Consider the following 58,615-nt stretch of genomic DNA (forward strand, 5'->3'; position numbering starts at 1 on the left):
AACGACTTTTTCCAGATTAGAGAAAAGGAAGGGGTGGCTTTCGGGTGGGGGGGGGGGGCAATTTTGATGGGTGGGTCATGGTGAAGGAAAGATTCCGATGGTTTAGGGTGGGGGATGCCGGAGAGTCGAAGGGTTGTCGACAGGCCTGGAGAGTTGAAGGGTTGTGAGCCTATGAGGGTTATTGGCTGGGTTTTTCAGTTTTTCTTCTTTTTTTTCAGATTTTTTTTTCTATTTTAATTTTTTTTTTCAATCAATTATGACATGTGTCTATAATAACAAGTTAGGTTATTAGGTGGGACCAATTAAAGCGAATACCCCTCAAAGTTCGGATTATTTAAAAATAATCCAAAGTTGAGATTATTTTTGTCTATTTTTCCACATATATATATATATATATATATATATATATATATATATATATATATATCATGTGAGAACCAAGGTGAATAATAGGAACTAAGAACCAATCTCAGCCATTGATCGCACTCAATCTGATGGCTCACGTTTCACCCGCATTCATTAATGGCATTTTCGTAATTATGCGTTTTTTGCAACTTTTTTCCAGTTTTTAAACTTTTAAGGCAATTTCATTTACTTTATGACTGATTTCATTTACTTTTACTAACTTTTTATTTACTTTTTAGAAATAAAACTGGGAATCAGTTTGTAACATTCAAATATTACAAAAAGGAAAAATACACTTTAATAATCCCAACTATGGGCGATTTACCTACAATAATCCCAACTATTGATTATTCTACAATAATCCTAACTATTAGGTCAGTTTTCCTCTAGCAGTCCCAAACCGGTCAACAAAAGTCAACAACCTATTATTGTAGGTTGTTTGACACGTGTCAGCGTGTAAGTGGTTCCAAAAAAAATTTTAAAAAAAAACAAAAAAAAGAAACTAAAAAAAAAATTATGGCAGCCACCCCTAACCAACACCTCCACCTCTTGCCGCCCAACCACCACCTCCACCTCCGCCGCCCAACCCTAAAACACCACCTTCTCCAGCCACCCAAGTCGGAAACGGCTCCCACGACCAGCCGCACCCCCGAAACCGGCCAAAACACCAAGCCCTTGCCCGTGAAACCACCATTAGCCCCAAATCGCAGCGTGGGTATTCGTGGGTGTTCGTGGGTATTCGTTGGTGTTCGTGAGAATTCAGTGGTTGCTCGTCGGTGTTCGTGGGTGTTCGTCGGTGTTTGTGGGTGTTCGTCAGCGTGGGTGTTTGTGTGTGTTCGTCAACGGAGGAGAGAGAAAGAGGCATGAGAAGGAGAAAGATCGAAGGGAGTTTCGTGGTGGTTGAGAACAGCAGCGTGGGGCTGCGCTGCTGCAATTGGTCGGAGGGGGTAGGTGAACGGTCGAGGCGGTGAGGCCGCGGTGTTAGGCGAAGAAAAAGCATGAGCCACCATGGCCTAGGGTTTCATGGTGGGTGTAAGGTGGTTGAAGGGAGGAGGGGGGTGGCTGGGATGACTTTTGATTTTTTTTTTTTCTTTTTATTTTATTTTTTTTATATTAAGCCAATCATGTGTTGACATGTGGCATTTTAAAAAAAAAAAAAAGAGTTTTCCCTTTTAGCAGGTAACCGGTTTTTGGGACTGCTGGAGGAAAACTCACCTAATAGTTAGGATTATTGTCGAATAATCAATAGTTGGGATTATTGTAGGTAAATTGCCCATAGTTGGGATTATTAAAGTGTATTTTTCCTTACAAAAATGCCATTAATGACATGGGAAGCATGTGAGCCGTCGGATTAACATGATCTAAGGGCCTAGATTAGTTCCTAGTTCTTATTTTAGCCTTGGTTCTCATTATAACTTGGTTCTATATATATATATATATATATATATATATATATATATATATATATATATATATATATATCCCAAATCATTCTTAATTAATTACGGAGTACATAAAAATATATTTGAGTAGTCTGACTATATGCTAAATTGCTAATGCATGATTCACACAATCATATAAATCAGAGCATAATGTCTCTAAATTAAAATGTAAAATAGCCCCGTTCACTTTACCTTATTTTTGCTAAACTAAAATATTTTTACTGAATTGAAATTATTTTTACTAAGCTTAAATTATTTTTACTAAACTGAAATTATTTTTGCTGAAATGAAAATATTTTTACTTATTTTCTATTACGAGTATATTTCTTCTTTATACTTACTGAATTTTACTAAACTGAACTTATTTTTACTGAATTGAGATTATTTTTACTTAATGTTATTTTTTAAAGGTGAAATGAATAGAGCTTGAAAACTTTCAAATGCACTATGAATCCTTAAGGTTTGTAACAAAAATGCATCAAATATCCTGATCGTCTAACAAATGCACATATCATTCACTTATCAAATTATAATAATGCCCACACATTGACTCACTTTTAGTACTTTAGATTTGTGCAGTAAAATCGCCAAAAGCATAAATTACATCAAAATTTAAAGGGAAATTCTCAATGGTGTTATTAAGGTTTTTATTTTTCTCAATGGTAAATAGCAAAAAAAAAAAAAAAAAAAAACAAATTATCTTTGGCAATCAACTACTCGTGTTACTAATTCAATGGTGACACTAATGAATTTAATCTATAATTTCAGGCCTAACCAAAGTTATTAAAAGGCAAATTGACTAATATACCCTTAAAAATCATATTTTTATTTCCTTCATTTTTTAACAATTAAATTATTTTTAAAAATAGAAACCATCAATCACACACACACACTACGTGAAAAAATAAAATTGGCACCGGTTCAAACCCGGCCTAAGGCACCGGTTTGAACCGGTGTCAATGTGGGGGGTGCCAAAAGTGGTTTAATAAGGCACCGGTTCAAACCGGTGCCAAAAATGGTCAACAAAAAATTTTTTGTTGTTTTTGGCACCAGTTAACCGATGCTAAAAATGCCCAAATATATATATATTTTCCATCTAAAAATTAAAAAGCCTAAAATAAATAACAACATCAAAACATAAAGCCAATATCAATCATCATCAAAATTTGCAGTATATGATCAAAAAAATATTACAACATATAAAAACTTCGATTACAGCATATAAATAAAAAAAAGTTACAATATAAATTTTTTTAAAAAATTACAATATAAATCCAAAAAAAAAACCCATTCATTCTTGTATCTTGCTTCTTCGATTTCAGATCTAGAATTCATACCTGCACCAATTAAAACAAAAAAAAATCGATTAATATAATTAAACTTTGAAAAAAAAAGCCCAGAAATTTATTCCCAAATATTGAAAAAAAATTCAAACCCAGAAAAAATTTAAATCGAAAAAACCCAGAAAAAAAACTTGAAATCGAAAAAAAACCCAGAAAAAAAAACTTGAAATCGAAAAAAAACCCAGAAAAAAAAAACTTGAAATCGAAAAAAAAAAACCCAGAAAAAAAAAAATTAAACCCAGAAAATGAAAAAAAATTTGAAATCCATTTAAATCCAGTATTCGAATAAACCCGAAAATTGAAAAAAATTTAAATCGAAATTAAAAAACCCAGAAAACAAAAAAAATTGAAATCGAAAAAAAATTCGATTAAAATCTGAAAAAAAAAATCAAAATCGAAATTGATTAAAATTTTGATTAAAATAAAAAAAAAATAGATTAAAAATTCGATTCTAATTAAAATCGATTAAAAGTTTTTTAAAAAAAACCCAAAAATTCGATTGAAATCAAAACAATAACCCAGAAATTCGATTGAAATCGATCAAAACAATAACCCAGAAAAAAAAAAAAAAAAGAATTTAAACCGATTACAATTTTTAAAAAATCGATTAAAAAATCAATTAAAACAAAAACCCAGAAAATTAAAACAAAACCCATAAATTTGATTGGCATCGGTGTTGCATGTGGTCTTCAAAAACCCAGATAGCTTTAGAAGGAGAAGATCTTTTGTGTAGGACAAAGAAGATCTTTTGTACAAGTCAAATTTACAGAGAATTAGAAGGAGAAGAAGGAGATCGAGAAAGATAAATAGAAAGAGAAGGAGGTGAAGGAGATCGAGAAGGGAGAAAGAGGAGGAGAGGAGAGGAGAAGGAGATCGAGAAGGGAGAAAGAGGAGGAGAGGAGATGAGAGAGAAAGAGGATGAGAGGAGAGAGAAAGGTACTGATGAGAGGAAAGGAGTATTAGGGTTGGGGGGGATTTAAAGAGGGATCGGTTTTTTTTTTTTTTTTATGGCTCCGGTTCAAAAAGGCACCGATTCAAACCGGTGGCCTTTATGTATTTGGCACCGGTTTGAAGTGAACCGGTGCCTTATGTCTTGGTTCATTAACCCGCACTTTTTTTAGCCTATTTTTGGCACCGGTTTGGCCTGAACCGGTGCCATTTGGGGGTTGCCTTTTTGTATTTTTCTACTAGTGACACTTTCCCCGAGCTACCACAACTATCCAACTGCAAGCCACCACCCACACCCCCAGCCTCGATCTCCCTTCCTCCGGCGCCGCACGAACCACCATCCCCCTCCTTACCCCCCACGAAACTCTAAACCCTTTAAAAACCCTCCCCAACCCTTGAAATGCCCCAACCATCCCCAACCGAAACCCCCGATGACAATCCCCTAATCGATTCTATTTCACCCAATTCACCCCAAATTTCCTTAATTACAATAACAATGAGCCCACAAACAATGGCGTTGAAAAACCCTAAACACCAAATATCATCTAATTAAACTTTCAATTCCAATGCCGACAAATCCCCAATAACCTCGTCGATCTCGACCTAGAGTTCGTGAAGTTAGCTCTAGATTCATGTGTACATGCGGTAAAACCTCAGACGAACATCCAAAAGCAAATATTGGGATTCCGCCGCCTTAAAGTTGTTACAGGCTAATCATATTTGCTCCAATGGTTAAAATGATGATGATGGTGGTGGGTGTTCTGTTAATGGGGATTGTGAGTCATTGACATCGGTGAGGGACGATTGACGGCGTAAGTCAGTGACGTAGTGTTCAGTTCATGGGTAGGTGTGGCCGGCGCCGGCTAGTAGCAGGGGGTCGAGGCTGGGCGGGCAGGGGGTGGCGGAGGAAGAAGTAGGTGGTTGGTTTTTTTCAATAACGGGGCGTTTGGTTGGAAGGATGGGAATAAGAAGGATAAGAAGGGAGGATAAAGATAGGGGATTGATAGGTGGGACAAGGATAAATAATCTTTATCCCATGTTTGGTAAGTAGGGGAAAGAAATTAGGGATAAGTAATAAATTTATAAAAATACCCTTACTAACTTCTACCCTTCTCCTTACTTTTTCAATTTCATTAAGGGTAATTTAGGGGTCGTTTGGTTCACCCGGGGTAAACATAATGGAATGAACAAAGGGAATGGTAGAGAATGGAATGAAATCACCTAATATTCTCTATGTTGTTTGTTTTAAAAACAAAGGGAAAGAATCCCATCAACCCACCACCACACAACCACCCACGTTCCACCTTTTCTAGCCACCATCCGACCACCAAACCACCAGCCACACCTTCGCCGTCTTTCCCCTCACCGTCGCCTCCCATTCGTCGGCCTCCGCGCAACCGTTTCTTCCCCGGAGATCAGCCCTGAAAAACCCTAGAAACTCCCCTCCCCCGAAAAACATCATTCACTCCCCGAAAAATCGGCCGTCCGACCTTCCCCCACCCTCGAAACCCTAGGCGACGCAGCGAGGGGAAGGGAGGCGCGGCGACGCGGCGAGGGGAAGGGGAAGTGCGATACGGTGAGAGGAAGAGGAAGGGAAGCGCGGCCGGCTGTGAGGGGAGGGGAAGGGAGGCGCGGCTAGCGTGAGGGGAAGGGGAAGGGAGGCGCGGCTGGCCGTGGTGTGGTGGTGCGGGTTTCCGATAAGTTGAAAAGGTGGAAGGGTGGTGGTATGGTGGTGTAGTGGTGGCCAAGGAATAGGAATGGGAAAGTCTAGGGGGGTGGGGAATGGAGTTGGAGGGATTTTGGGGAATGAAGAGGGGAAAGGGAATGAAAAATATGGTCTAACAAACAACAACAAAGGGAATGGGGGCAGTTGATTCCCATTCCCTTTGATGATTAACCCCAACCAAACAACCCCTTAGTGTTTTAAAACCCATTTTAATCCCTTCCCCTTATACCCCCCCCCCCTAGTTATAGAAATGGAGGGATGGTTTAATTAATTTAGGCAAGATATGTTTTAGAACAGATAGAATTTGGTTAAAATGAGAGCTAATGATGAATATCCAATTTTAATTTACTACTAAAATAAGACTCTTTTCTCTTCACCTTATATTAATAATAAATAAAATAATTAAGTTAAAAAAGAACTTCAATTCAAAGAAAATAAGGGTGTGTTTTATGCACTTGATTTTCACTTATATGAACTTATCTTATCTTATCCAACTTACCTGAACTTTTAGACTTTATTTAAACTTATTTTCGTTGTAATTTGTATTAAATAACCCTTATTAGAACTTATTTTTCCTGAACCAAACCAATCTAAACTTATAACATCTAAAATTTGATGTGCCCTAAGTTAAGCTTAGTTTGAAAAATCATTTAATTATAGAAAAATAAATTGAGTTAAATAGTAGAGTTCTTTATCAATAAGATTTAATTTAGTAGTTTTAAAGAATAAATATAAAATCAAATCGATCAGTTTTATCAATAAGCTTAGGTTTAGCTAGAAAAATTAATTTCAGTAAAATCAATTACAAATTAGCATTATAAAATTTAATTCGGTAAATATAATATGATCGATATCAGCAAAAATAACTTAATTCATTAATATTACGTAAAGAGACTATGTCTATGTGTACCCTTTTCGCTCCGGAAGAGGGCCTGGTTTTGGCAAATGCTACACCTGTTGGAATGCAACCAAATATTGATAAGATGGTTATTTCTAAGGTAACCATATTTCCTATTAATACCTTCACACCTGAATACCTGATAAATAAGATACCGTAGTATATTTGACTATTTATCGTCAATGATCTTACTTGTGATGATAGTATTCTTATTCTATTGATTTTTTTTTTTAATTATCTAAGTATTTCATGAAAGTGAAATTTAACAAACCATATTTGTCAAATAAGGGTCCCGCAAATCAAGACAGAGAATGCACTTCAGAAGTCTAATAAAAGGAGGTAGGTTTCATACCAAAACCAGGCCTGACTTTCATACTATATCAAATACGGGTCTAGCCGCACCCGCAAATCAAGAGAGAGAGTCCACTTCACAAATTTAAATAAAGTTTCATCCCAAAACCATATGACAATAGGAGGTTTAGCCCCTTGGCCTTAAAAAGCGTTTGACTATCTCAACTTTTATTAATGTGGGACACTTACACTTGTTGTTTGGTATGATATACTTCAACAATATTGCCCTGTAATCAAAAAAGTTGATAATGTTGAACGTTTTTGATTAAAAATGGCTAACGGACATTATATAGAAACTGGAGGAAGTATAATATAAGGAGAAATTTGAGACATGCATGATGGGTCTAGTGGTAAGAATTTAGTATTGATGGCCTTGATGTCGTCATAGATGGATTAAGCATTTTAAGGATATGATTCTCTTACTCCCTCTTTACATATTATTCACAACAATTACTAAAAATGACCGTTACATAATACTCGCTACAAACTTTTAAACTTTTTTTTTGAGAAAAACTTTTAAACTTTTATAGTAAGTTTTTATGTGTTATTTTACAAAATTACCTTACTTTTTATTTTAAACACTCTAATTAAACTATTTATTTTAACTTATTAACTTAAACCCTAACACTGATTAACATTATTCCCCTTTCATCTAAATTCATTCTCATCTTCATTGGCAACCACCACTACCACCACCGATCTCCATTCTATGTTCTTCAACCCATAAATTTTTCATATTTGCTCATCTCTCCTCGATTCGACCGCAACATTCTATGGAGACCACCACCGTCGCCAGAAGTCACCGCCGTCGTCCCTTTTGTTAGTTGTGCCGCCTCTGTTTTCTCTCTCTTCTTCTTCTTGGTGTTTCGTCATTGCCGGTGAAGCACATATTTGAAGGTTTTATGCATGGTCAAATTTAACCATGAAAATTCTAGATCTAGAGTTTTGGTGATTAAATTTGACCAATTAAAGCTTTAATAGATGATAGAAAAGGCATTAGTTTGTGGTGCTAGGCGGGTTTTTTGGGTTGTGGGTTCGAGTTCGAGTTTTGGGTTGTGGATTTTGGGTTTAGGGTTCGTCGGTGGTGGATTTTGGGTTTAGATTTCGAGTTGTGAATTTTGAGTTTAGGGTTCGTCGGTTGTGGATTTTGGGTTTAGGGTTCAAGTTCGAGTTCTGGGTTGAGCTAGGTGGTGGTGTTGGATGGTTTCGTGGTGGTGGTGGGTGGTTTCGCGGTGCTAGATGGTGGTATTGGTGGTTCGAATTTTTTGGGTTTGATTGTGGTGCTACTAAGTGGCGGTGGTGGTGCAACTAGGTGGTGGTGGTATGGTACTAGGTGGTGTTGGTTTCGTGGTGCTAGCCTGCTAGGTGGTTGTGTTTGATTTATTTTTTTTTTTTTTTTTTTGGGTTGGATTAATACTAAACACAGGCCCTTATTTTCATTAATTACACTTACCATCTTTTGCCTAGGAGTACGCAATCTTTATGTTTGTTGCGAGTTATATATACGTAACGAATGGAGTATTATCCTTTGGTTCTCAAGAGTATTCATTATAGTAAAATAGATATACATGCACATGCTTTTTTTATAAGGGTTTTGTTCATTCAGTTCAACAACATTGATTACGAATACATGCATTTAAATTTGCATTAGTTTGCACTAACTTTATTATATTCATTATACTCCATAATACTAATGTGAATAGAATTTGTGTTTCTTTTGCAGAAAGCTCTAAAGCATTACTCCCTTGTATTCGATGCAGAAGCTCAAAATTCAGGAGCTACTATTGTTTATGGAATAGAAATGTTCATTAATCAAGCTTTCATACAATTTGAAAAGTTCACTGGTTTGGCAGGTAAAATGTGCGATATATGTTCGATTATATATACATGCAACCTCTTGCTACAATTTAACACTTCTTACTTTCCTTTTTGTGTGTTTTCTCATGACGTTTGTTTCGCTTGATTACACAGCCCCAAAGGAACTTATGAGAGAAGTCTTGGCAAGAAACAAATAATAAGGATTGATATGAGCTATGTTTGAATTCTAATTTTGAGAAATTTGTAAAATTGAGTATTATTTTGTATGTACGTAATTTGTAATAATGTTATCGTTGCATATATATATATATATATATATATATATATATATATATATAGTATGCAACTTTAGCATAATAGATATAAGAGATTAATTATCATCTACATAGACTACATTAGTGTCGATTTTTTAAAGAGTATACGACCCAGTGGCGGACCTACCCTTGGTCCAGGTAGGTCACGTGACCTAGCAAATTTTATTTTTAAAAAAAAAAAAAAAAAAAAATTAAAAAAAAAAAAAAACGGACATTCAGCACTGGAAGGGAAAAGAAACAAAACAAAACCATATTCAAAATCACGCACTCTCATCCTCTCAAATCTCAATCTCTCTCTTCGCTCTTTGCCGCCGCACCGCCTCGCCGGCAGCATACACACACACTCGGACTCGGCGTTCTTCGACTCTTCTTGCTGCCAAGTAACTAAGTACACTACAAGAAAAACAATTTTGGGCAACGTATTAATAATTTATGGGCAACAAAATTAATAATCGTCGCCCAAACATCTAATTATGGACCACGAGGTAAATTTTGTCGCCCAATGTAGAATAACAGGCGACGACCAAGATTTGCGTTGCCCTTATTCATAAATGGGCCACGATATTATTGATAGTTGCCCATTAATATGACTGGGGCGACAAAATAACTTAACCCATTGCCCAAACCAATTAAATTGGGCTGAAAAGGATGTTTAATGTCGTTGCCCATCAATTAAAATTGGGCGGAAATAAAACCCGCTTAATAAAAATCCCAAATATGCCAAAACTTCAAATATTAAACTCCGTACTGCCGTACATCATCAGTTTCATCACTTCGGTTCTTCGTCCCTTTCCGGCCTCTGTCCCCTGTTTGTACCAGAGCTTGCAAAAGCCATTGAAGAGCTATAGTTTTTGCGTGTTTTTGGTCAATTTCGTTTCTTTATACAATATCTAAATCCAAATTTTTCCTTTCTCAATATTACTTTCTAGTTTGTAATTTTGTCAAACCCTAATTTGTTTGTTAATTTCATAGGTGGTCCGGCGGTGGTTAAAGGAGGCGATAACAACGGCTTCAACGCATCCTGTTAACGGGTCAGTTATATAGTGGTTAATATTAATCGAATTTTGTTTTCTGTAAAAAAAAAAAAGATTTTGATGCAAAATAATTTTTCTTTTCTATATTAATCGAGTGACATTCGAGTTTTGTTTCAATAATGAAATGCAAAATCTGTTCTTGAAAATATTCTATGCTTCTAATTTTCCCAATTTAGATCAATGACGATATTAGTTTTGGTTAATTTCCCTGATTTTGTTTGGCGTGATGTAAGAAGCTTAGATGACAGATTTGTCCCAAGAAATTGTAAGGATTCTTAGTTGGGTAAGACTAACCCAGAATCTGATTGAATTATAATTGCTCGTGTAATATCAATTATTAGAGAGCATATTAGAGGATATTAGCTCGCTTAATATTCAGTGAGAATTATATTGTATTTTGGATGTTGAAGGACAATGATATTAGTTTAATTACTTTGATAAGTGGTTTTCTATCGGGTCTGATTTTTATTAATTTCAGTTGTTGTTAGTTTGTTACAGATTTACAATATAGAACTTAACATTCTAATTATTACATGAGTAAATTGACTACATATAGAGGGATTCAATTATAAGAGAACATGTCTTATTTTAAAATATGGCAAACTAGATTCTTTATTTGAACTACCCATGTAATATGAGTGAGTAGAATCAGTAGAGTATGATAAATATTGACTTTCATTCTGATTAACTCATGTGCAAATAAGAACCTGACTATAATGAACCACGAACTAATTAATTTTTTTGCTCAATTGTAAAGATCCTTCTATTACCCCTTTTGTTCAAGAGCTTAGGAGCTTCAAAGAAGATCTGAACATTAGTGTTTGTTGATCAAGCTACCAATATTCAGGTTGGTGTTTTTTTATTTGATTGCTTTTGATTGTATTATACTTCTATATATATATATATATATATATATATATATATATATATATATATATTGGTTGAATTTTGAGTATGTTTCTTTGATGAGTACCAGCTTAATTATTATCAATTTTGTGCAGCTATATGATTTGAATAGTACCTGAACTTATTGCTTTAAGAGATATGTTTTGATGAAATTTATCCAGTAGTATGCCTTGGCCAAATTAATGTAAGAAAAATGATATAATAAAGAAGCTTCTTTGCATATGATATATGTAATTGTGTATACACTTTTTGACTTAATTGGTGTGCTTAATATATGGATTAATAATTAGTTTATGTCGATGGATAGTTCTTATTAATTGGTGTGCTTAGGATATGGATTAATAATTAGTTTGTGTGGATGGATAGTTCTTATTATTAACTTGTAGATGACTAATTTTTTTTGTTCTTTGTTTTTATAATTTATTATTAAAATTTTGACTACAAAAAGCTATCAGTATGTAAAATAGTAGGCCTAAAAGAAAATATAAAGAAGAATGGTACTTTGTATTTTAGATTTTTAGGATAACACAAAAATCCTAAGCATTAGCTATACTTTGATATTTTTTCGGAAGTGGAGGTGATTAAATTGGCATAATTTGATTGTTTTTAACCTATAAACTTTTTCTTTTTTAACTAACTATTTTTTTTTGCTATTATGCTGTTACGGACTATCTTTTATTTTAAATTTCAAGAATGAATAGAGATCGAACTTGGATGAACCACAATGGTATAAAGGATAGACGCAAACCAGAGTATAAAGCAGGAGTCGACGAGTTTTTAAAGTTTGCTTATAGGGAAAAAAATGATGACACCTTGTTGAAATGTCCTTGTTTAAACTGTAGATTGAGTTTGGCCCATGATCGAAAAACTATGCAATGCCACTTACTAGTATATGGTATAGATAGTAGTTATAACCCATGGGTGAGTCACGGAGAAAGTGGTGGGCTAGATGTTAATAATGAAGATGATAACACGATGGAGGCCTCAGATAATGACGATGATGATGATATACCATTTGATGACATGGCTCCATTGGTTTTTGATGCCACAAATGCATGGAATAATAGTACAACTTATGAGGTTCATAGTGATGGTGGTAACTCCATGGAGTTTGGTTCTAGTAGTGGCAATGATGAAAACATTGCTCGAAGACATGGAGGCCGAATTATATCCAGGGTGCAAGACATTTAAGAGATTAGAGTTTCTTATCACATTACTACAGATTAAGGTTAGCAACAAGTGGAGTGATAAGTCTTTTTCAATGTTATTGAATACATTACATAGGGCATTTAATCATGATAAAAAATTTCCATCTAATTCTTATGAATCAAAAAAATATACAAAAGCATTAGGATTGGATTATGTAAAGATCGATGCATGTGTTAACCATTGCATTTTGTATCGCAAGGAGTTTGCAAATGAAGAAAAATGCCCTAAATGCTTGACTCCTAGATGGAAGGAAAAAGTTGTGCAAGGTGGTGATGTGTCTTCTGGTGACGAAGACGAGGGTGTTGCTGAAAAGAAAACTCGAATTCCTCAATTAGTTTTACGTCATTTTCCTCTCATTCCAAGGTTGCAAAGGATGTTTGTCTCCTCGAAGTTAGCAAAGGACATGCGATGGCATAAGGATGAATGCTCAAAAGATGAGGTAATGAGACACCCAGCTGATTCAGAAGCATGGAAGTCCTTGGATAAAATATATCCAGACTTTGCTGCTGATGCTCGTAACATACGCTTGGGTTTAGCAAGTGATGGCTTTAATCCCGGTGCTAACATGAGTAGCAGATATAGCATTTGGCCAGTGATGTTAGTTCCATATAACTTACCTCCTTGGATGTGCATGAAAAGTGATAACATGATATTATCTTTGCTAATTCCCGGTCCCAAATCTCCGGGAAATGATATAGATGTTTTTTTGCAACCTCTAATTGATGAACTAAAGGAATTGTGGGAGACAGGGGTAAAAACTTTTGATGCTCATGCCAAAGAGACATTTAATATGCGAGCAGTGTTGTTGTGGACTATTAGTGACTTTCCAGCTTATGCTAATCTCTCTGGTTGGAGTACTAAAGGAGAACGTGCATGCCCTAATTGTCATAAAGATACAAGATCAGCTTGGTTAAAACATGGGCGCAAATATTGTTATATGGATAACAGAGTGTTTTTAGAGCCAGATCACAAATGGAGACGTAATAGGAATTTGTTTGGTGGAAAAGTTGAACGGGGTCCTCCTCTTACTCCACTTACAGGACATGATGTTTTAGAGCAATTGAGTGGCTATTCAAATGTGGAATTCGGAAAAGGTGTTACCAGAAAACGAAAGAGAGGCGAACAATACATTGTGCATCAATGGAAAAAAATAAGTGTTTTCTTTCAATTGCCATATTGGAGACATCTTTTAGTGCGACACAACTTAGATGTTATGCATATAGAAAAAAATGTTTGTGAAAGTATATTAGGCACACTACTTGATTTATCAGGGAAGAATAAAGACACCTTAAATGCGCGATTGGACTTAGATGATATGAAGATGCATAGTCAATTACGTGCCAAGCATTTAGGAGATAAAAAATATAAAATCCCTCCAGCAACATACAACCTAACTTTGAATGAACGAAGAAAAATAGTCACCTTTTTGTCTAACTTAGCTTTTCCTGATGCATATGGTTCAAATATATCGCGGTGTACATCTTTACAAGATGGAAAGATCATGGGAATGAAAACTCATGACTTTCATGTTTTCATGCAAGATTTGCTTACCCCTGCCTTTAAGGGTGTCATAGATGAGAAAGTGTTGGAGCCTTTAAGGGAGCTCAGTTTATTTTTCAAGCAATTATGCTCAAAAACTTTGAAGGTTTCCGACTTAGAGCGAATGGAATCAAATATCGCAATCACCTTGTGCAAGTTAGAACGTATATTCGTTCCTGCATTTTTTGATGTGATGATACATCTTCCAATTCACTTGGCCACTGAGGCTAGGATTGCCGGCCCAGTACATTATCGATGGATGTATCGTTTTGAAAGGTAAGGTTTTAATTTATATAAAAAAATAGGTTTTATATATAAATAAATACTTATAGATTATAACTAACTTTTTTTTTGAAAAAGGGCGATGAGGACATTTAAATCATATGTACGGAACAAAGCTCACCCTGAAGCTTCAATTGCTAATGGGTACATAGAAATGGAATGTCTAACATTTTGCTCAAGATATATTTCTAAGATTGAGACGCAATTTAACCGTCTAGATCGAAATGACGATATCGATCATCAACAACTCCAACTCCATACCCTGTCCGTTTTTTCTAAAATGGGCAAGTCTTTAGGGAAGGTAAATATAAAGCAACTGGCTTTTGATGAATGGAAAGAAGCTCACCTTTATGTTCTAAAAAATTGTGACGAAGCACAACCTTTCTTAGAGTAAGTGTTATGATGTGATTGATTTGAAATTTTTTTTATTAAAAATATATACAATTAACTAACTTTTAGTTCCTTAATTTCTTTGGTTAGTGAGTATCTAAATGATACGAGTCTTCCAAAGATTGACTTTTACAAGTGGTTTGAGAATAGGGTAAGTGAGCACACCCGTTTTTTTTTCCTATTATATATTTTTTCCTCTTTTCTTGATTGTTTTCTTTATTACTTATTGTGAAATACAGATTATTAAGATGTGGAAAGATGGGGATGTAAGGATTACCGAAGAGTTATTTTGTTTAGCAAGAGGATCCATGAAACGTGTTGTGACTTATGATGGATATATCATTAATGGATTTAGATTTCACACCAAAAAACGGCAAAGAAATCGAAAAACTCAAAATAGTGGTGTGGTGGTTAGAGGCGATGAGGAAAGTGGAGAAAAGAATTTTTATGGGATTTTAGAGGAGGTTATTGTGTTAGAGTATGGTGCCTTAAAAAATCGAACAAGTCCCAAAGTTGTTTTGTTTAAGTGTAAGTGGTTTGACGTGTTTAGTGACGGGAAAGGGATTAAAAAAGACAATTTAGAAGCAGTGCTTATCAATGTTACTCGGAGGTTAAGAACCAATGAGTCATTCGCTTTAGCTTCTCAAATTGAACAAGTTTTCTAAGTTTGTTTTTAAGTTTTTAAATTTGTAAATTATACCCAAATTGTTGAATTGTTGGGTTGAGTACTTGAATTTGTGATTAATTGAGTTGATTATGTAATTTAATCTAGTTAATTAGTGTGTGTTCTATTGTTTTTTGAAATTGTTGATAATTTATCAATTTAGGGAGTTAAGGTTTCTGATTTTTTAGGAATTGAATTGCTGCTTTTTTTTTTTTTTTTTTTTTTTTAGGAAATGAAATTGTTTCTTGTAAATTGATAATTTGATATTATAAATTGTTTCCTGTAAATTGATATTATAAATTGAGTTAATTGACAATAAAATTGAGTAATTGATGATTTCATATTAGAACTTAGGGTTTCTGTTTTTTTTTTTTTTTTTTTTTTTTTGGAATTGATTAGTTTGGATAATTGCATATGTGGATTGTAAATTGAAGCATTTGTGGTTTTCTTAATCTAATTGTTAATGTAACTTAATTTTCAGAATGAAAAGGAAAAAAATGTGTGATATGATTGATATCACAAGTTTCTTTGATCCGAAAAATCCCCCTCCTCCACAAAGTCCTCCTCCTCCACAAAATCCTTCTCCTCCACCTCCTCCTCCTTTACAAGATCCACCTCCTTCACCACAAAATCCTTTTCCTCCACCTCCTCCACCACAAAATCCTTTTGCTTGGTTACTTATATAGAGCGAGATATGTTTTTGAATGTTGACATGAATGATATTATAGATCGATATCAAAACATGAAAACTCGTAGAGAGCAATTGTAATTTCCTTTATTTGGTTGTAATATGGATATTTATTACTTTTGGAATGTATTTTTTTTTAAAAATATTAGCTTTTTTTTTTTAATATTCTTGCATTAATTATTGATTAGTAGTCGGTGGTGACCTAGCACCCGAAAAATCCTGGATCCGCCACTGATACGACCCAATTTATCTAAGAAAATATACTTAGTATTTATATCACTGTATAGTTTATACTACAAAAATAACAATGCTAAATGTTTACAATACTTCTCTTGCTTTCATTCTATTTGTTACAAACCAACTTTAATGTTTGTGCTATTAATATCTTTAATTAATCTAACCCAATTTCACATGACTATAGACAAAAATGATCTACATATATAGTGTTTGAACTCATGACCAACAATAATTAAGTTGAAAGTCTAACCATCTTAGCCAAATTTTAAATATACTTTTATATTTATTGCTTTTAATTATGTATCTAACTTTGATTGGGGTCTTTATTTATATATTTATAGTAATGGCTCAGAGGCCGGATCATCACTCGTGCTACACACTAGTTGTTTATTAAATAGTTGTTAGTCATTTTGGTGTATGTAATACGTAAAAGAGTTAAATGTTTAATAAGTTTTTTTTTTTTTTTTGTAAAAATAGTTAATGATAAGCTAATTTTAAAACCTTTTATTATTTTAAATTTTTTCATAAAGAACTTTATAAACCCAAAAAGCTATTTACCAAACACCCCAATTAAATTTTTTTATTGATCAAAACTCTAATGAGTCTCAATCAGCTAAACAAGTAGACAATCTTCAAAATTCTCTTTATCATAAATGCGTAAAAACTAAACTTCATCCAATTGCATCTAATAAAAAAATCGGGTTGGCCAGGGCTTAACATAATATGTCCAAAGACTCCAAACCTGAAAAAAAGTAGTGGCTTTTTTTTTTTTTTTTTTTTTTTAAGATTTGACACATGACTTACAACCTACTAAACTCGGTCACCAACAAATCAAGATTCATTAAAAAAGATGGCATACAATTTATAAAAAGGTGAATTTGCCTCATAAATATAAAAATAAAAAGGTGAATTTATTTATTTTTTAATTTGCACAAAGATGAGATTATTTATTGTTTCACAAAAAAAAAAAAAAAAAAAAAAAAAGGAAAATTTGTCAAAAATAAGCCAACCTTTGTCCGGTTCGCTTAAAATAAGTCAACCTTTCGATTAACTCAGAATAATCCAACCTTTATAGGGTATTAACTTGAAATGAGTCATTACCTTTTGTAACCGGTTATTAAGGTTAATTGTGACACGTGTTAGAATATAATTCGTCATTTTTCTATTAATAATTAATTAGGATATATTATATGATTAATTATAAAAAAAAACTAATAATTATAAATTTCAAAAAAAAATAAAAAAAAAGGAAAAAACCCCAACCCCCTCACCCTCCCCCTCCCCTGCCAGCTCACCCCCCACCCCTACCAGGCCGCAGGTAGCCGGCAACCACAAATTCCCCGGCGCCGGCACCGACGGCCTCTCCACCCACCCACGACGCCCCCACCCTTCCCCTTCCATTTCCTTTCCCCTTTCCCCATCCCCCTTTCCCCACCCCGTTACCCCCGTCCTTCCCCTTCCCCACCGTCAATCGACACCCCAAAACCCTTGAACCCCGATTCCGATTTTGTTAGGGTTTCGTTAGGGTGGGTTAAAGGGTTTGGGGGGTCGACAGATGGTAAGGAAAGGGGAGGGAGGGGTCGACTTCTACAGGGAGACGGGGGAAGGGGGTTGTTTCCGGCAGGGGGTGAAGGGGAGGGGGTGGTGTCGTGACGGGGTGGGGAAAGGTGAATGGGGAGGGGGAAGGAGTGGGGTTGGGTGAGAGCATCGTGGGTGGGCGGTAGAGGCCGTCGGTGTCGACGCCGGGGAATTTTGTGGTCGCCGGCCACCGGCGGCCTGGCAGGGGAGGGGGGGTGAGCTGGGGTTGGGGTTTTTTTCTTTTCTTTTTTTTTTAAATTTATAATTATTAGATTTTTTAATAATTAATTATATAATAATTCCTAATTAATTATTATAAGAAAAATGACGAACCACATGCTGACACGTGTCACAATTAACATTAATAACCGGTTGCAGGTCACTTGACTCATTTAAAGTGGATACCCTATAAATGTTGGATTATTCTGAGTTAATCGAAAGGTTGGCTTATTTTGAGCGAACCAACAAAGGTTGACTTATTTTTCACAAATTTTCCAAAAAAAAATGAGATTATTTATTTTCATTATTAAAAAAAAAAAAAAAAAAAAAAAAAAAACCCCAAAAGTACTCTGTCCTCCCCACCAATTCACCCAACACATCCACTAGATTTGTGTGTGTGTGTGTGTTTTTTTTTACAGAAAACGGCACCTACCCTCCCTAGTCAATCACCTTCACCTAACCTCTTACACTAAAAATTTGATAATCCAAAAAGATTTCCCCTTTTATCAAATTTGTGCTTCCCCTCTTCCTCTCTCCTCCATTGAAGCAGCTTCTGAGGTAAAGTTGTTTTCTTTTTAAATCACCGAATATCAATTTCATAATGTAATTGTTAATCGTTTATTCTATTGTTATATTCAATTAAGGGTTCTTCTAAGGTAGATTATTGAGTTATTGGGCCGATAATTGTGTTTCTGGGTTTCAGTTGCAATCTTGAATCTTCAAATGGGGGAATACATTGGAAGAAATCCGACATTGATATGTGTACCCATTATGAATGATACCCCGGATCAAATGTTGGTTCAAGTTAACAAAGCTAAGGAACAAGGTGCTGATTTGGTTGAGCTTCGATTAGATTTTTTGAAGAATTTCAACCCAGATCATCATCTTCAGCTTTTGATTCAAAACAGTTCTTTGCCTACTTTGATCACTTTCAGGTAATCTTTATTTTTGCAGTTTTAATATTGTCTGTTGATTGAATTTTTGGAAAACTTAGCTTGACTTTTGGGATTTAAAGTATGAATTTGGACATTGTGTAATTCTGTTTTAGTTGGTTGGGTTGATTCATGAAGCATGAATTATATATATATATATATATATGATGTTTTAAGATTTGGGTAGTGAGAATTTGGTTCTGACAATTAGATTATTGTATATTGGAACTATTGTGCATTGTGAATTAATGGATTGCATATTTCAGTATACCCATTACAATATAAGATAGCAATTCAATAGTTTTCAACACTTTTGACACCAAAAAAGTCACCATACCTGGCAAAATCTACTTAATTAGAAATGAAACTAGTTTGTAATTTCAATCCCAAGGAAAAAGATTAATGCAAAAAGAAGAAAAATTCTATATCGTAGCAAGAACAGAACTAAGCACTCCGTAAAAAACAATTTTTGAATTCACAGAATCATCAATTCATAATAGATGCGCTTCAATTCTGGCAACGATGGAATATTAGCAGGGGCCTATTCTACAATGGCATCACCTTCCTTAGGTTTTTTCTTTTCTTTTGAAGGATCAATATCAATAACCCTGGGACTGATTTTTCTGGAAAGGATTTGAGCCCAAATATAGTCTTTACGGTCTAAGAAAAGGCGAGCCTGATAAACAGAAAATTTTCCAAATTAACTCATCAACAGTTAAACACGATTAAAATAAGCAGAAACATTTATCTCCAACAGTGCCAGAAAAAGAGATAATGGAACCAATAAAGCTCGAGAAATAGGACATACTTGCTCAAGAATAAAAGCAATCTTTTCAGTTTTAGCCATTGCGCCAAAAGGTTTCAACCTGCAGTATCACAAATATGTGTAATGATGATCAATTACACAACTTTTACCAAAAAAACAGAGTAGTAAACCAAACTTACCGCGATCTCTTGCATCAATTCAGCAGCCTCGTCGATAAGCCCTTGTTCTTCCTTAACATTAGCAAGGGTCTTGATCAATCATGCCTTTTCTATTTCAACATATATCTGTAAAAAACAGAATATAAGACATGAAACGTATGAAAGAGCATAACTTAACAAAAGACAAGCTCAACACAATAATATCTTGTTACCTTCCCAGCAGATACACTATTCAATGTTTTAATGAGCTATTGAGCTCTATACGAGTATCAAGATGCTGCACCATCGCTGTCACAGCCTATAAATAAAGGAACCTCCTGATTAAATGCTTCATGAAGGAATTATGACTCCAAGATTACAAGGTAACTAAAAAAGAAAATTAAACAATAAACAATTGTATTGTTTGATTTCTGTCTGGGGAACCCTGAACCATAATATGGATTTTTAATCCAAACGAATTACTCAATTTCCTTAAAAATTCCAAGAATATCAACATAGCACAATAGAAACAAGTCATTACTCCGAACCAAGCTAGGCATACAGTGGTGATGACCTAATACCATTTCAGTCCGTCTTATTCACTGCATTGCACATTTAAAGCATAGATTAACATATTTACGTAACCACAGCCGCTTCAATTATGATAAATTCACTAAAGTATAATATACACTAAGCTAACAGCTAGAAAAATGATCCTCATCATTATGATTCCACCATAACATCAAAAATGCCAACGTGTACCTGTTTGAGCTGGCCTCAGCGCTTTGACAGAACAACAATCTGATCATTCCAGGTTTTCCAGGCTTTAGCTTCAAAGCATAACTGGAGAATGTCAAACACAGCTTTTCTAGTTCCAGCAACATCTCCAGCAAGTCTCATTTGCTTTTCAATATTCAATACTGCATCTATTTGTGCTTCCAGATTGCTTTGATTGTCCTGCAAAATGAAATCCAAGAAAGAGCACTGGTCAAAAGGTTAACGGGGAGAATGTAACAAAAAAGGCAGTATGATAAATTTCATTTTCTTGAAACGAAGGGAACCAAAATCCATTAAACAAAACTTTGATTTGGGAAATAGAATGTAATTAAGTGCTTTAAAGCTCATTTTTAGCATCATTGTTATAGACTGATTTTCTGTTTGTATATTATATGGATAATAAGATGAAAGCTTGGAGTTTCGATTAATAATGACAGAATTTGATACAAAAGTGATAGATTAATAGCTTTAGGCTATTACTCTCTTGATAACTTTAGGTTGTCACTCTCCTAGTAACTTGAGGTTACCATTCTCTCAACATATTATCCTCACAATTCACATAATGTCCTACTGCATATACTATCCCCTATTAATATTAAGGCCATGGACTACTAACCTAAAAGTACTAGACTTCCCAAATTGCCCTTCCTAATGTTAGTCTATTACAATCATCAAGGCTTCATTGTAGAAGTTTGGATAAGCTATGTTTTTTTTTTTTAAAAAACTTCCATGTCCATATGCAAACCAAAACCAATTTGGTAAGCGCTACTTGGACTGAATTTCAAAGATGAGATGATTTAAGTTATTCAAAGAGTATTTTCCCGGACTTCAACGAACCATTGCCTGATGTTCTAAACCCATGTGTAATAGTGTTCAATGTGTAAAAAGAGTTCAAGGTGCAGTAAAAAGAAGGAGATAGGAGGCTTGGTGCAGAGGCAATTAAAAAAAATAAATAAATAATAAATAAATAAATACTACTGCACCTAGGTAAAAATAAATTAAAAAAAAATAAAAAAATTGGTTTAGTAATGGAAGATGTGTGCCTCAATTGTTCCTCTTTAAATTCACTTTACCTAGCTTAATTAAGGAAATGTACCCCCATTTGCATAGCACCTAGGTGTGTTTTTTATACCCTACCAGTGATATAGTGCTTCAAGAAATACAAAGTGAGATGATGCTTTGGGGAGCGGAGACATTCCCAATATGCAATCTTGTAAAGTTGGGATTGTCAAAGAATGTCATTCTTGAATTAGAGAGGGATAATTATTTACATTCAGCGAATACTGGTAATTGATTAACTCCGCCAGTGGGTTTCCCGCTGCCAGTCCCAAGCCTGGATAAAGGAGGAGGGTTACGGTAGGCCAGTGACAGCCAGTATAAAACTTCGTCACATCCCATGACATGAGCCAAACAGATATTTTCGTGGGGGCGTTCCCTACTCAGCGACGCGCTGCACTTCCTAGACCCGGGTGTAGTGATAAGTATGCAAGGGTTGCTAGGTCGTCGCCCAGAAGCGACGCGCCACATTGCCCGAGTGTGGTGTCAAATGAGCAAGGGCGTGCCATTGGGGCGTTCCCTACTGAGCGACGCGCTGCACTTCCCAGACCCGGGTGCAGTGATAAGTATGTAAGGGTTGCTAGGTCGTCGCCCAGAAGCGACGCGCCATATTGCCCAATTGTGGTGTCAAATAATCAAGGACTTGGAGTTGGGATCAGGAGGGAGCGTGGGAGAAAAGAATTTAGTTTGCGGATTGGTTCTTGGAATGTGGGGTCTCTTACGGGAAAATCAGCAGAATTGGTAGAAGTAATGAAAAGACGACGCGTGAACATCATGTGCCTCCAAGAGACAAGATGGACAGGAGAAGGAGCTCGAGGCTTGGTTTTGGGGTATAAGGTATGGTATGTTGGGCAAGAAACGAGCCACAGAACAAGGAATGGTGGAGCTAGGAACGGAGTTGGTGTGGTTCTCGATGAGAGGTTGGCAAAAGAGGTGATCGAGGTCTATCGGAAGAACGATAGGTTGATAAGGCTGAAGTTGCTATGTGGCAAGGAGATTGTGAATGTTATCAGTGCTTATGCTCCCCAAGTGGGTTTAGATGCAGAAGAGAAACGACAATTTTGGGAGGACCTAGACGAGGTGGTGCAGGGTGTCCACCACTCAGAGAAGTTATATATTGGAGGGGATCTAAATGGGCACGTTGGGGCGAGCCGAGATGGCTATGAGAGTGTCCATGGAGGCTTTGGGTATGGGCAGAGGGACGCCGGTGGTGAAGCTATTATGGATTTTGCCCAATCATATGATTTAATTTTGGCTAATACTTGGTTTAAGAAGAGGGATTCACACTTGATAACTTTTCGGAATGGAGCAAATGCAACTCAAATAGACTTCCTGCTCACAAGGAGCATAGATAGACAAAGTTGCATAAACTGTAAGGTTATCCCAGGGGAGAGTGTGGTCACCCAACACCGGCTATTGGTAATGACTATTCGTCTGAAAGAGAAGGCGAAGAAAAAAGTTAGACAAGAAGAACCAAGGATAAGATGGTGGACCCTAAGGGATGCAAAAGCTAAGGTTTTTACAGAAAAGGTAATTGAAGAAGCGGATTGGGATGGAGAGGTGGATCCGGACATGACCTGGTTACGAATGAAGAACTGTTTCCTAAGAGTGGCCAAAGAGGTCTTAGGGGAAGTAAGGGGAAGAACTTCGGTACAGAGAGATACTTCGTGGTGGAATGAAGAGGTGAAAGCAGTAATTAAGCAAAAAAGGGAATGCTATCAAGCCTTAGGAAAATGTAGGAGTGATGAAACCTTTGCAGCGTATAAGGAGGCTAAGAGTAAGGCAAAGGCAGCTGTTCGCCAAGCAAAAGAAAAGGCATATCAGGAGGTTTATGAAAAGCTTGATTCCAAGGAGGGAGAAAGGATCATTTATAAGATGGCAAAGAGAAGACAAGAGGCAAGGAAGGATATTGGCATGGTGAAGTGTGTCAAAGATAAGAACCAAATGGTCCTAGTGCAAGAGGAGGGCATCAAGGACAGGTGGAAGGGGTACTTCGATGAATTATTTAATGGAAGTAATGGAGTTGTGATAGGAGATACCTCTATGAGTGATGAAGAAATCAACATGGAGTATGTGCGAAGGATTAGGAGAGTAGAGGTGGAGATTGCACTGAGGAAGATGAAACCTAAGAAGGCGGTTGGCCCTGATGGGGTACCGATAGAGGTGTGGAGGTGTTTGGGTAAGATTGGTATTGATTGGTTAACAAACCTTTTCAACAAGATATGGACGGCTACAAGGATCCCACAAGATTGGAGGAAGAGCACCTTGGTCCCGGTTTATAAAAACAAAGGAGACGCTCAAGATTGTTCTAACTATCGAGGAATTAAGCTTATGAGCCATACTATGAAGTTGTGGGAAAGGGTGATTGAACAAAGGTTGAGGGCATGCACAAGCATTTCAGATAACCAATTTGGTTTTATGCCTGGGAGATCTACTATGGAGGCAATCCATTTGATAAGACAAATGATGGAGTTTTATAGGGTAAAGAAGAAAGATCTTCATATGGTCTTTATTGATTTAGAGAAGGCATATGACAAGGTGCCAAGAGAGATACTTTGGTGGGCAATGTTGAAGAAAGGTATCCCACGAAGGTATGTAGACCTAGTTAAGGATATGTATCGGGATGTGTCAACAAATGTGAGGACATGCGGAGGGTTGACAAAAGATTTCCCTATTACAATCGGATTGCATCAAGGGTCTGCATTAAGCCCTTTTCTTTTTGCAACGGTTCTAGACGAATTAACTAGACCAATTCAAGATGAGGTTCCATGGTGTATGCTGTTCGCAGATGATATCGTTTTGGTGGATGAGACTAAGGATGGGGTTAATGTCAAGTTGGAGCAATGGAGGCAAAGGTTGGAATCTAGAGGGTTTAAGCTAAGTCGGAGTAAGACTGAATATTTGGTATGTCGTTTTGGCACTCAGAGGGGGACAAGCAATGAAGTGGTGAGTTTGGATGGAAAGGATTTGACCATGAGTGAATGTTTTAAGTACCTAGGGTCGATCATCCAGAAGAATGGTGACATTGATCAAGACGTGACCCACAGGATTAAGTCAGGGTGGCTTAAATGGAGAGCGGCCACGGGAGTGCTATGCGACCGCAGCATTCCCTTAAAGTTGAAGGGAAAATTCTACAGGACTGCCATAAGACCAGTGTTGCTCTATGGTACAGAATGTTGGGCTTCTAAGAAAGAGCATATTAAAAAGATGGAGGTTACGGAAATGCGCATGTTAAGGTGGATGTGTGGAAACACTTTAAGAGATAAAATCAGAAATGAGGTTATTCGCAAGAAAGTAGGTGTGGCGGGCATTGTAGATAAATTAAGGGAAAATCGTCTGCGTTGGTTTGGACATGTAAGACGGAGACCCGAGGGTGCACCGGTGCGAAGAGTGGAAGAGTGGGACCATGGAGGGATTAAACGAGGAAGAGGGAGACCAAAGATGACTTGGTTGGAAGGAGTGAGGAAGGATATGAAGTGCATGGATTTACGTGAGGATGAAGTTTTGGATCGTAAGGGATGGAGGAGAAAGATTTATGTTGATGACTACACGGAATAATCAAATTTGGTTCATGTTAGCCGACCCCACTTTTGGGATTAAGGCTTTGATTGATTGATTGATTGATTGATTGAATACTGGTAATTGATTACTGTTTGTTAAGTCTTTGATGTATGTGCAAGCTTTAGGAAGGGAAGTCACACCCAATATGCAATCTTGTAAAGTTTGGATTGTCAAAGCATGTCATTCTTGAATTAGGGAGAGATAATTATTTACATTTGGTGAATATTGATTATTGATTATGGTTGGTTGAGTCTTTGATGGTGTGTATGTGCAATATATGTAGGATCTCCACCTTTATTTTCATAAATGAAACCTGACATGCCAATTATTATGGAGAGTGCAACAAATCATTTCAAAAGAGTGGTGAAGATGCATGCTTAGATAAGGCAGATGCTATCCTTTACTCTGCCTATATGCCTTTGACAATTTCATTTCAGCGACGTGAAATAACTAGTTCTAATTTAATTACATTATATTTGGATGTTTAGTGTGCTTTTCTCTTATGTTTGTTTGTTTGTTTGTTTTTTTTTTTTTTTTTTTTTTTTTTCTCTAATATGGAATGGAAAACAAAGTAATACTATAATGTAAAAATGATTTCTAAATCAAGTAATAAAATATAAACTACATTTTCATAAACATTTATGAGTGTTCATATGGTTTATAGACCTACATGGGAAGGTGGTCAGTATGACGGTGATGAAAGCAAGCGAAGGAGTGCGTTGTACAGAGCCATGGAACTAGGAGCTGACTATATAGATGTCGAGCTTAAGGTTATACTATCCTTTGTCTTTTGTTTATTGTATATAAGTTTTCATGTTGTTAGCATGTTGATGTGGGAGGTATGTTTAGCTGATTTGAGTAATTGAATGCAACAAAATGTAAAAGATGTTTATATATGAACAATAGAGTTGCATACTTAGTACTTTGTATACCTCTACCTCGTTGCTCTAGTCTTAAAGCTAATGTTAGAGACTGGAGCATCTTTGGCTAGGATACAAGGATAAAGATGAACAACAATGTTTTAGATAGATGATGCCATCTGCCCCATAAATTAAGTAGTCCAAATTTGGCCATTATCATTTCAGTTTTCACCTAAATAAGGTGTTGTTTCTGATTTGGTTTGACTAAACTTAAACCAATTTTTGGTTCACATGGGGTCTTTATAGGTTTGTCTCTATGTGTATTTTTCAAATATCTAATTTTATAATACACTATTAAATCTAAACTAAGTAAACAATAATAAGTAGATATGACCTAATTTTGGATCTTTGTGGCTTAGTATGGTTTGATTCTAATAAACTCTGACTATTCTTTTTCCATAGTTTAACTTTCATGGTTCCCGAGTTGCCATCTCACAACTTTGACCATTAGTATAATTGATTATATATAAGAAAAAATTTTAAAAACTTGATACTTTGAAAGTATATATCGAGACTAATTTAACAAGATATAACTTAACTATGTATTCTTTACGTATAAGTTACAAACATTGGTCAGGATGAGTATGTGAATAATGCAAATAGGCAAAGTGTGTAGATTGAGAAGGAAAAAAAAAAAAAAAATTGGAGGTAGTAAGTACCTAAAATAAGGTAAGGACATTACAAGGTCAATGAATTTATATTTATTTTATTTATTTGTGTTTCCCTATTGAGAGCCATGGTACACATTTGAAACCTAAAAGGACATGTAGAATTAGAATGAATTTATTTTTTTGACCTCTAATGTTGTGATTATCTTTACATAAAGCAAGCAAAGGGAATTATACACTTTATCTGACTTTACATGCTGTATGGCTGTATGACACTATATTTATGGTAGAGAAGCTGATAATTCTTATGAGGTACTCATTAGTAGGGTATTTTTAAATAATGTTTATGAAAGAGCTATCGTGTTCCTTTAGCTCTTGACTCAAGTCTCACCAATTACCAATAGGACTTGATTAGAATGAATCTTAGGATTTTTTATTACACATGGATGGCATTTATGTTTATCATTAACTTACATGGGTTATTTGCTTCCCTATGTTGTTTGTGTTTAGATGATGGAACTTGAATTTTTGAAAATCAAGCTTGTACAGAATTCTTTCTAAAGAAAAATTGTCTCATCATTTTCCTCTTGTAGGTAGCAGATGAGTTCTTTGACTCTTTTGGTGGAAAGAAGCCTACAAGAACGACAATTATTGTTTCCTCTCATAACTATCAAAGCACACCATCAGTAGAAGAGATAGGAAATCTTGTATCAAGGATACAAGCAACTGGAGCAGACATTATAAAGATTGCAACAACCGCTACAGATATTACAGATTGTGCACGTATTCTTCAAGTACTTACACATTCTCAGGTGTGTTAAAAGCAGATTATTTGTGTAATATCTATCATATAATTAGGAAGGAGATTACTGATCCTACTTACATCTTTTAACATGATGCCCTAAGTTCAATTTTCATACAGGCAAGAGGGGGGGGGGGGGGGGGGAAGAGGGGGGGCGATTATAGGCAAGCCTTAGTGCCTTACTATAAGGTTTCTGTGTTTCTGATTTGTACACCAGACCATATGTTTTAAAATAGTCCACATAGTTTCATCTACAAAATCACAAAATATTATGAAAAATAATTTTTTTAACATTGTACAAAATTGGGAATTACCTTCTTTATATTTGATTGTATTGTCCTCTTGAGTGTTTGATTGTATTTTACCTTTACATTTACAGGTTCCAATGATTGGACTTGTTATGCGCGAGAAAGGATTGATGTCAAGGATACTTTGTGCCAAATTTGGTGGATATCTTACTTTTGGTACCCTTGAGGAAGGAGCAATTTCAGCTCCTGGCCAACCTACTATAAAAGACCTCTTGGATTTGTATAATTTCAGACGTATAGGGCCTGGTACTAAAGTATTTGGAGTAATTGGGAATCCTGTTGGCCATAGTAAGAGTCCGCATATGTTTAACGCAGCATTTAAGTCTGTTGGCTTCAATGGAATCTATTTGCCTTTGCTGGTGGACAGTTTACCTAACTTTTTGAAGACCTATTCGTCTACTGATTTTGTTGGATACAGGTACCACTACCTTTCAAATTACTCATTGACTACTACCATAGTTTATGTAAGTTCCAAAACTCCTAACCCCACATCTCATGTACCCTTGTGAAAGCAAATTTGTAGACGTCTATGTCCCAAAATATTCTTACGAAATTTTCTAATTAACTTGATTATGAACTCTACAAATAAATCAGATATCAGCACACCATTTGTGATATTTTGTGACGTGGCTGATGTCCACACTAGTCAATGTGAAGTTAGTCATTTGATTAACTTATGACATTATGTCATCCTTTTGCAATTAGAAATGGCATATTTAATGAATCATTACATTTTCTAGATAACAAATAAACAGAGCTCTTTTGTTATTTCATTGCTACATTTTTCATCCAATGATGCATATTGTGCAGTGTCACAATACCTCACAAGATGGCTGCACTTGAGTGCTCTGAAGAGGTTGATCCCATAGCCAAGGTATACCAACCCTCTTTGGCTTTGATTTTGTGAATAAATTCTGTTCGTACTATGATTCCCATGGTCGTTGCTTGGAACCTGTAAGAGCTTCAGAGTGGACGAGCTTCTCCTTTCCTCTTCTCATGGACTTCCCTCTTTAGTGTCTATCTGGTTATCATTGTGCAATTGTCTGACTATTTTATGATCTACTAAGTTACAATTTTTATCCTAGGGAGGTTAAATACTAAATATAGGTGAGGGGCTACATAGATTATGTAGGGTTGCAGGCATTGTTCTCTCCACCTAAGTTTCACTCACTTTCCGTTTTCATCCGTTTTTTTAAGCTCAACCCACTTTTACTTTATTCCTTTCATGGCAATCTTTTATTCATTTTTTAATCACCTACAACCCCACTTTGTGGGCTCAATTTTATTTAATAAATCCCTAACTCTCCATCTCTTTCCTCTTTAAAGCAAAAGTACCCACATGCATGGTCCCCATTTTTCACTTTTCATTGGTAAGCATTGTTACAATAATTGAGTAACACTCAGCAAAACAGAGGGATTATGGAGTATAAGTTATAATTAGTTCTGTTCTTATAACATTAATCTAAACTTATTAGCTCTTATTTTATCAGAACTAATTTGAACATATTAAAGCTGAAGTAAGTTAAAATAGGTAAAGAGAACAGAACCGTAGTCTTTTGTCTTTACACTCCATGCTTGTCACTTAAAGGCACGAATTAATGGTTTATTGGTTGAAACTGACTTTCCCCAAATTCTATAGGCAATTGAAGCCGTAAATTGCTTGGTTAAAAGACCAAGTGATGGGAAATTGGCAGGTTACAATTTTGATTATGTGGGAGCTATTGAAGCTATTGAAGAAGGATTACAAGGTTTGTTAATCAATTACATTTTATGTATCCCTTTAAATACTTTCCTCACACTATCATATAACAATACGTTGTTCCTTTTGCAAGTCTAGAAGGTGGAAGTATTGCACCAAGATCACCCTTGGCAGATAAAGTTTTTGTTGTTATTGGAGCTGGTGGTGCAGGAAAGGCACTTGCCTATGGTGGAAAAGCTAAAGGAGCTAAGGTGGTCATAGCTAATCGCACACTTGGTAAGTATTTTCCTTAATGCATTACATTGGCTGATAAACTCGGTTACATAATTTTTTTTATTATTACTCTTACGGCAGTAAACACAGTGGTTTGCTGGTAATCTAGGCATATTATTTATGTGTATGTGGGCTTCAAACTTGTAGAGGAAACAATATAATTTTGATGCCATTCTTTGGTTAAAGATACTAGATATCGTCTTTCTTGCCGAAAATTAAAGAAATTAATAAATTTTATGTCACTGGGTTGACGTTAGAAGATTTCCATATTTAACTTTTGATTGTTTTGAAGCACTCAAGGATTTTTTTTTTTTTTTTTTTTTTTTTTCTATACATACTTCCTCCGTTTTTATTTTATTGCACCATTAGGACTTTTACACTATTCACTTAATCCTCTTTGACCATCATTTGTGATTTATCCATTAAGAAAAATATAGTCATGTGGAATCTAGTTAGATTCGTCTCGAAATCTTCTTTTCAAATATCAATATTTTATAACTTTTACAAAAACATAATTGAAGATATTAATAACTTAAGTAATGCATTGACAAGCGTGAAATCCCTCATGGTGCAATAAAAAAAGAACGGAGGAAGTATATTTTTTTATTTTAAATTCAGAGGGAACTTCGAAATGAATAAGAATTGTTTTGGATATCACAAGTTGATAGAGGTCTCTACTACACAACCTTTGTTTTTTGTATTTTGTTTTAGATTATATTGACATCTCTGGTTTTGTACTAAAGGGGTTCCTGCTTTCTTGTTGTTTGATATCAGCAAGTGCTGTGGATTTAGCTAGTAACGTTGGAGGAAAAGCTATCAGTCTTGATGAACTAGATGACTTTGCTCCAGAAGAAGGGATGATTCTTGTAAATACTACATCTGTTGGAATGAAACCAAAAATAGCCGAAACACCTATTTCTAAGGTTCAGCCCTCTCTTTTTTTTTATGCATATATACCTTTTATTACTTATGTTATTTTCAAGTATTGTTAAATGCAATGATTTCTACCTATGCTCTGCTGGAAATTTAATCGTTTCAACAGTAAATTATTTAGTCTATGCTTTCCTTGTTTATTTGATTTCTGTGGGATACAAAATGATTTCTGTGATAATTGTCGTAGTTTGTTGTATCAGAACCCATGTTGCTCCCATATTGAAAGGGTAATGTTTTAGACATTTGACCACTATACTTTTTATCATAATTAAGAGCATCATGCAACAATTAACGGTTTAGTTGATTTGTTTTAGATGGTGCCCTCGTCTAATCTTATCCTTAAGTATAGGCGTATAGCCATTGTTTACTATATCTGGATTTAATTAGGAAGTAAAACAATCGCAATATGGATGCTACAAACTGCTCATTTATCCAGAAATAATAGCCACCTTGGCAAAAAAATGTCACCTTTTATCAGATGCCTGGGAAAAGCGTTTACGTTTGACAAAATAGTGATACGTTAAGGCACAACCTCCCCCTCCCCCCCCCCCCCCCCCCCCCCTCTTTCTCCCTCCACCACCACCATACACTTCTTTTTTCTTCCCACATTATAGCCGTATCCCTGATCTGTGCATCTCATCAGATAAACTTAGGAATTCCATTTCCATTAAATAGTTCTTTGCTTGTCATGTGCCCATGTATAAACTGAGTGGCTGTTGTGCTTAGGTACTCATTTGTTATGAGACCTTTCCCTACTTGGCCCTATTGTTTATCAACTTATTTCTAATTGTTTATCAAATTATCTCTAGCCATATAGATTAAGTAAAGTAATTTAGTGAATTACAAGTAAAAAAATGTTCTGAATTTTGAGGTGTTGGAACTACATCAGTGTAATATCTGGATCACCGGATGGAAGAGTATGATATGATATTGACATCTTTTGTGTACCATCCTGGTAAATTCTTACATCAACCTCAATACTAAGCCAGTTTTGGAGTAGACATGGAGGCATGGAGGTCGTTTGTTTTTATTTATCTATTTTTTCCCATTTAAAAATTTGCAGCATTTGGCAAATCATCATTATAAATATGACATATATGTGGTTATGCCTGATATAGTAGCATTATGAAAGCTGCAAATCCTGCGATAGCTGTACATAAATATTGCTTTGTCTCCTGCTCTCCAGTAATGTGAACTTTTTACATTTGTTCATGCTCAGTTTTGATTCACCATCAAGTTGAACCATGTTTCTTTCCTATGTGTTCTTCGACAGAAAGCTTTGAAGAATTATGCTCTTGTTTTTGATGCGGTTTATACACCAAAATTAACAAGACTCCTTAAAGAAGCTCAAGAAACAGGAGCCGTTATTGTATATGGAACAGAAATGCTTGCTAATCAAGCCTTCAGACAGTATGAAAAGTTCACTGGTTTGCCAGGTAAGATTCATAACAAGATATGCTTGTTTCTCTAACTTGTGCCATCGACGATTATTAAGGGAAAGCAAGATTATATTATTGATTGATTGATTCTGGCAAAGTTAACCAAAATATCAATCCCATATTAAAGCAACACCCTTTATGAATTCTTCGATTCCACTTGATTGATTAGTATTATTGCTATGTTTCTGCTGATCATCTGATATGCTTCTTCTGCCCTTGCTGGCTTTTGTATTGCCTATAAATACAGCCCCAAAGGAACTAATGAAGTCAGTCCTGGCAAAGAGCACGCAATGACGGATTTATTAGGTATTTCCATTATATTTCCAAGTGATTCTTTTGTACCAAATTGTGTAATTTCTTATGTAAGCACGGTGAACCTGAAACTTTTTTTTTTTTTGTCAAATGGCACGAGGCTACAAAACTGGAGGCTGCTTTGTAGAGCAAAGCCATTATAGAGGGCGTATAGGCCAATGTATCTTATTTTTTACAGGGGGGGGGGGGGGGGGGGTGTGGCGGCTCTTGGTTTATCCCTTTGTTTCTGTTCCTGCTTTTCCCTCCAGTATAGAATAAGTTATGTATCATTTTATTCCCTGCAATGGTGAGTAGGTTCCGGGTACAACTTACTGCGCATCACATTGTGTTTGATTAAACCTGTATTATTGTTGACAGTGACATTTTTAAGGCTTCTTGCTCTCGAGTTAGCATTTGTGGTTTGGAAGTAATCAAAAACTACAGTTCGTATATAATAGCACGTTGTATCACAATGCAGTTTTAGTAGCTAAAAGCCTAAAAGAACTCTGTTACATGACCTACATAATAAGCTTTATATTTAAGGTTGAAATCCAAATTTAGGTGCAGCAAGGTGAATGGAGTAATAGAACTACCTACTTCTGAACTCGTGGTCTGATGGTCTCAGTATCGCGGCTACAATGTTCTGTGTTTAATTAATTACCTGTTTAATTACCTGGGATAAGTGAGCTTAGACTCAATCCAATGTGTACTTGACTTAACAAAAAATCTATAAAAACCGTTGTTTAACATTGTCCAAATTCGCTTACTCGTGATTATTACCTATGAATACTTGTTCTTGTACTAACAGATCATATTTTACCAATACTAATTCTTAAATGGACCTGGATCACACTAATTTATTGTGGACCACTAACATTAGAAAAAGTATGATTTTTTATTGATAAAAAAAAGGGTCACTATAATTAAAAAAAGTTCACTATGTTGAAATAAAAATCATTTTGGTAATATATAGGCCTAAGGGGTTATTTTTGTAATGAAATATTTTATATACGGATCAATATGAATAATAAAGGTCACTGTGTTAAAATTAGGGTAATAGTGTCGTATTTCAAGTTCACAATATTATTAAACGTTGTAGTAGTTTTAATAAAGGTTACTATGTTAAAAATAAAGTTACTATGTTAAAAATAATGGTCACTATGTTCAATATAATGTCAGTTGCGTGTGTATATACCTCAGATCCACAATAATATTATTGTGATTATTGTGGACCAGGTCCACGCAAGTCTTTTTGTTTTACCAAATAAATTCTGATCAAAGTTGATCAGAACATAACTTCTTATTACCAATTGTTTCTAGTTCATCTTTAATTTTGTATTAATAAATTATCTGAAATTTGGATATTTAAGAGATTTATATTGATACGAACTTATCAAGGTTTCGTTTAATAATATCTCAAGGATAAGTTATATTAGCACCACCATTTCTAAACTTTTCCAATTTTAATGACAAGGGCTGAACTAATTCGTTGTTAGTTTTAAACTATAAATATTTTCTGGCATTGATTTTAATTTGCTATAATGCTACTTAAGTACATAGCTAATAATGCAGAGGATCATTATTTATAGTTAATCAACCTTGTAAATATTGATCATGGGGATAAATTAGGAGTAGATGATTATAGAACTATTGAGCAATTGATAAATATCTTAAATATTTTTGGAGCTTTGTACTATTGAGCAGTTGATAAATGTCTATGTATAAAGCGGTTATTGATGAGTGTCTATTTGGCCGGCTTTGAGCCTGTGTACTCATGTATTTGACCTTTTTTAATTAATTAATTTAACTCCTCTTCTATTTAAAAATATTGATCATCATAAAATATTTCCTAAACATAGCAAAATAGCTTTATTAATTTATTTGAACAAAACATTTTTATATATAGACAACATAGTTATGTCCTCTAAACACACCATGAGCATAAACTAATTTACGTTAAATAACAAATTTGATTTTAAAATGAAGCTAAAGATTCTCTTGGCATCTCTGAGGAGCAAAAGATAAAATCTCATTTTTGATGTCAAATGAGAGCTTAAAGTTAGCTAGTTGATAAGCACCAAGGAGGCAAGGTCCAGGATCAGGAACTTGGCCAACCACCATACAAAAACCATCGATTTCATCGAGCTTAACAAACATGTTGTCCTTATCCATTGTCCAATCGACCTCCCCTCCTTGGTCACCTTTCGAAAAGTGAAAGACCACGGATGGATAGCTTTGGCCCTCTTTAGGAGTCGACGTGTAGCAAAGATCAAAGGCTTGTTCACCAATCGTCTGCCAACCATATTGAGCAAAGTAGTCAACCATGGCTGCACGTAGGGGTTGATATACCGTTGTAGGTAGTATTGTGGGTGGTGCACCCGAGTCGACGAAGAACCCTGTGCCTTTAGAAGGGTCACCATCTGTTAATGCACGTATAGAAGCATCAAATGAGAGTCTATTTTCGTTTACACTTATACCACTAAAATAAATATGGTATCTATCTTTTGAATTCATAGGAATTTGTTGGACATTAGGTCCTTCTAGCTTGGCCGCATCACCAAAATACATTGTAGATCTTCCAAGGTCTGGTTCGGCCCAAGATGTGAGACAAAAGGAAAACTTCCCTTGAGTTTGGGCATCAAGTTGGGTAAGGAATGAACTTGGGCCGGGTGCAAGCCCAAATAACCCTCCTATTGTATTGTCAGGCCCATCATTTTGCCCGAAGTTGATGTTCTTGTTGATGAGACCGCACCCGAATGCTAGATCTTGAATGAATTAAGGTTTTTGGGTTTCCGGATTAAGGAATAAAAATATGTCCGTCCCCATGGGACCAGAGGTAGACTCTGATCCGCCCATATATTCATTCAAGTACCCACATGAACTATCATAAATGTATTTAGGTTCACATCGCGGATCATCAGGGCTAAGTAATTTATACGTTAAAGAATTTTGAACTCTAGGGTTTCCACCACTTACCTCGAAACATGGGTTGCATCCGTCGCATTGTACCCAAGTATTGTCATCCCCGCTATCTATAAGAAGATAAGGGCCGAAAAGATTTGAGCTTGTGCCAAAGAAGACTTGTGTTACGAAAAAATTGCTTAGCCTCCACCATACGGTGGATTCGAGTGAGTTTGTACTTGAGCCCGAGCCCCTTCTTTTACGATATGTTGATGCTCGTGACAAAGATATATTCATAAGGAATTGGTGGCGTTGTTGGGTGGTTAAACTTTGAGGTACGATTTGTAATTCACTTGAGTCTATGGGGATCATTGGCAAAGAAAATGAGCTTGTTTTAGGGAATATGATGGATGTGTAATAATGTATAAGAAAAAAATGAAATTTGTCGGTGCCATTTTTATTTTTTATTTTTTTTTTCCTTGGAATGAATAATGCAAATGAAAGATGATATATATTGTAAGTTTGTAACCCTTTTATGGCTACTATAAAGGGAAAAAAATGTAACAATAATTACAATAATTATAATTAAATGCGTAACGTTTTACTAGTATTTCTGTTCAAGATTAGATATGCATGTATAGTGTGAAAGCTATTCTTCACCAAAAAAAAAAATAGTGTGAAAGCTATTAAATTAAAAGTGATTTATTTCCAAAATTATGAGTAGCCTTTGATGTATAATCTCCAACCCAATAGGAAAAAATTGATCATATTTACATACATTAAAATTGTTGTGATTTATTTCTTTTTTTTTTTTTACAGGGTGATTTCTTTCCTACTATGACCCATGGAGACAATAGAGTACAACTCTAGAAATGTAACCAACACTGCGTCTTTTTTTTTTTTTTTTTTTTTTTTTGACAAAGACCAACAGTGCGTCTACAATATAGTAAAAAGTGAATGTGTCCATGTTATAACAATATATTACTGAATAAAATTCATACCAAAAAAAATATTCAACAAGTAATTAATCATGAAATCATATATAGTAAGGCTGTAAGGGTATGTTCTATTCACCTTATTTTCAATTATTTCATGTCTAATAAGTTCATATAAGTTAAGTTAAGGAAAAATAAGTTCAGATAAATTAAGTTAAGAAAAATAAGTTCTAATAAGAGTTATCCAAGTTCAAATTACAACTAAAATAAATTCAGATTAGTTCAAATTAGTGAAAATCAAGCTAATAGAACACATCCCGTAATTTGTAATAATTAAGTATACATCTGTATTATGCATTGCATATAACTCAAAAATATATTGTTTGTATGTGTGTATATAGTAGTTCCCTATTGCGTTAAAATAATATGTCAAAAGTCAAAACTCAAAATTGTAATGAAGTATTTAGACTCTCTATTTTTTTTTTTTTGTCACGCTATAAGGTTTAGAATCTTTTGATGAATAATACTTGAATACGGAATAGTTAATTACCTCAGTTTTTATGTTTTCCTAATAATATCATGTCATATTTGTTGGTAACTATTGTTTATCATACTTTTAATACTCCCCCTGTTTTTAAATACTTGCTTTATTTCTCTTGGACACGAATGACGATGTTAATCTTTGATCAATAATATCTTTAATTATCAATAAGTATAAATTCTAACAATTGAAAATCACAAATTTTTTAAAAAGGCCGGTGTACAATATTTAGTGTATGGCGCGCGGCCCAATTTGAGGAATTATTGCCCTTTTCTAGTCTTCTCACGTGCCATTTTTTTTTTTTTTTTTTTTTACTTTTTTATTTACCTCTTTCTGATTTTGTCCTCTCCTCTTGAAACACTCTCTGAATTTTTTCTCTCTCCTCTTTTCTTTTCTATATTTTGGTCTTTATACAATTATAATCTCCTTATCCTCTCTCTTTCTCCTCTTCATTGCATTTTCATCTTACCTCTTCTCCTTTTGTTTTTCCTTTCTCGTGTTAATTTTTTTAGTAGAATCAACTAAATTGGTTGATAAAAAATCTTTGAAGAAGAAAAAAGTTAAAGTGAAAATGTGTCTTAATTTAGTTGTTTTGATTCTTCGATTTTTAGGTTTTTTTATTTTGTTTTTGTTCTTTGTTTTTTATTTGATTCTACAATGGTGAAGAAGAAGAGTACAAAGAAGTCGTCAGAAGATGAAGGTGTGTTTTATTAATTTTTTCATGATTTTTTCAAAATGTTGATTATGTTAATGCAATTGAAAAAAGGCTGCAATTGCAAAGAAAAAGAAGAAAAAGAAAGATGCTGAGGAAAGAAGAAACGTTGCAAAGGAAGCAGAAGAAGAAAAAAAGGGTAATTTTTATGCATGAAAAGGGTACCTTCCATGGGTAAAAGGGTAACTTTTATGTATAAAAAGGGTACCTTTTGTGGGTAGAAAAGGTAACTTTTGTGCACGAAAAGGCTAACTTTTGTGGGTAAAAAGGGTAACTTTTATAGATAAAAAGGGTAACTTTTATACATAAAAAGGGTAACTTTTGTGGGTAAAAAGGGTAACTTTTATAGATAAAAAGGGTAACTTTTGTGGGTAAAAAGGGTAACTTTTGTGGGTAGAAAAGGTAACTTTTATGCACGAAAATGGTAACTTTTGTGGATAAAAGGGTAACTTTTGTGGGTAAAAAGGGTAACTTTTGTGGGTAAAAAGGGTAACTTTTATAGATAAAAAGGGTAACTTTTGTGGGTAAAAAGGGTAATTTTTATACATAAAAATGAAAATTTGATTTTAAAATGGAAAAAAATACGTGATTTTTTGACTGATACTTCACTCGTTCTCTAAATCCAAAGTTATTAAGGCTCGGAAATTTGATAGGAATATCAATTAGAAACCTAAATCAGAAAAATTTGAGAGCGAAATATCACAATTTAAGAATGTAGCACCAAAAAAAAAAAACAATTTAAGAATGTTAGGGTTCGAAATTTGATAAAACGAAAAATCAATTGCAGACTGAGAAATATAGATCAAAGGAAGCGAAACTCTATGAGAGATCATCCTAACAACAACCTTATTGTAATTTGAGGTTGAATGTGGTCGTAAATTTGGTAGTTTGTTGGAAGAGAGAGAGAGGAGAGAGAATAATACAGAGTATTGGGGATAATGAATTTATTAGTGGCACACGTGTGAGAATTGCTGATGTACAATAAATTACATTACACCCGGGGCACACAAAAGGTTTTGATTGAAAATTAATAATCTATTTATTAAGACAAATCCAACAAGTACCCACAAGATTATATTTTTTCTTATGCATTAGTCAAAGTAGGACGAATGAATAGTGTAAAAAATAGAAATGGAGCAAGTGTGTGGCCCGGGCAATGCTCCGGGTAGTTACTTTGAACACTTGTAATTGAATAGATATATTCATTCTTTATTACTCCCTCCGTTTTTAAGAGCATCTCCAATGGTTAGTTTTAGGGACTTGCTTGCAATATTTAAGAATTACATATTTGTAGCTCTACCATTGGAGAAGAAAGAAAGCAAGCTACTTTCAAGCAGGCCCTGCTCAAACAAGCAGTGTAGCTTGTAATTTTTTTTCTATAAAAATTAATTTAATTTTGGAAATATTAACTTAAAATAAATAAATAAATAAAAAAAAAAAAAAACTTGAGTGAGAGATACTACGTAAGTACGTATATATGCAGCAGATTGATCTATACTCCATGTTCCAATCACTTTATATTTTATCCAATTCTTATCTTTTTTTTTATTAATTTTTTTTATATATATATATCATACATTGATTTTAATATTAATATTACACCTATATACTTCCTATCTTCTATATATATATTTAGTTCAACTACCATATTTTAAAAAAATAAATAAAGGGAAGTTAAATAGTTTAATGTATCTACAAATCTACAAATCTACAAACCATATAAAAGTTCAACTCAGAGCAACTGTAGCTTAGTAACAGTAGCTCCTTATGAACAGTGGAAACTGGCGGTATTACAATTTCGTCCTCAACATTAATGCATTCCCGATTTTGCCCTTGCTTGTGTTGACTGGTTTTACTTGCAGAGGTGGTTTTCCCTTTCCAATACTCACCCTCTTTCCTTGGTCGGTTCCTGATTTTCCTCCCCGCCTTTCGTTTTGCCGCCTCTTCTCGAATTCCCTCAAAACCCGTCTTCTTTCTAGCTTTCTCTATTTCCATTTCCACCACCATTCTAGAGCATAGCTAACATCGCAAAAATGGAGCAGCAGCGATGATTTCCAAGGGCGGCGGCTTAACTATCAGAACATCAGAAGAATGGGGAGATATTTAGCTTTGAGCTTTTCGTGATATGCCTACCACCACCGATTTCCCCTCCGTCACAGCTTTTCGGTAACAAAAAAAAAATGATTATTATTGTTGTTCATTTGATGCTTAATTACCCAACATTTGATTTATTTTTGTTGATTGTGAAATGGGGTAATGTGAATTTTTGCGGGTATTTGAAAATTTGAGGTTTTTGTGGTTTAATTTAATATTGTAATTGAATTTTTCTAGGTATCCTCTCTTTAATTTAATTTTGTAATTGAATTGAGGTAATTTTAATCGGAAATAATCTGAGTAATTAATGAATGAAGGAGAGTTGATGAAATTCTAAGGATTTTCGCCCTTTTGATTCAGACTTTCTTTTTTGTCGAACCAGAAAAAGAGGAGACATATTGCGATGAACGGCGGCAGGGGTAATGGTGATGGCGAAGTTTCCGGCATCAGACTGCCGCTATCTCAGGACTGCAACCACTTAAAATGTAGACGAAACTCATAAACTTGTAATGTATTTTCTCTCCCTTTCAATTTGCTGTGGTTGAATAGAAAGATAGAAAATTGCTCATTTCTGAAAAATTAGGCTTCAATTTTTATAACAATTTTGTTAAACAATACTTCTAAATAGCAACTTCTTAATTCAGGCATTCTTTTTTGTCATTAAACTATAAGCTTTGAGTTTTCTTCTTATTTTGTTTATAATATTCATGGGTGTTAAAATTTCTACTTTACTTGACCTTTGTCATTCATTTGGGTATCCATGTCTGTGAAATGATCTGATACAACTCATAATTTTTTCTTTCTATTCTCTTAAATTTATTATCTGTAGTATGATCTTATATGATAGGATAGTAATTGTTAGTTCAATTATGCTTGCATTTGTATCATTGATCATTATCTCATAAAACCCAAAAGGGGTCTTATTTAATTGTTATTATATACTTGTGTATATATTTCCTTAAAAGTTTGTTAAATTCATGTATTTGTTGGGTTGGATTTAGAAAAGATTGAAACAAAAAAAAGGGAAATTATGATGGACTAAATTTAGAGATTAATTTTAGGCAATGTATTTGATAAGACCCTTATATAATCTATATAAGCTTTGAGTAGAAGATGAAGAGTTCTATATTTTGATTAAGAAATTGATGATTTACTAAAATTGAGTATTTTTTCATTATTAGCAGGAGTTGAAATCAATAAAATGTGTATAATGGAGATGTGATCGACAATTCAGAGTGTGAATCCTCCACTAGCACCTCCATTGCCCGGTGCACAACCTAAGAGGGTTTTGCTTAAGTCCAAGGGCATGTCATCTTACGAAGACCAAGGCTCTGTGAGCACTTCAATAAGGGATTTGTATGACCACCTTTTTAATGAAGATTATTGAGCTGATGTTGTCATTCATATAGATGATGGTGGCCGAATTTATGCCCATGTTAATATATTGGTAAGATCTTTCAGAACCCATTTGACTATTTGATTTTTCTTTTTTTTTTTTTTTTGAATGAAATTAGACAATTCTTAATTCAGCTTGTCAACTTTGATCAGTATATAATATGCATGGTCGAAATTTTTTTTGAGTTTCCTTGAATTACCATGTATTCAGTTTACCTTGATGGAAAAGTGACTTATTTAGGATAAATTTTATGACGTCATTTAAGAAGACAGCGGATAGTTCATAGTTGTATATTGACAGGGTGAAGGAATCCAAAGGCAAAAATCGACACAAATCCACCATCATTCATGGTGTTCCACGTGATGCGGTTTATGTTTTCATTTGATTTCTCTACTCTTCTTGGTAATACATTTCAGAGTTTCATTTTTATAAAATTTTATATAGTAATATTGAATCTTGTGAAAGCACATTATTTTTGCATGCTGACTGCTGTGTTTCTGCTGTCATTCTGCAGCTACAACCCAGAAGATATGGAGGAATATATTCTGTACCTTCTGGTATTGTCTCATGTGTATGTGGTTCCTCATTTGAAAAGGGAGTGTGAGGTACAGCTAGAGAACAACTTGCTTAACATAAAGAACAGTGTCGACGTTTTCCAGCTTCCTCTTCTATATTATGCCCCAAGGCTCAGCTCATTTGTCTCTGGAATGTGATGAAAGAGGCTCACCTAATCCTAGAAAGAGAGTTTCTAGCGACTGTGGTCGAAGCTGATAGAGTAAGTATACAATTATTCCTTTTTAATCGTATATATATATGGTGCTCCATGTCTGTCTATATTAATTTTTATTTTGTGAGTATATTCTCATTTGCTCAATTCTGGACTAAGCTCAAGTTTTGACCTCTTATAACTCTGTAAGTAGTTAATTAATACGAAGGGATCTAGAGAAAATGGGAGGAGAATAAAAGTATATTTTTTATATTTTACTGAACCATTTCTTCTAGGGTTCCTTAGATACTGTAAAATTTATTTGGGTGGGAATTTTTTGGCATCAAAGATTAGGTGCGACAGTGACACTAGGTTTATAACATTTTGATTTCAATTGGAGTCGGTGTATAAGTTGAATCAAGTGAAATTATGGTGGTTGTTGCTACTGTCAAGGCTGCTGGAGCAATTGCGGAGGTTTATTTCTGTGGATTATACAGGGCACTAAACATGTTTAAAGGAGTTTCTGATGGTAAAGGGATCAACAATTGGTACTTAAGAATTGGGTGGTAAGTGATCCCATCCATCTCTAATTTTGTTCTAATATTCAACCAATTGGTTTGGAATATTTGCTGTTAAATTTCCCCCTTAATTCATAGTGGTGGACATTGGTGTTTTGTATCAGCCTAAGATTTATGTTCAGTTATCACTTTGCTGATTCAGGTGTAATAAGCACCGTTATTATTTCCTTACTTTTTTCTGTATGCCTACTTGATCCTTTTGGAGCTTTCAGTATGTGACTTTGTATGTGTTCGTGTGTTTTGTTTCTGGTTAGCAGAGCCTTCGAGTTCTCATTTTGCTTTTATTAAATTTTGGTATTGATGGAGTGAAATTGTTATACGAACAAACAATGATTAAGTACTCAAACTATCAATTTTGCGGGTAAAGGATAAAGAACTATTTTAAAGAGATCTGCCACCACTTGATGATTCCCGTGCTGAACAGCTTCTGCCAAGATGTTCGACTTGGAGGAGGTAAGTTGTTTCAGATGATTGTAGCTTGTGGTGGTTTTAGAAAGGAGATTCTAGATCATTATCTCTCTCCTCCGTTCCCCTGATATCTGAATATTGAATTTCCTTCCATCTTGTTTAGGTTTTCATTGTTGCATACTGGCATTTTAACAAGCAGTTGGTGTTCATGCTGGGGTTGTTAAATAGATGTTGAAAAATTGCTTTGTGGTTAACAAATTTCGGCCTCACACATCTGGGATTTTACAAGGTTTCTGAATTATGTACTTTGTTGTTTGATAGGGGCTTTTCACGAATTGTTTCGAGTTAATGTAGGATTAATGGAAAAATGGTTTTGGATCTTATGTATGAACTTAAGCTGAAATTTGATGATTATCATTGAAGCCTATTGGAAATCTGGACTATGCAACTGCTAAGTGGTGTTTTGGACTTCGATTTCATGTTGGGAGTTCATATGGAGCTTTCGTTACTAGGTAGTGAATATGAGTGTTAGGAATTTAATCGGCTGCTTGCACTGTGATTTCTTTGTGTGCAAAATGGCACACCCTTGCTACAATCTGCATAATTATTACAACCCCAAGATTATAAAATATACTTGTCCATTGCTATTGCCTATATTGATGAGTAAATCATAGAAATTAAGGTTTAACAAAAAATATATCTTCTAAGCATTGTTGTTGTTCATTTGATGGTTAATTACCCAACGTTTGATTTATTTGGTTGATTGTGAAATGAGGTAGATGGGAATTTTTGTGGGTTTTTAAAAAATTTAAGGTTTTTTATGGTTTAGTTTAAGTTTGTAATTGAATTTTTCTGTGTTTGTTGAATTTTTTCTAAATAAATGAGGCATATTGTGAAGATTTTGTGCCTTTTGAGATAGAAATTGATTATAGTGAAGTAGGTTTGAGAAGTGAGTTTTGGTTTTGAACGATTTTTATTTTTCTCCTCTTTTAAGATCTGAGACTTACATTAAAGCATAATTAAATGTTTTAACACTCTGCTTACATGCTCATATCTTGCAGGCAACACCTTTATCGAATTCTGAAATGGATTATCATTTGACCTTCACATCCTTGCAAAACAAACACATTGTAAGTGCCCAAGTATGTTCTGATAATATGTATCTTATAGGTGTTTATTTTCCATGTAGATAAATCTCTGAAATTTTAGTTAAACATGTATAAAGGACCACGTGTTACACAATTTGGTCCCTGGTATTTGGTATATTAATTTGATTGTTCTGTGTAAAGATAGAGTTACTACGGAGTATGTCATACTTGAGCATCTTTATTCATTCTCCGTTTGGTATTTTTTAAAGCTCATTCAAGATTAATTGGAACTTATATTGTACTTAACATGTTTTGGGTAATTATGCTGGTTTCCACCAAGAAGGCTATGGAAAATTCAAGTATTGCATATACGCCATTCTTATATTTCAAAAATATGAGAGTGACATAATCATAATAAATCACTAAAAAAAAAAAAATCATAATAAAGCAGGAATTAGGCTGAGGTTCACACCGGATGTATTTGTATTTGTATAATTTTGAAGTTTTGAGTCTTCACTCCACCCGTGTGAAAGTAAACACAACCCCAGCTTAATTTCTAAATTGTTTAGTAGTACTAATTTAGGCTTGGGTTTCACAGATTTGTTAGAGGTTAGGGGTAAATTGGTGCTTATTGATGGTCTTATTTTCTTTTAAATGTGTGGCTACTCATATTTGTCTATTCTTTATACAGGTTGGTGGGTTGAACTCCATGTTCGTTGTTGAGCATACTCTTTCTATACCACTAATTTCAAAAGTGCCCGATGTATCTTATGGATCACCAGAGCATTCTGATGTGCCATCAATTGTTGCTGTAAATTTCTACACTCCCCCTTCCTCGTCATTTCCGAAAAATTGACAAGGAAAAGTTGATGTTACCATTAGTTGATGTTGTTTGTTCTTATGCTCTTTAGGTTAACTCCAGGGAATGGTCGATGATTTCACAATATAGGGCATCTAAGGACTTAGTCTTCTAAGTTCGAAATGATTGACAATTTTGTGTCTAAGATGAAGGCATCATGAGATATGTTTGCCGAAGATGTTACTTGTGTAAATGTTGTCTTAAGCTTAAGCAATTCTAAAATGGGTCATTATAGGCTCTGCTTGATTTATATGTCAGTTGAACATATTATCATATTTAGTTATGCGTTTTTGCCTGATTATTGGTTAAGATTTTTTTTTTTTTTTTTTTTTGGCAAAACCATTAAGGTTTGCCCATGACTATCAACTTTCGTAACCAAATATATTCCAAACTTTGGCATGCGTCTTGGATAAGAAGTGGAACCAAAGTTTGTGGTAATTGTGGCTCAGAAGAATCACCATACCAAGTTTTTCCGACCTAATGCTAAGATGCTACATGTTTGGCTTTGTTGGTTCTATTCCAACACTTTAATAAAAAATAATTGGTTGTTGGCTTTGTAGGTTGTTTCGATACAACTTCTAAATTATTACTCAATAAATGTAATTTTAATTTACTTTACATCATACATGTACGATTGTACCTAAAAAATATATATTCAAAATAAAATAAAGTTATGAATAAAGAAAACCGATCATTTTTCACCAAAATGACAAGTTATTACGGAGTGAAAAAGAAATTTGGGGACGACCTATGAATTTGTGTCCATAACTTTGAAATGATGATGTTTTGATCAGATGGTTTTGCTTTTAAGCTCATTATAAATCTTGAGTTTATTTCCTATGTGTAATTTTTTTGTTCAAATCTGTTAGTAATGGATAAATGTTATATCTCATAGCTTTGTGCATTCAAAAATTTGAGATTTACGCTTTGTTTGGATAGCAAAGAAGGAAGAAAAAAAAGGGAAGGAAAAATGGAGGAAGGGAAGGGAAAAGAAAGGGAAGGGGAGGTGAGAGGCTTCGAGGAAATTAAAGGGAACAAGATGAAGAACTTTTTAATGACCATCTTTACTATGTAATCAAGGAATACGTAAACAATATTTTTTGAAAAGATTTTAACTTTTTAAAACTTACCTATTATGGACTTGAAAAAAATTAGTCAAGTCATTGTAGAGGAGAGAGTTGATATCCTTAAAGAAGATAAAGTGGTTTTGGGGACGAGATAACAAATACATACAATATTTGGAGGAGAAAGAAGGACAGGGACAAAAAGAGAGTAAGAGATAGAGAAAGAAGGAATGGGAGCAAAAGAGAGTAAGATACAGAGAAAAAGGGAGATGGACTAAGGAAAAAAAATAGTAAGAGAGAGAGAGAAAGAGAGAGAGAGAGAGAGAGAAAGGTTGTTACAGGTGATTTGCACCCTACATTTTTAGTTATAACTACAATAAAAACAAATTAATTAACCATATTTTTTCTACTTTTGATTTCTCTCAATCACATCTTGATCCTTATAACGTCTTCTCTTCTATATAAACAAAAAGCCTATTCGATTTGAAAGCTAAACAATTATAAATTGCTCTATTTTTTTCGAAATCCGGGTTAATAGTACGAATCCCTGTGTTAATTCTATGTAAATTTCATTTCCCCTCTTTTCAATAATTTTCTCACACTTTAAGATTTCATAGATTTGGTTGCAATTTGAAATTTTCTAAGAATCAACAAAATTTCCTTTTCACCACATTATTGGTGTTCTTTCACAAAATTGTTAAGTTGAATATTTCTATCTATTCTTAACTCTGACCCGGTGGAAAACATAGGGCCTTTGGTGGTTGGATTTGAAAAAAAATTAGTCAAGTCGTTGTAGAGGAGAGAGTTAATGTCCTTGAAAACAAAGTGGTTGTTAGGGTCAGGGAAACAAATACATACAATATTTGGAAGAGCAAGAAGGACTGGGAGAAAAAGAGAGTAAGAGATAGAGAGAGAAGGATTGGGAGAAAAAAGAGTAAGATAGAGATATAGAGAGGGAGATGGACTAGGAAAAAAAAGAGTAAGTGAAAAAGAGAGCTAGAGAAAGGTATAGAAAGGCTAGAAGAGAAAGAAATAGAGTGAGAGAGATAAAGAGAGAGATGGGTTGGGAAAGAAAGATAGATAGGGAGGCCGGAAAAAGGAGGAGGTAGAGAAAAGCTGAGAGAGATAGAGAGTATAGGGAAGAGAAGGAGAAAGTGCAACTTATGATTTTTAAAGGCTTTTAGAGGATGGACCAAGTATAAGAAAGATATAAATGAATAAAAAAAAGAAAGAAAATGACAGTATTAGGGCCTGCTCTCATTGACTGAACTTAGCTGAACTGAACAGAACTGAACTGAGCTGAACTGGACTGAATATTTTATAAGAGAAGGAAATTAGGAGTTGAACTGAACTGAACTGAGCTGAGCTGAGCTGAGCTAAACTGAACTGAACTGAATTTCAACGTATGAGAACAGACCCTTAGTTTCACGTTATATGGATAGTAATAGTGAAGGGAAAGAGTGGAGAAAGAAAAAGAGGGAAGGGAAAGGGATGTGAGAGGTGATTTGGGTATTTTATACCCGGCCAGGTGGCCCAATCAGAAAGCGCCACGTGTCCTCCAAAGAGGTGCCATTTGGACCTATGGAATGATGACACGTGGAAGGCGGACACTCTTCTATCCTACGCAGACTGATGATCCAGCATGGACTATTCAGATGGCGACACGTAAAACCCAAAAGATGCCCAAAGGCCTTTTGGGCTCAGTGACACGTGTCACTCAGGCATTGCCCCTGGGATGGCGGCCTTCAAAGGCCCAAATCCCGAGGCGCCGCAAAATGGCGTGACCTAATTCCTAGGTCACCAGATCCTAGGAGGGGCACACTTTCCAAAAGGACCCTATAAATAGGGACATTCTTACATTTATGACGAGACAGAGAATATACACGCAATACGAGACAACACGTCACTTACCACAGAGCTGTCGTTTTCAAGGAACACACAGCACTTTACCTGAGCTTGGAATCCGAGCAGATAAACTTTACTTCCGCACGTTTTATTACCGAACGTGTAGGCGTCGTTCGAAGTGCGCCTACGTTAAAAGCATGTTGTGAATATGCTTGGCACTCATAGGAAGTGGGAATTGACATTACGATTAGGGACAACGATTAGGGACAAATAAAGTAGGGAGTCGCCAACAAGTTTTTAAGGAACTTGTAAACCGTCCACGGATCATAAAAAGGCAACCACGATAAGGGACAACGATAGGCAACAACGATTGACCCGTGAAGGTTACACCCCATTCATAATCCATGAGATTACTAACTCCATATGGTTCGGAACCACGAAAGGAGGATCGGGGATGATGGTACGAAGTGAGTCATGGAGTCACATTCGCCCGCATTGGCCTCTACTCGATTCTTATAGTGAAAAGTGATTCCTGCGATCTCAAAGGCATACAAACAAAATATTCAATTTGCTCCAAACTATTATTAAGCTAAATTGGTTGAATATTAATGCAACATATAATTCTAAAATATTGTGATCACTTGATTAAACAACAAGATTAAAAGGAACCTAAACCGGTTGTCCAAATTATCTTATTAGGCGTGATTTTCAATTACATATTCCCTTTAACATGCAATATGGTGATCATAAAAAATACAATAGAATAAACATTAATATTGGAAGCAATTTAACAATAATAGTGTTAGCCAAATCAAATAATAATAATAACAACCCTAATCATGATACTAGCAATATTAAAAATAAAATAAGAGTAATTAAATTAATTAATTACTCACATTCCGCGCGTTCCTTTAAATTGCTACATCATGAATAAACTGTTAGTAACTTCAATAAAAATATAAAGTAAATGGAAATTAAATTAAAGTAGAGTTGATTTGGTCCAAACCCTCAGTCAATTATACCTTTCACGCCTTGGTTTAAGTATAGAACTTTGGGTATTGTATGAACTCCTTGGAGTGCTTAAGGAAGAAATGATAGAATTAGAAATATAGGTTTAAGGCTTAGAATATGTGAGAGAGAGAAGAGAATGATTTTTGGTGTAAAGAGAGAAAGAGAGAAGGATTTGATGATCAAGCTTGTTGATGAATAAAAAAGGGGAGATATGACCTCTATTTATAAGGGGAAAAGAGGGGTCGAATCAAGAAAAGATAAGAATTCGAATTGGATAAAACGCTTGCGATAGACAGCAGTTTTTGCGGTTTTTGTTTTTATCATATCTTTTGAACCATAAATCGAAATAAGATGAATAAGATATGGTTGGAAAGCTCTTGAAGTCTACTTTCTAACCCAATTGAAATAAGATTAAAATATTTTGTATAACAAAAGATATAGCCGAAATAATGAGACGGTTTCAGTTTTGGATAGAGTTTGACATTTTATTCATATCTTTTCCGTTATAGCTCGGAATTGATATTATAATATATCATTGGAAAGATAATTTCAAGGGCTATCCAACCATATAAAATTTGGATAAAAACTATAATACACGAAAATAATATCTGTCTATCTTTGAACGTCTTTCAATTCGGATATAAATAGGATTTTCAAAAAAAGGAGTTTTATTCAATTTCAAACTATTTAATCTTATCTTTTCAAAAAGGATAATTAAGATCTTTTAGAAACTTATAGAAGCTTCCAATTAATCCTAATTGTTTTAGGAATGGGATTAAATAATTTGGACCCTCCACATGATCATTGGGTCGTAGGTAAGGTGGGCTTAGGTTCGGTTTGGGCTAGTTTAATATTTTGGCCATAACTTATTCGTTATAACTCGGATTTGGGCTTATAATATATAGTTGGAAAGATATTTTAAAGCCCCATCCAAATATTCAATCATTAGACCCTGATTATGGACCAAAATAAACTGGAATAAACGTTTTTATAAAAAGGACACGAAATGATTGATTTTAAAGGACACGAAATGAATTATTTTGGGTTTAAAGGCACAAAAAGAGGAAAATGAGTTATGGTTTGGGGAAATGGGCTAAGAATTGGGTTGGTTTATGAAATGGAAATATGGATTTAAGCACTCCAAAAATTAAATACTCAACCCGACCAATAATGGCGGTGAAAGGTTGTTCATCATCGGGTTTGGTTTTGGGGAGACATTTTTAGGTGTCTACAGAAGCCCCCACTTTGACTGAGTTTGTACAAACGTTAGTTTCGAAAACGATAGTCAAAGTAGTCGATAGGGACGGAGAATGATTTAAGACGTTCTGCGATCCTAAATCATTCTGTATACGCCGATACCTGCAAAAAATGTTAATTCCACAGATAAAAGAGTGTTCCCAGTATGAACATGAGACTCCAGCAAGCAGCCAACGGGTTCAGTGTGGTCCTCATATGATTCAGTCGGCCCAGTACATGGCACAACCATTGTACCAGGCGCCAGTTTTACCTTACATGCAACCTGCCCTCTTTGGAGGACAGGCGGCATACGGCTATCAGCCGATGGACTGGCAGCTTAGGCTGCAACACCTTGGAGATCAACCCTCTGCTTTCTCTAGGGAAATAACTGAAGCCGTACAGCCGGCTAAAGTTAAAAACGTTCTGGTTGGAGCCTATGACGGGACCTCCAACCCAGAAGACCACCTGCTAGCATACACCCACCTCATGTATTTACAGGGGTTGGATGATGCCGCATGGTGTCGTTGCTTTCCAGCCACCCTGAAGGGCATAGCCCATCAGTGGTTTGGCAATCTGTCGGCTGGTTGCATAAACAGCTTCAAGACGCTTGCGTTCTTGTTTGCTTCAAACTTCTCTATGAACATCCATGCCAAAAAGACAAGCCTTGACTTGGGCAATGTACAAAAAGGAGATAGAGAAGGCTTGCGTTCCTACGTCAGGCGGTTCAATCTGGTCCGAATCCAGATTCATGGGCTATCTGATGAGGTCGCTTTCACAGACTTCTTTAAGGGTCTGAAGGACGGGTCTACTTTTAATTACGAACTCGTCCGCAAACAAATCTTTACTCTACAAGGAGCCTTGCGAGAGGCGGAAGCCTATATACAGGCGACCGAACTCTGCTCCTCCAATAAGCAGTCGGACCATAAGAAGTCCGACCGGCAGAAAGAGAGTCGGCCTGCTCAGCCGGTTCCTAAGCCAGAAGAGAGCAAAAAGAAAAAGCAAGTCTGGGCCATTGATAACTCTGATCAACCGGCCCAAAAGAAGAAAAAGGAGTGGAAACCGTACGTCCCAAGGTACGAATTCCACAAGGACTGCTGCTCCATCCTCTTGGAAATTAAGGATCGGCTGACTCTTGAAAAGCCGACTCCTATGAAAGGTTCCGCCGAAAATCGGAACAAAAACAAGCATTGCCATTTCCATGAGGATGTTGGCCATGACACGAAGGACTGCTTTAGTCTCAAGCGGGAGCTCGACCGTCTGGCTGCCAAAGGACAGCTGAAGTCCTATGTGAAGTCCAAAGTGACTTCAAAGGCAAATCGGGGGCAGTCCAAGAAAAAGACTCCCCAGCCTGCTGTGAGTGCCGAAACTGATGAAGATCCGGTATACACCATAGCAGGCGGATTTGCCGGTGGTGGCCCGACCATTCGGGGCACCAAGGACCATCTGAGAAAGATGGTCAACTCTGTTGAGGAAGGGGATGCGGCAGGCACATCCACCTTCCCTAAAGTTGTCATCACCGAGCAGGACAGAGGCAAAGTCCGTCGGCCGCATGATGACCCTGTTGTCATTGAGTGCAAGGTCGCCAACCAGTTGGTTGGCCGAATTCTGATTGACACAGGAAGCTCCTCTGACCTCATCAACCTTAAATGCTTATCCAATCTCAAGTACAAACCGGATAGCATGATGGAGGTCTCCCACACCCTTGTTGGGTTTGGGGGAGGACTTGTGCACCCAGTCGGACGAATTGACCTACCTGTCCGCCTGGAAAGCAGGGGAGACGGTCGGCACATGACCATCCGTTTCCTAGTGGTTGAAGAGCTCACAGCTTACAACCTCATCTTTGGCCGTCCCACTCTTAACGAGTGTAAGGCCGTCATCATCCCTGCTCTCATGCTACTCAAGTATGAGAAGGATGATGGAACAGTCGGCTCCCTTAATGGGGACCAAAAGACGGCTCGAGAGTGATACCTCTCGGACGTCAAGCCCGCGGCCGTAGCATCTGGTCGGGGCAAGCAAACAATCGACCTCGACGATGTCGAGGAAGAACAGTCGGCCCCACCAGCCGAAAAGAAAAGAAAGACTGATCAGCTGGTGGTGGTCAAAAAAGAAAAACAATAGCAATCACTGACCGGGGAACGGTCGGATGACCTCCGTCCTCAGCCTACTGGTGAACACATTGGTATCCCTCTGAACGACAGCCGTCCAGAGCGGACTGTTAAGGTGGGGACGGTTGCATTTGCAAAGCTAGGTGAAAGCCTTCACTAACTGCTGAGGGAATTCAAAGACATCTTTGCCTTTGAAGTGGAGGAGATGCCAGGCATCAGCCCGGATCTCGCTGTCCACAAACTCGCCGTGGATCCTAAAAAGAAGCCCATCCGGCAAAAGAAAAGAAACCACGGTGAAGAAAGAAGTCAGGCGGCAGCTGCCGAAGTAAAAAAGCTATTAGATGCCAAGTTCATTCGGCCGTGCAATTTCCCTAACTGGGTAGCTAACGTTGTGTTAGTAAAAAAACCGAATGGAACTTGGCGGATGTGTGTTGACTACACAGACCTCAACAAGGCATGTCCAAAGGATAGCTATCCATTGCCTAAGATCGACAGTCTGGTCGACTCAACAGCCGGACATGCCTTGATGAGTTTTATGGACGCCTATTCAGGTTTCCATCATATCCCCCTGTGGAAAAAAGATCAAGAAAAGACGGCATTCGTCACTGATCAGGGGTTGTTCTGTTATACGGTGATGTCGTTTGGTTTGAAGAATGCGCCTGCTACTTTCCGACGAATGATTAACACGGTCTTCATTAATAAAATCGGAAGGAATGTAGAGGCGTACATTGATGACATGATAGTCAAATCCAAACAACAGGCGGATCATCTTGCTGATCTCCGAGAAACATTCGCCACACTCAGGCGGCACAAGGTCATGCTAAACCCAAAAAAGTGTGTCTTTGGTGTTGAGTATGGGAAGTTTCTCAGATTTTTGATTGACCAAAGGGGAATAGAGGCCAACCCTGAGAAAATACAGGCGGTAATCGACATGCAGTCGCCCCGTACTGTGAAGGAAGTGCAAAAACTAACAGGTTGTCTGGCGGACTTGGGGAGATTCCTCAGTCGGTCAGGCGACAAGTGCCTCTACTTTTTCCAGGCAATCAAAAAGAAGACAAACTTTGAATGGGGGGATGATGCAGAGGCGGCCTTTCAAAAGCTGAAAACTCATCTGCACTCTTTGCCGAGGCTTGTCAGCCCTTTGCCCAAAGAGAAGCTCTTCATGTACTTAGCCGTCTCTGATCATGCCCTCAGTGCCGTTCTCTTAGCTGAAAGAGACGGCATCCAGCTCCCGGTGTATTTCATTAGCCATGTTCTGAGAAATGCGGAGCTTCGGTACCCCATGGTTGAGAAATTCGGCCTTGCCCTTTACATGGCCATCAAGAAGCTTAAACCCTACTTCTTGGCGCATGCGGTAGAAGTCTATACTGACCAACCGATCAAACGGCCACTCACAACCTTGGAGTCTTCTGGACGAATGCTCAAATGGGCGATTGAAATGCAAGGATTAGAAATCACTTACGAACCAAGGAAAGCAATAAAGGGGCAAGCATTCGCCGACTTTATTGTGGAAATGACAAGACCGGTTGCTCTGGATGATACTAGTCAGGTTTGGAAAGTGTATGTGGACGGGAGCTCCACTGCGAACTGTTGTGGTGCAGGAATTATCTGTTAGTCTCCTGAAGGAGACAAATACGAGTATGCACTACGGTTCAAATTCCAGGTCTCTAACAATGAGGCCGAGTATGAAGCTCTGCTTGCTGGCATTCGGTACTGTAAGGCAGCAGGGGCAAAGAAAATTGACGCCTGCTCGGATTCACAACTGGTCGTACTCCAAGTCAATAGGACGTACGAGGCCACTCATCCGACCATGATTAAATACTTGCAGGCGGTCAAGGATGAAGTTGGGACACTTGAAGAATTCAATCTAAGTCAAGTGCTCAGGTCTTCAAACAATCAGGCGGATGCTCTGTCCAAGCTGGCATCATCCGCCTCCTGTGAAGCGCCTCGGTCAGTTTTCTGGGAGGTCATAGAAAGAAGAAGTATATCTGAGGAAGACCCCATTGGAATTCTTGACCGAAGCTCAACCTGGATGGACAGCATCCGGGCCTATCTTGCAGACGGCACGCTCCCTGACTCACCATAGGAGGCGGCTGTTCTGGAAAAACGAGCGGCTAACTTCGAGTTGCGACAAGGAGAACTCTTCAGGGCTGGTTTTCTAAAACCCCTGTTGAAGTGTGTTACCCCTGAGAAGGGTAAGGAAGTCCTCGAAGAGTTGCATTCGGGGTTCTGCGCCTCCCATATAGGCGGCAGATCCCTCGCTGCCAAGGCCAGGCGGCTTTACTTCTGGCCAACTCTGGAGTCGGATGCAATGGAAATGGTAAAAAAATGTGACAAGTGCCAAAAATTTGGCAAGCTCATCCATCGTCCAGCTACAGACCTGACGACCATCCACAGCCCAATACCTTTTGCCAAATGGGGCATGGACATTCTGGGGCCATATACAGCTGCACCAGGGGGCAAGCGCTATATACTGGTGGCTGTGTATTACTTTACCAAGTGGGTAGAGGCGGAGGCAGTCAAAAACATTAAGACAAAAGATGTCATTTCCTTCATCTGGAGGAACATAATCACTCGTTTCGGGGTGCCCATGTCTATGGTTTTTGACAATGGTCCTCAATTTGAGACGCCTCAACTCAAGACTTGGTTGGGAGACCAGGGGGTCTCAAGCTTCTTTGCATCAGTCGGCCGGCCTCAAGCAAACGACCAGGTCGAAGCCTTCAACAAGTTAATCTCAGACGGGATTAAGAAGAAAATTGAACGGGCTGGTGGCCTTCGGGCGGATGAATTACCACACGTCCTCTGGTCCATCAGAACGACTGATAAAGAGGCAACTGGAGAAACCCCATTCCTTATGGTGTATGGAGCATAAGCTGTTCTGCCCATTGAGCACTATGAGCCGACTATTCGAATCATGCTGTATGATGAAGAGGCGAACTGGGAGGCCATGCGCCTAGCATTGGACTCACTTCCAGAGCGCAGGGGAAATGCTGCCTTGCATCATGAGATATACCGTCTGAGAATGACTCGCGATTACAACAAAAGAGTACACAAGCGCCCTCTCAAAGTGAGGGACTTTGTGCTATGGAAAATGGAGGCAGTCGGTAGGGCGAATGAGCAGGGAAAGCTAACCCCAAATTGGGAAGGCCCCTACCGAATCTATGAGGAAGTAAGAGACGGCACCTACCGCCTGGAAGACCCAGACGGCAGGCAGCTGCCTAGAACTTGGAATGTAGACAACTTGAAAAAGTACTACTTCTAAGTACGAATGTAAAGACCTCAATTTTGTTATCTCAAGTTTTGTTAATGAGAATATGCCTTCATTTCCCAACTTGTCTTTTTATTTAAGTTTCTTAGTGTCGCCTGTACAAAATACAGACGGCCAATGCGTTTGGAAAGTGTCTGTCCCAACAGCAGACGCCCCAATCCTTCTGAAGGAGCCGATTGCTTTAGAACAGTCGTTCCTACGAAATTCGTTAAGTTAATATCGACACTTAACGAATATTTACCCAACCATTTAAGAGGCCTAAGGCCAGATAAAATCATGATGAGGCCCATGGCCGGATAGTAATAAACAAAAAGAGACCGAATGGTCACAGTCTGCTCCAACATGAGTATGACCGTCTGCTCCAAATGAGTCAGATAACCGGCGACGTCCATTCAGGCGAATTCGTCGAGGAGAAGCTTCTCCCATTTGGGTGGCACATTTCTCTACAAATATAACAAGCGGCCCTACCGAATGCTAAGGCAGCATTCGCAGTCATTTGTTTTGATCGAAAGTGAAATTTAAAAGGCCTGAATTTTCTAACTGTTCTAGCACAACTCGAAAATGGTCACTGTTTCACAAGTAGAGGCTAAAGAGGCATTAAGCCGGATGCGCCTGTCTTTGCCCAGGGGCAAAGCAGGCGGAACATTCTTGTTAATATACAAGTTAATTACTTAAGCACCTAATGAGGCTTTTGACCGGATGACTCCTGTTCTTTGCTTTTGGGGCAAGACAGGCGGACAATTCTTTTTAAAGACCATTTGCTAAGTTATAAACTTATCTTATCTCAAAGAGGCCTATGGCCGGATGCGCCCGTTTTTAGCTCACGGGGCAAAACAGGCGGAAGTTTTCCCCTAGCAAAATTTGCTAAGTTGGAAATTTGAGTTTTGTTTGAGCCAATGGCCGAATGAAAACTTTAAGTTGCCAATTCAGGATGGACGTCTGCCGAGTGGTTTGGGGCAATCACCATAGTGATTGATTGACTTAGAAACCATGAATACTCTTCTAAGTATCAATAATTTCTAAGTCAATCAATCCAATAAACCAAAACCACTCGACATCCGTCCAGGGGCCAGAACATTCGCATGGTATACAGGTTATAATACTTGGCCAAAAACATGCAATGAAAAATTCAAAAATGCAAATGACAACAATATGAATAACTTCAGCCAAATGGCCGAATGATTTAAAATTAAAAAGACCAATCACCATCAGACGACTGGTTAAGATTGTTTTCTGGCAAAGCCAGAGAAATTGTCAAAGTACCTGACCCCTCGGTCGGTAAAGAAACATCAATACTCGGCACGCAGGCCGGAAAAGCAAGTACATGGCCATTCGGCCGCAGAAAAAATAAAAAGCTTAAGTGATCAGGGGAGAGTCTCTTCATTGGCAGCCAGCCTGTTGCCCTTCGGCTGCTCTTCATCATTTTTCTCTCGTTCCTCCACCTGATCTTCCTCCTCTCCACCAGAGGACGACTCCCCAAAAGAGTCGGACCCAGAGATTTCCTCGGCCTCAGCAGCAGCCCTAGCTTCCTTCTCAGCCTCGTCAAGAAGGCGAGCGTCGAATGCTTTGCTGGCTTCATTAAACTTGGATTTCCAAGTCTGATAGTCCGAGTCCGGCTGCACAGCCGCCCAAGTGTCCCGCATGATGGCATCATAGTCGCTCATCATTTGCTTAACAAGAGCTTCTCTCTCTTGTTCAGCTACGGACTCAAACTTGGTCTTCAGCTGATGCTCCTGGTTGGTGAGGCGCTGCTCCAGGCGGCCCACCCTCTACTCTGCTCTCTCGGCCTCTTCCTTGGCATCCTGAAGAGGCTCGAGCTTCTCCTTAAGACTTGTGATTTCTTTCTTAAGGGAAGTGATGTGCAGGCGGGCCGAGTCCAGATCCTTCTTCACCTACATATTGGCTTCCGCCTGCGAATACATCATATCAAGCGTCAGAAGCTCATTTTGAGCAATATCAAATTGAGCTCGATCCAAGGCGGACTCGGCCCGAGCTTTGGCGGCTGTTACCTCTTTGGACTTGTCCTTGAGGGGTTGCCTGAGCCCTTGGACGCGCAGCATGGCCTGCAAAAAGAGCCGAATGGTTAAAACCAGGCGGATAAAGACTTGAAAAATAAAAAGAGAGAAGAATTGCTCAAGTTAAGACTCATACCTCGCAGAGGTTCCTCAAGATGCCATCCAAGTCCAGAGTGCCGACCCCTCTAACAGACGCTTTGTCGTCAGGATCAACCGCCCTCAGCATGGACTTGGCCATCTGGATTACAGTTGGCCTCTGCACAGGGACTGAGAAGGAAAGAGAGTTAGAAAAATAACGCAAATATATCTAAGTGGAAGAACAAAAAAGGCGAATGGTTTTTATCGTCGTCCTGTGGTTCCTCCTCTTTCCCCAAACTCCTCCTTTCTCCTGCTGAGCCGACAGCAGTGGTGGGTTGCTTAAAGCCACCCTTCGATGTCCTCTGGACATCCGGTTTTCTGATCCCCCTATTAGCTTCGAGAGAAGAGGCGTCTGGGCCTTTCTTGGGCTTGTGAGCAATGTGCTTCCGGCCGCCCTTGCCGGATGCGCCCACATCACCAGCCCTTGTCTTTTGGATTTTAGGGTCGGATGGTTTTGAGGGAGATTTGGTAGGGGCACCCTACCTCGACACAAGATAAAACAAGTTAGAAATCATTCGGACAAATTTAGCATTAGTCAGAAATGGCAAGTATAACAAGTTCTCACCTTGGGGGTGCCGCCAGTTTTCTGCTCATCCACCTTGAGGTGGGTGGTTGCCTCTGCCCTGTTTAGGACATTTGATCTGTATCGAGCAGCAGATACAGCCGGCTTCCTTGAGGCCGAGAGCTTCTCCATTGCCTTGTCTGCAAAAATGAACAAGTGTTAGCACCATCAAACAAGTATTGAAAAGCAAAATAAAATTGCATATAAAACAGACGGCCGACTACCTCTCGGCATTTCAGAGCTTAGCCCACAGGCGGCTAAGAACGTTCCCTCTTCAAACCATTTGTACAAAGGGAGATAGCATTTAGGGGTGACCTCCTTGTCCCCCTCATCATTCGTCCTCACGGACACGGTGAACAACCCCTTGTCCATGATCTCCTCCTTTGCCCGCCTAGGAAGAGGCGGCAATGCACTCCTGCCTGCTAGGAGAGGTGGATTCTTATTCCACCTGTTATAATTTTGGTTCAGGCGGCTGTCAGCAGACTTGACTATGTAAAACTTAGTCCTCCAGTCTTTCCACTGTTCTCTTTGCCAACAACCATCATGTACCCCTTGCAAGTGGTCAAGGTGTACCAGCCCTCACCGCCCCTAGCAGGCGCCCTGCTCAGATAGTGCATGTGGGCGAACGCTTCAAAGCTCGCCTCCACCTGCAGTATCTCA

The 58,615-nt window shown here is 36.9% G+C and overlaps 4 protein-coding genes and 1 pseudogene across 7 annotated transcripts; 4 read left to right on the plus strand and 1 right to left on the minus strand.

The window, feature by feature from the left end:
• Positions 1-10,023: 10,023 nt before the first annotated feature.
• On the plus strand, positions 10,024-32,698 carry LOC145628949 (bifunctional 3-dehydroquinate dehydratase/shikimate dehydrogenase, chloroplastic-like). Of its 3 annotated transcripts, XM_081681391.1 has the most exons (13): positions 10,024-10,109; positions 10,218-10,276; positions 11,037-11,126; positions 18,695-18,926; positions 25,885-25,990; positions 27,342-27,560; positions 27,930-28,276; positions 28,669-28,732; positions 29,498-29,606; positions 29,696-29,833; positions 30,605-30,753; positions 32,037-32,199; positions 32,450-32,698. In XM_081681391.1, the coding sequence occupies exons 4-13, from the start codon at positions 18,715-18,717 to the stop codon at positions 32,494-32,496; spliced, it is 1,554 nt and encodes a 517-aa protein (XP_081537517.1). In that variant the 5' UTR covers positions 10,024-10,109; positions 10,218-10,276; positions 11,037-11,126; positions 18,695-18,714; the 3' UTR covers positions 32,497-32,698. The 3 variants fall into 3 exon arrangements, with proteins under 3 accessions (XP_081537517.1, XP_081537518.1, XP_081537516.1); XM_081681392.1 differs by lacking the exons at positions 10,024-10,109; positions 10,218-10,276; positions 11,037-11,126 and adding an exon at positions 18,393-18,549 and having other exon boundaries at positions 32,450-32,507; positions 32,607-32,695; XM_081681390.1 differs by lacking the exons at positions 10,024-10,109; positions 10,218-10,276; positions 11,037-11,126 and adding an exon at positions 18,393-18,549.
• LOC145627693 (uncharacterized) lies at positions 11,879-15,955 on the plus strand. The gene is made up of 6 exons (XM_081680048.1): positions 11,879-12,361; positions 12,408-14,209; positions 14,294-14,605; positions 14,696-14,756; positions 14,845-15,215; positions 15,751-15,955. Exons 1-6 carry the CDS (start codon positions 11,879-11,881, stop codon positions 15,953-15,955), a joined length of 3,234 nt encoding a protein of 1,077 aa, XP_081536174.1.
• Positions 32,699-34,479: 1,781 nt separating the features above from the next.
• On the minus strand, positions 34,480-35,061 carry LOC145627695 (aspartyl protease AED1-like). The gene has a single exon (XM_081680049.1). The coding sequence runs from the start codon at positions 35,059-35,061 to the stop codon at positions 34,480-34,482; it is 582 nt and encodes a 193-aa protein (XP_081536175.1).
• A 4,464-nt stretch (positions 35,062-39,525) lies between these two features.
• On the plus strand, positions 39,526-41,842 carry LOC145627696 (BTB/POZ and TAZ domain-containing protein 5-like; annotated as a pseudogene). Its single transcript, XR_014111407.1, has 6 exons — positions 39,526-39,748; positions 40,037-40,182; positions 40,861-41,123; positions 41,207-41,223; positions 41,373-41,474; positions 41,587-41,842. The product of XR_014111407.1 is annotated as a BTB/POZ and TAZ domain-containing protein 5-like (transcript).
• Positions 41,843-42,208: 366 nt separating this feature from the next.
• Positions 42,209-44,994, plus strand: LOC145626737 (protein argonaute 4A-like). The gene is made up of 4 exons (XM_081679209.1): positions 42,209-42,344; positions 43,826-43,894; positions 44,544-44,663; positions 44,764-44,994. The coding sequence occupies exons 2-4, from the start codon at positions 43,850-43,852 to the stop codon at positions 44,824-44,826; spliced, it is 228 nt and encodes a 75-aa protein (XP_081535335.1). The 5' UTR covers positions 42,209-42,344; positions 43,826-43,849; the 3' UTR covers positions 44,827-44,994.
• Positions 44,995-58,615: the final 13,621 nt, after the last annotated feature.

This window comes from Chenopodium album, chromosome 4, assembly GCF_948465745.1.
Source record: "Chenopodium album chromosome 4, dcCheAlbu1.1, whole genome shotgun sequence".
Taxonomy (NCBI): domain Eukaryota; kingdom Viridiplantae; phylum Streptophyta; class Magnoliopsida; order Caryophyllales; family Amaranthaceae; genus Chenopodium; species Chenopodium album.

Coding starts and splice junctions, on each gene's coding strand:
- LOC145626737 (XM_081679209.1), top strand. CDS start 43,850: ATGGATTATCATTTGACCTTCACATCCTTGCAAAACAAACACATT. Junction 43,895..44,543: donor CCTTGCAAAACAAACACATT/GTAAGTGCCCAA, acceptor TTCTTTATACAG/GTTGGTGGGTTGAACTCCAT. Junction 44,664..44,763: donor ATGTGCCATCAATTGTTGCT/GTAAATTTCTAC, acceptor TATGCTCTTTAG/GTTAACTCCAGGGAATGGTC.
- LOC145627693 (XM_081680048.1), top strand. CDS start 11,879: ATGAATAGAGATCGAACTTGGATGAACCACAATGGTATAAAGGATAGA. Junction 14,606..14,695: donor GAAGCACAACCTTTCTTAGA/GTAAGTGTTATG, acceptor TTCTTTGGTTAG/TGAGTATCTAAATGATACGA. Junction 15,216..15,750: donor CTTATCAATGTTACTCGGAG/GTTAAGAACCAA, acceptor CTTAATTTTCAG/AATGAAAAGGAAAAAAATGT.
- LOC145628949 (XM_081681391.1), top strand. CDS start 18,715: ATGGGGGAATACATTGGAAGAAATCCGACATTGATATGTGTACCCATT. Junction 25,991..27,341: donor ATATAGATGTCGAGCTTAAG/GTTATACTATCC, acceptor TTCCTCTTGTAG/GTAGCAGATGAGTTCTTTGA. Junction 27,561..27,929: donor AAGTACTTACACATTCTCAG/GTGTGTTAAAAG, acceptor TTACATTTACAG/GTTCCAATGATTGGACTTGT.
- LOC145627695 (XM_081680049.1), bottom strand. CDS start 35,061: ATGTATTTTGGTGATGCGGCCAAGCTAGAAGGACCTAATGTCCAACAA.